Below are 71,778 nucleotides of genomic sequence, written 5' to 3' on the forward strand. Positions count from 1 at the left end.
TGCTCACTTTCCAATGAGGCTTTGGTACAATCATAAGTGTGACCTTTGCATTTTGTCTCCAGAATATCACTGTGATAAAATGTATATGGAGATCAGGTGACATGAGTATTTCTTCCACCATTTCTGGGAGTAATATGTTGAAGACATAAAAGTTAGCCTTTGGGGGTACAAATAGGTGTACCCTGGGTCTATGAATATAGAGATAATGCATGAATAGACCCTACTGTGAATAAATATTATAACTGGTTCCAATTTAAATAATGGATTGAATTGATATCTGAAAATATATAGGAAATCTAATATTGATACACAACCATTCATTCCAACCAGTTATACATCTAATGGTGATATTAGGGTTATGGTTTACCATGAAGGGGGTGTGAGTTTGGCTTCAAAAGGGATTATGGATATGGAAAAGAATGTGTTTGGAAAGAAGTCTCATGAAAAGACCAGTCAAGAAACGTGGAGGAATACATGTGTTCTGAAGCAGGAAGTGATTGAAAGTGAACCAAATGCCTAGAAATTGTGAACTTGAGGATGAAATTCATATCCTATGATGTGCATCAACTAAAGAAATAGTAATGTAATAGTGTTGAATAAAAATGAACGTCAAAATACACATCATGTCCCGTAGGAATCTACTTGCATTGATGTTAAACTGGGTCAGTTCCTGTAGAAATATTAGGATCTCTATGCACCATTCTCTGAAGTTAGTTTTCAGCACTAGGAAACAAATATGTATTTCAGGTGGATGAATATTTCTGAGAATAATCTTGTGAAAAGTTGATTATAAATCCACATATAGGAACATGGATGAATTTAGGGAGTGTATAATAAGACACATATATTTCATATTTTGAAAAGTCTGGAGAGTTTGTGTATATTGTGTGTGTGTGTGTGTGTGTGTGTGTATATATACACACACATACACACAGAACACACACACAGATATTAAAAAGTAGAAATATATATGCCAATCGAAATTCATCATGAAATATATATCATCCAATGATCCAAAAATATTTGTGTTACTGAACATGGATTTATGTATCATGTAGTTCAAGTAGGAAGCTCACCCGTAGGTTGAATTTTCAGTTCCAACAGCGTTTAGGAGGAGTGATATCTTCTCACAATTTGTATCTGCCAAGTCAGGCACCTCACAAGAATGGACGTGGGATAGCAGGTAGGATTCTATACGTGCATGTAAAAATACATGTTGCTGAAGAGGCTACAAAGAAAGGGAGACAGGAATTCACACATTTGTTAACTTTCAAAGCACATGGAGAACTACTTCTATTAAATTGGACAAGATTTATAACACCTACCCTTTGTAATGCTAAAGGCAAGTCCAACTATACACCATGCCTGCTCTGAACTGCCTGTATTTCTATTCTGTTTGGGTTATTTTTCTCCATCATATTAGTATTCGTAGTCAGAATCTAGTAGGGTATGGGTTAGTGTCAGGGATTCAGTATTTCGAACGCAAAATAGGAAAATGAATCCAATGTGTAGGCAAATATGTGCTACACAAAAACCTTCCCACTCTCATCCAGAACAATGCCTTGACATTACCTTCGCAACAAGGAAGACGCAATTCGAGGAGAAGAGTTAGAAAAGCTGTGAATACGTATGTGGAATGAAAAATGCTCAGGAGTTCACAACCTTGGAGGTGGTAGAGGAGTTTCCATAAGTAAGGGAGACAGGGTAAACACTCCACAAACATGGAGCTCTGCTGGCCTAAAGACTTTGTGAGAAACTGCCTCTGAGGTTGGGCACTTGAAATATATGTGGTTGTCAGGAGCTTTAGCTTCCTTTGGAGTGAGACCAGCAAAGCTGGGTCTGCATCTATGTGACCTGGAGGACATGGTTTCTGATTTTCCAATGAACATGAGTCAGAAGTGCTGAATTCTCTCTTTGCAGGTAAACTGTGGCCACTGGGGTCTAAGTGTCTCCCTGTGTGGACTGTGAAGCCATTTGGTCATCCTCCACTTTTCGTGGTGTTTCTTGCTGCTGCACTGGGAGTTTGGAATTTGCTTCAGGAAATACAACGAGTTCAACTAGGACACCGTGCTGGAGGGAGTTCTGTCACGTGTGGTGGGTCAAGGTCCTAGGAGAAGGCACCTGCAATGCTTCTATCTCACAGAGCTTCCCCCATTGACCATAGCAACCTGATTCTGAACACTGCCCTGAAACCTCTCCATATAACAAGATGCCTTTACATAGAAGGGTCTGCTCACTGCACCATGCCAGTCACAAGCCATTTGGAAGCCAGTGGCAGATCCACATGGCCCCACCACAGATGTTTCATCACACACCTGCACACCGCTTCTCTAGGCCCGCTACTCAGCAGGCCCCAACTTACTGGCATCTCTGTTTTACACCATTTTCATGAAACCCAGTCAATCAAGGCACTGTCTGGTACACTCATGATCAGCAACAGGACATCCAAAGGTTCTCCAGTGCCACCTGGTCATGGGAATTTCAAAAATCTCATGGTATTTATCTAGCTAGCCATTTTTAAAGGATGAAGTTGGAGGCACTGTGGGTTTCCATTCCTTCAGGAACCATTAAATGGTGAGGAAGCTCATTTCAACGAAAGCTCTGGAGAACTCTCACAAACAAGGCTTCCCAAAGAGTGGCCAAAAGGTCACACGAAGCCAGGCCCATTGAGGTCTACAAATGTGAGGTCCATGTGTGTTTGGACTCTCAACTATGGCTGCCAGGTCTTTAAGAATAAAATCATGTGATATCCGGCCTGAGATTCCCAGTGCTCTGTGGAAAGCCAGCCTGGGCCTAGATCTCAGTTTCCAAGGGCGACTCTCATGCATGGCCTCCTCAAATCCCAACACAATTCACGGCAATACTTCTCTGAGGTCAGTTCCAGAACTCAGTCTCCAAGGGGAATCACACCAGAGTTCAAGCCCAGGTGGACCCAGTCATCTCTTCCCACCGCCACACCAATGACCACAATTCAAACCAAAACACTGCCACATGGCCCTCATCTTCTTCCATAGAGACACTCATCATAACCTCTGGCTGGAGGTTTCCATGAGGGGCACAGCCCAAGACAGTGTCCACAATAAGCTCCCTTGCCCCTCATTTGCCTAATGTCAGGGTGGCCTGGACACCCTTCCTGTGAACCTGGAGTGATCCAATAGGCCTGCCGTTAATACTGGCTCCGCTTCTCCAATTGGAGGCCTACTGACTGCCGGGTATAGATTCTTTGTGTGAATTGGAGCCATGAGAAAACCCAAGCACCTATGGGCTAGCCTCTGCAGGGCTTTGAAGAACTCGTTTGATCCGAAGGATCCCTATTCTCACTTGATGGAGGTCAGGAACCTTACAGAGGAAGGTGAGAGACTTCATCCACAATGACTGCTTTTGTGCCAATTTGGCTTTGGATGCACACAGGGGATCTCTCTTGGATCCATCAGGTGCTGACAATCTAAGCCACAGCTTCACACAGGGCCAAGAGGCTGATTCAGACACATCCCTTTGCAAAGCCATTAAGCAAAGAGCCACAGGTGATGCCCATTCATTTCCATTTGAAAACTGTTTTCTTCAGGCTTCACAAAGGGGTGCCCTGAGGCAAAGGCCTTCCTGACATTCAGGGCAACAGAACAATAGGTAAGCAAAAGGCCCAAAGCAGGGTTTCTCCAGGGAGACTTTACTGGTCACACTGATATCTGAGTTTTCTGAGATGCTCACCATTCCTTTCAGCTCTCCAGTACATGGCCATGTCACCAAGCTTGGAGGTGGTACATATCTTGGACACAAAACCATGAGCCTATTCTGGAGAGTGGCCAAAATTCAGGAAGAAAGCAGGAACTTAGGAAGATAGTAGGTGTTGCCCATCCATAAGGCAAGCTGCAGTCCATTCATAAATGGGGCAGGATGAATGCTGGGAAGCTTTCTACTAGACAGGAACACATCCATTGATGCATTCTCTTTTCTAATGTCTACAACCAGGGACACAGTGGGATACACAAACATAGAAACACTCGCCTCGTCAAAAGACTTACTAGAAACAGTCCACTCCAAACCAAACAAACCGCCTTTCCTACCTATTCTCAGAACATGAGACAAAACCACAAACTCACACCCATACCCACAAAGGCACCTCCTTCTTCCAAGAAGGTCTGTGACTACCCGGAGTGCCGTCTGACTGGTGGGCCATACTATGTTCCCCCGAAATGGCCTGTCCTGTCTCACATCTGGCCTCCTTGGCCAACTCTGTGAAGTTGTCAGGAGCCAGCGGTGAGCCACTACCTGTTTTCTCAGGAAAGGCCCCTCTGCAGAGCTTTCCTGGCATTTGGCCATCCTCACATCAGTAGGTACCAAGAAAGACTGTCTCTGTCCTTGGTAAATCCAAACAAGTGAGCCCACTGGGACTGGGACTGGGACTGGCTCTGGGTGCGGCTTCCTGGATCCCAAGTTCAGAGAGTTCCATCACCAAGGAAGTGAGGTGAGGTCACTTCCTTCAGGAACTGAATGAGGTCACTGCCTTGGCAACCACTGTGTCCTAACAGTTGCTTCCAGGGCTCCCATGAGATGGAGGCTGCCCCTCCTTCCTGTGACACTTTCACAAGTTACAATGGAATATCAACCATAGGCACCAAGGAACAGCTCTCCACACAGGCCTGCGTTGGTCCATCTTGTCTACATTAAGGAGAGAGGCTCATTCAGACACATCCCTTCATCCGGACCAGGTTGTTTGCCATGGAAGATGACTTCTGCTCTCTCAGGTCCTTCACAGCGGCCTACATCTTCTCCAGGGATCATTTCTGCATGGACCTTTGAGGTTCTCAGCAGGTGGAAGATCCCCTACATTCCTGTATTGTAAGACCAACTCTGTCCCTGCTCTTCTGTAAAGTTAGAATGAGGGAACAGTGTAGGGTTAGGGTTAAGAACCTGTTCGGTTTGGGTTAGGAATCACTCTGCTGGATGATGAATGGTATTGGGAACCTGCGATATTTATAATAATATATAGGTGAAATATATGTAGGAAAACAGAAATCCAAGTAAGATTTGAAGGCCAGAAGGGCATTGGGCCCTTGATTGGGATACTTAGCTTTGAATGACTTTCTGCACAGATGTCTCAGATAAATCGATATACAATGGCATAGGACCTTGTACCTTGGATGATTGAATGTAGAAGAGAACATCCAGTCAAAAAGGGATAGTAGGTAGGATTAGGAAGATAGTTGGGAGGTTTAGGAAGAAGAGTGAGTATAAAATTTGGACCAAAAGTTCTTTAGCAATAGGGTTTCGGTTAGAGAGTGAATGTAATGTCAGCACACGTGAAGAGTCAGTCACAATGATGAACTGGGGAACATATGTAGGAAAGCAGATATCAATAGAGACATTAGGAAATCAGGCAAAGTCTAAAGTGAGTGAGAGGATTAGACATTTTCAACAGGGTTGAGGTTGAATATATCATCTTAGGAAGAAACAAATGTGTAGTCACCAACAGGATTGACCTTTGAGAGCATTAGGCAACCTGGACAAGGATGTTTTGAGTAATCCATGCTCACTTTCCAATGAGGCTTTGGTACAATCATAAGTGTGACCTTTGCATTTTGTCTCCAGAATATCACTGTGATAAAATGTATATGGAGATCAGGTGACATGAGTATTTCTTCCACCATTTCTGGGAGTAATATGTTGAAGACATAAAAGTTAGCCTTTGGGGGTACAAATAGGTGTACCCTGGGTCTATGAATATAGAGATAATGCATGAATAGACCCTACTGTGAATAAATATTATAACTGGTTCCAATTTAAATAATGGATTGAATTGATATCTGAAAATATATAGGAAATCTAATATTGATACACAACCATTCATTCCAACCAGTTATACATCTAATGGTGATATTAGGGTTATGGTTTACCATGAAGGGGGTGTGAGTTTGGCTTCAAAAGGGATTATGGATATGGAAAAGAATGTGTTTGGAAAGAAGTCTCATGAAAAGACCAGTCAAGAAACGTGGAGGAATACATGTGTTCTGAAGCAGGAAGTGATTGAAAGTGAACCAAATGCCTAGAAATTGTGAACTTGAGGATGAAATTCATATCCTATGATGTGCATCAACTAAAGAAATAGTAATGTAATAGTGTTGAATAAAAATGAACGTCAAAATACACATCATGTCCCGTAGGAATCTACTTGCATTGATGTTAAACTGCGTCAGTTCCTGTAGAAATATTAGGATCTCTATGCACCATTCTCTGAAGTTAGTTTTCAGCACTAGGAAACAAATATGTATTTCAGGTGGATGAATATTTCTGAGAATAATCTTGTGAAAAGTTGATTATAAATCCACATATAGGAACATGGATGAATTTAGGGAGTGTATAATAAGACACATATATTTCATATTTTGAAAAGTCTGGAGAGTTTGTGTATATTGTGTGTGTGTGTGTGTGTGTGTGTGTGTGTATATATACACACACATACACACAGAACACACACACAGATATTAAAAAGTAGAAATATATATGCCAATCGAAATTCATCATGAAATATATATCATCCAATGATCCAAAAATATTTGTGTTACTGAACATGGATTTATGTATCATGTAGTTCAAGTAGGAAGCTCACCCGTAGGTTGAATTTTCAGTTCCAACAGCGTTTAGGAGGAGTGATATCTTCTCACAATTTGTATCTGCCAAGTCAGGCACCTCACAAGAATGGACGTGGGATAGCAGGTAGGATTCTATACGTGCATGTAAAAATACATGTTGCTGAAGAGGCTACAAAGAAAGGGAGACAGGAATTCACACATTTGTTAACTTTCAAAGCACATGGAGAACTACTTCTATTAAATTGGACAAGATTTATAACACCTACCCTTTGTAATGCTAAAGGCAAGTCCAACTATACACCATGCCTGCTCTGAACTGCCTGTATTTCTATTCTGTTTGGGTTATTTTTCTCCATCATATTAGTATTCGTAGTCAGAATCTAGTAGGGTATGGGTTAGTGTCAGGGATTCAGTATTTCGAACGCAAAATAGGAAAATGAATCCAATGTGTAGGCAAATATGTGCTACACAAAAACCTTCCCACTCTCATCCAGAACAATGCCTTGACATTACCTTCGCAACAAGGAAGACGCAATTCGAGGAGAAGAGTTAGAAAAGCTGTGAATACGTATGTGGAATGGAAAATGCTCAGGAGTTCACAACCTTGGAGGTGGTAGAGGAGTTTCCATAAGTAAGGGAGACAGGGTAAACACTCCACAAACATGGAGCTCTGCTGGCCTAAAGACTTTGTGAGAAACTGCCTCTGAGGTTGGGCACTTGAAATATATGTGGTTGTCAGGAGCTTTAGCTTCCTTTGGAGTGAGACCAGCAAAGCTGGGTCTGCATCTATGTGACCTGGAGGACATGGTTTCTGATTTTCCAATGAACATGAGGCAGAAGTGCTGAATTCTCTCTTTGCAGGTAAACTGTGGCCACTGGGGTCTAAGTGTCTCCCTGTGTGGACTGTGAAGCCATTTGGTCATCCTCCACTTTTCGTGCTGTTTCTTGCTGCTGCACTGGGAGTTTGGAATTTGCTTCAGGAAATACAACGAGTTCAACTAGGACACCGTGCTGGAGGGAGTTCTGTCACGTGTGGTGGGTCAAGGTCCTAGGAGAAGGCACCTGCCATGCTTCTATCTCACAGAGCTTCCCCCCTTGACCATAGCAACCTGATTCTGAACACTGCCCTGAAACCTCTCCATATAACAAGATGCCTTTACATAGAAGGGTCTGCTCACTGCACCATGTCAGTCACAAGCCATTTGGAAGCCAGTGGCAGATCCACATGGCCCCACCACAGATGTTTTATCACACACCTGCACACCGCTGCTCTAGGCCCGCTACTCAGCAGGCCCCAACTTACTGGCATCTCTGTTTTACACCATTTTCATGAAACCCAGTCAATCAAGGCACTGTCTGGTACACTCATGATCAGCAACAGGACATCCAAAGGTTCTCCAGTGCCACCTGGTCATGGGAATTTCAAAAAGCTCATGGTATTTATCTAGCTAGCCATTTTGAAAGGATGAAGTTGGAGGCACTGTGGGTTTCCATTCCTTCAGGAACCATTAAATGGTGAGGAAGCTCATTTCAACGAAAGCTCTGGAGAACTCTCACAAACAAGGCTTCCCAAAGAGTGGCCAAAAGGTCACACGAAGCCAGGCCCATTGAGGTCTACAAATGTGAGGTCCATGTGTGTTTGGACTCTCAACTATGGCTGCCAGGTCTTTAAGAATAAAATCATGTGATATCCGGCATGAGATTCCCAGTGCTCTGTGGAAAGCCAGCCTGGGCCTAGATCTCAGTTTCCAAGGGCGACTCTCATGCATGGCCTCCTCAAATCCCAACACAATTCACGGCAATACTTCTCTGAGGTCAGTTCCAGAACTCAGTCTCCAAGGGGAATCACACCAGCCAAGGTGGACCCAGTCATCTCTTCCCACCGCCACACCAATGACCACAATTCAAACCAAAACACTGCCACATGGCCCTCATCTTCTTCCATAGAGACACTCATCATAACCTCTGGCTGGAGGTTTCCATGAGGGGCACAGCCCAAGACAGTGTCCACAATAAGCTCCCTTGCCCCTCATTTGCCTAATGTCAGGGTGGCCTGGACACCCTTCCTGTGAACCTGGAGTGATCCAATAGGCCTGCCGTTAATACTGGCTCCGCTTCTCCAGTTGGAGGCCTACTGACTGCCGGGTATAGATTCTTTGTGTGAATTGGAGCCATGAGAAAACCCAAGCACCTATGGGCTAGCCTCTGCAGGGCTTTGAAGAACTCGTCTGACCCGAAGGATCCCTATTCTCACTTGATGGAGGTCAGGAACCTTACAGAGGAAGGCGAGAGACTTCATCCACAATGACTGCTTTTGTGCCAATTTGGCTTTGGATGCACACATGGGATCTCTCTTGGATCCGTCAGGTGCTGACAATCTAAGCCACAGCCTCACACAGGGCCAAGAGGCTGATTCAGACACATCCCTTTGCAAAGCCATTAAGCAAAGAGCCACAGGTGATGCCCATTCATTTCCATTTGAAAACTGTTTTCTTCAGGCTTCACAAAGGGGTGCCCTGAGGCAAAGGCCTTCCTGACATTCAGGGCAACAGAACAATAGGTAAGCAAAAGGCCCAAAGCAGGGTTTCTCCAGGGAGACTTTACTGGTCACACTGATATCTGAGTTTTCTGAGATGCTCACCATTCCTTTCAGCTCTCCAGTACATGGCCATGTCACCGAGCTTGGAGGTGGTACATATCTTGGACACAAAACCATGAGCCTATTCTGGAGAGTGGCCAGAATTCAGGAAGAAAACAGGAACTTAGGAAGATAGTAGGTGTTGCCCATCCATAAGGCAAGCTGCAGTCCATTCATAAATGGGGCAGGATGAATGCTGGGAAGCTTTCTACTAGACAGGACACATCCATTGATGCATTCTCTTTTCTAATGTCTACAACCAGGGACACAGTGGGATACACAAACATAGAAACACTCGCCTCGTCAAAAGACTGACGAGAAACAGTCCACTCCAAACCAAACAAACCGCCTTTCCTACCTATTCTCAGAACATGAGACAAAACCACAAACTCACACCCACACCCACAAAGGCACCTCCTTCTTCCAAGTTGGTCTGTGACTACCCGGAGTGCCGTCTGACTGGTGGGCCATACTATGTTCCCCCGAAATGGCCTGTCCTGTCTCACATCTGGCCTCCTTGGCCAACTCTGTGAAGTTGTCAGGAGCCAGCGGTGAGCCACTACCTGTTTTCTCAGGAAAGGCCCCTCTGCAGAGCTTTCCTGGCATTTGGCCATCCTCACATCAGTAGGTACCAAGAAAGACTGTCTCTGTCCTTGGTAAATCCAAACAAGTGAGCCCACTGGGACTGGGACTGGGACTGGCTCTGGGTGCCTGGCTTCCTGGATCCCAAGTTCAGAGAGTTCCATCACCAAGGAAGTGAGGTGAGGTCACTTCCTTCAGGAACTGAATGAGGTCACTGCCTTGGCAACCACTGTGTCCTAACAGTTGCTTCCAGGGCTCCCATGAGATGGAGGCTGCCCCTCCTTCCTGTGACACTTTCACAAGTTACAATGGAATATCAACCATAGGCACCAAGGAACAGCTCTCCACACAGGCCTGCTTTGGTCCATCTTGTCTACATTAAGAAGAGAGAGGCTCATTCAGACACATCCCTTCATCCTGACCAGATTCTGAAGAATGTCTACTTTTCCAGAAATACCAAGACTCATCAGAAAGATTCTTTGTTTCACTATTACATAAAATTTACAGAACTGTGCATTGCATGTCCAGTATTACAGAAACAGCTTTATCATTGCGTAACCCCTATTTGACACTGATTTTTCATAGCAAAAATTCCCATGTGAAGAATTCAAATTGCAGGGATAGAGTTCTGAGAGCTTTCCAGTGACATGGAAGTTTCCTCCATGTTACACAAGTCCTCTTGATTATCTTCTCTTTATGGAATCTGAATCCCAGATACCAATGTCAGGCATTCCTGCTCCAAGAGGGTCACAAAGATAATGGGCTCTGAATTAAAATATATAGATTTTGAGTAAACTATATTGCTTTTTCTTAACTGGTCTCTATGTCTTCTCTTATTATAAGAAAAGATATTTATTATTTATGATAGAAAGCTCAATACAAAAATATATTCTTCCTACAGAATTGGAGAAAAATTTTTGCCAGCTAATCCACTAGTAGGGGATTAATAAACATAAATAACCAACTCAAAAAAGCTTAACACTGGGCTGGAGGAGTTGTGGCTCAGTGGTAGAGCACTTGCCTAACACAGGGAAGGCACTGGGTTTCAGTCCTCAGCACCACATAAAAATAAATAAAGTATAGGTATTGTGTTCAACTACAACTAAAAACTAAATATTAAAAAAAAACTTAACACCAAAAAACAAACTCAGTCAATAAATGGACAAAAGAACTGAACATAAATTTCTCAAAAAAAACCCACAATGTCTAAAAAATATGAAAAGCTCATCTACATCTCTAGCAATTAGGTCAATGCAAATCAAAACTACATTAAGACTTCATCTTCATCGTACTCCAGCCAAGATGGTAATGATCAAGAACACAAACAGTAATACAGGCTGGTAAGGGTGTTGGGGGAAGGCACACTTGTACACTGCTGGTGGGACTGCAAGACTAGTACAACCACTCTGGAAAACAGTTTGGAGATTCCCCCAAATCTAAGAAGGGAACCACAACATGAACCAGCTATCCCACACCTCAGTATTTTCCCAAAATTACTAAAATAAAGTTTGCCTAGTATAGTAATACAGCCACATGTGTGTTTATAGGAACACAATTTACAATAGCTAAATTACAAAATCAACCCAGGTGCCTGTCAATAGGTGAAAGAGTTACGGAATTGTGTTGCACATACATACAATGGAGTTTTACTCAGCCATAAAGAATAAATTATGGCATATGCTGGTAAATGGATGGAAACAAAAAATATCATGCTAAGTGAAATAAGTTTAACTTATTAAGAAACTCAAAGGTCAAATGTTTCATATGTGGAAGTTAAGAAAAAGAGAAGGTAAGAACAAATATCAAGACATAGGGAAGATCATTAGGGTAAAAAAAGGAGATTGAGAGGCAGAGTGGGAATAGGGAAGGGAAGAAGGCAATGAAGAAGGAATTCTTTAAGAATCATGTTATATGCATATATAAATATACTACAGGGAACTACGCTTTTATGTGTAAGTAGAAAGAAGCAATCAAATATAAATAAATTGACAGGTGAAAGGAAGCCCAGGAAACAGGAGGAGAATGGAGGAGAAGGAGGAGGACAGGAGGGAAAAGAGGGGATCATGAACTCAACTGGAATTCCATGCATGTATGATTTTGTTGGTATGAACACAACTACTATGCGTCACTATAAACTCCAATAAAAATAATATTAAAAATATATTCTGACTTGTAATGATTATCCTGGTAACATAATGCTTAGCTACTTTTCAAAATTCTTTTTAATCTGGTTCCACTTTAATTGCTACTTAAAACTTATTTATAATTTTAGGCAAAATGTAATTCATAAATTTTGTGTATCAACAAGTTTTATGCTGATCTACACGGATTATTTTTAGCATCATGAAAGACTAAATCATTTTCATTTTTAAGGAACAAAGCTGAAGAGTAGTACATAGGACAGCTTATAACATCCATGACTTATCTACTTCTAGCAATAATTTATCCACTTATAGCAATGAGTAACCTAATCAGGCTTACAAAAATTCCCATGAGAACATGATTTTTATGGTATAAAGAAAACTATTTAAATGCCAAATTCTAAATTCCATAATTTGATCCCATTTCAAAGAGATTCATATTATGTAAGCCTTATTTTTGTAAATCAGTAGGAAACCTCCATGCAATCTTTATCAAAACATATTATAAAAGTAGAGGCAAAGTAGGTGATCTGAGTGAATGCTGCAGTTGCCAGTAGAAAACTGAAGAACATGTGTGCCCAGCATCTGGGAGGCAAACCCTGCACACCACACCACACAGGGGGACCACATTGGGTTCCTTCACAAAAGCTTAAAGTTCAGATTTCTGCATGAGTCTCTTGATTCTAATTCATGGAGGCAAACTAAATATACACATGAGCTATAAGAGGAGGAGGAGGAGGAGGAATACGAGGAGAACTTCCAACATTTGCTAATATTCTAATAGAGAAAATTCTGCTTATAATCAGTATTTGTTAACACACATTACTGTTAATTTTAAAGAAACATTTCAAATATTTTGGAAATAATGGTGATTGATGTATACCGTGTTTCTGGCTTCAATGTCTGCGTTGAATGAAAGCAGTTTTGTTGCTACTGATGTGCTCCTATAAAAGATAGCACAGTGGAGAGGAGTTTCACCCTTGTTGTTGTGAACATTTGGATTGGCACCATGTTCTAGAAGAAGAATTGCACATTCCTCTTCCTCGTACTGTAGGGCCTGTTGGTTTTAATCAAGAAATAGATTGTAAATTTGGGAAATCCAAGAAAAATATTTCACGTTTTACTCATTAGTTATAACTAAATGGCATTAATCAATTTTTCTTCTAAGCATTTCATCAATTTCATTTCCTGCAAAACCACTGGCTACATCTACCTTCATCAACGGTGTGTTGCCATCACTGTCACACAGGTCGACGTTGCATTTCCTCTTGACTAGAAGAGCCACCACTGCTGGATTGCCATAGGCACAGGCATAATGTAGAGGGGTTCTATGCAAGTAAGAGGCTTTGTTAGGAATTCATAAGACACCTTTTGAAATATACAACTTTTCATGCAATTATAAACATTAGCTACTCGTAATTCCTCTATTTTCTTCTGAAGAAGGTACAATATTTATTAGCTGACATTACTTATTAAATTAATGAATAATTGGCCTATGTCATTGACACTTTCTTATTTCTTGTTTCTGATACTGCTGGCAATTGCACCCGGGGCACTCAATCATGGAGTCATATCCTAAGCACTTTTTATTATTATTTTTTTTAAAATTTTGATGCAGGGTCTCACTAAATTGCCTACCCTGGCCTTGAACTTCCAATGCTCCCGTCTCAGCATCCTAGTCACTGAAATTATGGGAATGTACCACTGTGCCTAGTCCCAATGATTTTACTTATTTTTGTTTGGTTTTTCATGGTGCTGGGGACGAGCACATGAAAATCCAGACTGGGAGCATTCTAGGTAAGGGCTCTACCAAAGAGCCACATCCCCAGAGCAGAGCAGCCAACTTGCCTAAAAAGAATAAGGCTTTGGAATTTAGCTCATCTTTGGTTTAAATTCTACTTTAAGCTCTGATGTACTAGTTATCCCATAGTCTTCCTATCCCTCATTTCTTCACTAATAAAGTAAGGATTAAAATGAGTAATTATCTCCCAGGATACTACTGTGATGCTTAATAAAGAATCTATGTAAAACATCTGAGGGGTTTCTAACACAAGCAACAGCTCCATAATTGGTAGCTATTGTAACTAAGATTATTGCTATTAATCAACAAAGAGTATTTCAATTAATAAAATAGTAGCAATATAGTGATTTTACAGGTATCTTTTTAAAACTGTATTTCAATGAGTCTTAAGATGCTTTTTTCCTATCATTTCAACCCTGACATAAGAATGCCACTAATAATTCAGGCTGCATTTCAATTATAATTGGCAGCATTAAATTTTTTACTTCATTCACAAAATAAAGGACCATTATAATCTATGGTGCCTTACCTTAAGTGAAATGCGAAACAAACAATAGATTTATGTCAGTTCTCATCACGTGGATAGCATTTAAATTCAGTTCTTAAATGTACTATAGGTAAAGCAGGCTGAATAATAAAAGCAAAAGACCAAACTAAAAGCAAAGTAATCTTTGCTTATTTTTTTCCCAAGTAATTTAAAGCCAAAGGAAAAAGAACACAAATGAATTAGTATTGGTTAAATTTGTTCAGTATTTAGACATACAGGATATATGTAAATCAGGTATTTCCAATGTTCAGTATTTAATACTTTAACTTTTCAAAAGGGAAGTTCACAATTTCCTATCTCCATAAATGCTTGATTGAAAAAGAGGAAGAACCGTTTCATTTGGTACTGAGTCCTATTCACTTCAGTTTTAATTAACTGTCACATAAATTTTTTAAGAAAATTCTATGAGATAGAATATGTTAACTACAAAATAAATAGCTGTGCAGTTTGTGAGCATAAAAATAGGTATTCAGTTCATGAGTACAAATGAATAGAATTAAAAAATAGATGAGTATAGGTGAGAACTTCAGTATTTTTAAGTGAAACTTTTATAAAGCAATACTTTTGCAGTAGTAATAATCTTTCATACTTGCTTTCTTCTATTTTCATCAAGATGCAACCAGAACAAAATTATTAACCTATAGTTGCATATATGAAATGAAATGTATGTGTACTAATATCTACAATAGATGAAATGTACTATAGAACTTCTATATACAAGTTTACTAGAAGAAAATACAAATGCTTCTTTATGCTGGCAAAGACTGTTCTAAGAAAGAATGAATTGAAAAGAAAACTTCCTTTTGTTCTACCTCTCTTTTTAAAATCTATTATGCTGCTGCTGCTGATGATGTTGTGCTGGGGACTGAACCCTTACCCTTGAGCTTGCCAGACAAGAAGTGCTCTAACACTGAACTACATTTCCAACCCTCGAATCTAATTTAAATCAAAGTACTCTTTTACAGATGATCAAGTGACAGTGACATATGAAATAGAAAAAAAAAATATTTAGTATCCTTGGTAAGAGAAGAAATTTAAGTCTAACAAATGAAATACATTTCTCAGCTTCAATGTTTGAGAATAAAGAGCAGCAGCATTGGGCTATTAAGGTTTTAGCTGTTTAATGCTCCCCAAATAGATGACTTGATGGAAACTTCTGTGCATCATTTGAAATTGTGCAAGCTGCTACCTACCAAATTCCATTTTACTCTTCCAGATATTTGAGTATTCTTTTTATCCTATTCCAGTCCCTAATCTTTTGGCCATTGGTGAACAAGTAATTTGTGAAAGTTAATAATGTATTTTGATACATAGAATGACAAGTCTTTGTTCACTGCAAACATTTCCTTAGGTCATCATGACCCTAAAGGACTGCGTGTGGAACTCAAAAATGTACTGATATTTTTATTTGGTTTTTGTGAAATCGATAACCTCAGAAAGAGCTCACACTTTGGGTCAACGAGTATTCCTATGCACAAACCACCAGCAGGGCCTACCTTTGACATCCTTAGTCTCTTCAGAACAGGGTAGGACAAGGGCAGCAGCACGCATCTCTGCAGGATAGGCACCCTTTGTGTGCTGCTCCCTTGGCCCTAGTGACTGAGAGCCTGCAATGCCTGGATGCTCTCAACCAATGCTCTGCTCTACCTGCTTGAACACATACTCAGTAATGGATAACTACAAGAAAGGATACTGGAACAGTGGAATCAGCAATTTGCAATTTTGTGCAGGAAGCTCTTCGCAGATGCTTTTTTAGTGTAGTGTGCCCGATGTGGTGACAAAATTGAAAAAGCATGTTGTGTTTGGTGCTTTGGAAAGTGTGAAAGCTGCTAGTGAGTCTGGTGTCCTCTCTCTGGAAAAGTACCTGCAGTTAAGGAAGTATTTGCAGAAAATTCAGGGATTGTCAACAAGTGCTGTTATGAAGATGGCTGGATGATCAGGATGACACCAAGTTATCCTTCAGGATTTGATGAACTAGTGAGTGGAGCATGTGAGAAATAAGTAAAAGCTTAGTTTAGGGGTGAAAGTCACACCCCTAAATAAACTAGTGTGAAATAATTTTTAAAACAAAACAAGAATGAACATGGAAACATCTTCCCAATTCAGAGTCTTGTAAGGCCCTCAGGACACAACAGATATCGTATCTGAAAACTTTCCTTAGCCCTGGTGTTGCTGTATTATGAGAATACTTTTCTCATACACTTTTCTTCATGCTTTTGAAAATGTGCACATTAACAGCTGCTGTGTATATCTAATTTTTTTTTTAAGTCAGTCACCCTATAGGGAAATTTTAAGTGTCTGGGAAACCAGTTGAAGTTTCGTTTTTGTTTATTTGCCCATTAGAAGTCCTGGGCACCGGACCTCCAAAGGTTGCAGGTCCTGGATATCGAGGACTCCATGGGTATTTAAAGTCAAACATCCTGGTGAAAGGAGAACCGGTCTCCCTTCTGCTCTGCCCCCACCGGCACAGCCTGGATGGAGCAGGCTCCCATTCCAACAGCCCAGCTTTCCCCCATTGGCCCTGTGCCCCTCAGCCCCTGGCCTCCAGACCCTATTACCTATTTTTTTGGTCAGTATCATCAACATGACAGCCGCGTCCCAGATAGCGTTCAATTCTTTTCAGTTCACAATTTTTGGCAGCCTGGTGGATCTTCCCAAGGGGGTTATATCCAATAACCTTGGTCCCAAGGCTTAAATAAACAAACTTTTTCCAGGCTCTGGCCATTCCTGCAGACGTGGTCAACTGCCTGTGTCCAGCGGCCTACCAAGGCGGCTCCTGCATTAGCTATCCGCCAGCCTTCGGGCAAAACAGTCGTTGCTGGGAGACACTGGTAAACACAAGTGCGTGGGCACGCACGCACGGTCAGGCGCCACAATCTGCCTGGCCGTCAGTGATTGGCTCCTGGTGGGCCCGCCCCCTGCACTGTGCTCTGCGCCTGGCTCTTCTGTCCAGTAGGGGGAGCTGCAGTACCCCGTCCAGCTCCTGGGTCCCTAACACTTCTGCATCCAGGACCTAATCCTCCACCACCACACACACACCACGCTGCACACTGAGCTTCCCTACCTGCAGCTCTCTGCCCAGTTCCATGCTAGGGCGTGGAGGAGGGCGTGTCTGCCCTCCTGGAGGACAGCAAGAATGCAGGAGCAGAATTGGGGTGAGTCCAGGAGGTGCACAGCACTCGCCGGACCTCGGGAACTCCAAGGAGAGTCTCCGCTGCAGTGCAGTGCAGCCTCTTCCAGCCGAGTTGGCCTTGGCAGTATGAGCTCCGGGGACAGGGCTCTGTGGCTGGGCATGGCCTGGAGTGCCTGGTTCCCTCCCTGCAAGGCCTAGGGCTTTATTTCATATCCCTGCCCCTGCTCCAATGCCTCTGGTTCCACCTGGCTCCTTACAGGTTTGGACCCACTCTCCCTGCCCATCACAGGATGATGAAGCCTCACTCAGAAGCAAGCCAGTCTTGGATCCTGAAAGCTTAACACCCGGTTCAGGTCCTTTACAGACCCTCCTTCATGGCATTTATCGTACTTAATTTGTTTTATCCCTAAATACTCACTGAAATGAAGGAGGCCCGACATACTAATTTGGACACTGTTCTCACCTACATAACTGACTCCCAGTTTGGCCTCCAGGACTCAAGTCAAACTTGTGAAACAAGTCAGTAGATTCATGGAGACACCCAGGGCCTCTCTGCTTCTCTAGGCTGTGACGTCAGGACCTCCACATATGGCCCACACCAGCCAGGATCTCCCTTGAGGAGCTTCTTCATTGGCAAGAGTTTCTTTGAAGAGATGAGCACCACACCCAGGTTCTCATACATGCTAGGGAAGCACTCTACTGCTAAGCCATATACCCAACAGCTGTGTCAATGCTTTTAAACAAAAAGTACACTAAAGTGGACTGGTGATGGTGGGGGTTGGAGGAAGTGACAATTGGAGGGAGCCACACATTGAACAGAGTTTGTGGTGGCAGACAAGGCCTTGTGAGGACCACACTCTAGGCTCTTAACACTGCTGAGGTTTGGGGAGATGCTTCTGTACCATGCCCACCCAAGAAGGAAACCCTGCCACCCAGCCTCTTCAGAACTAACTAATATTAATCAGACGGACCTAATAGACATATATGAATTCTCTGATCCATCAACCATGAATTTATTTGCTTTTCCATGAAACAATGAACATTTTTTAAAATAGTTCATATTTCCTGGTGCAGTGGAGCACAGCTGTAAACCCAGCAGCTTGGGAGGCTGACAGAAGGATCTGGAGTTCAGTGCCACCCTCAGCAATGCAGGGTGCTAAGCAACTCAGTGAGACCCTGTCTCTAAATAAAATAGGGCTGGGGATGTGGCTCAATGGTCAAGTGCCCCCGAGTTCAATCTTCAGTACCAAAATAAATAAATAAATAGACTTCATATTTTTGGGTACAAGGTAAATACAAGAAAGAGAGATACCTTCTTACATCCCATAAGATCATAAACTAATGAAGTGAGAAGTTAATGACAAGAAACAAACCATTTAATGCCTGGTGGTTAAAATACTCAATGAATTAGGATGGGATCACAGATAAAATCAGGAGAGAAATAACAATTTTTTTCAGAAATAAATGAGAATACAGACGCATCAAAATCTATTGGGTAATTACCCCAAATCAATGACATACCTAAATACCAATGGGAAATCAAATGAAGGAGAAATTAGGAAAACTATCCCATTCACAATAGGACTCAAGAAAATAAAATACTTGGGAATAAACTGAACAAAAGATGTGAAAGACCTCTACTGTGAAAACTACAGAACACTAAAGAAAGAAATTAGGGCTGGGCTGTGGCTCAGTGGCAGAGTGCTCACCTAGCATGTGCCAGGCACTGGGTTCGATCCTTAGTTATATACAAAATAAAGGCATTCTGTCTGTCTACAACTACAACAAAATTTTTAAAAAGAAAGAAATTAAAGAAGACCTTAGAAGATGGAAAGATCTCCCATGCTCCTTTTTTTTGGTTGTTCACAACATTACAAAGCTCTTGACATATCATATTTCATACATTAGAATCAAGTGGGTTATGAACTCCCATTTTTACCCCAAATACAGATTGCAGAATCACATCGGTTACATATCACATTTTTAGGAAAGGTAGCAGAATACAACAGTCACTAATTCTCCCATGCTCCTTGACAGGCAGAATTAATATTGTCAAAATGGCCATACTACCCAAAGTGCTATACAAATTCAATGCAATTACTCTTAAAATCCCAATAACATTCTTCATAGAACTAGAAAAAGCAATCATAAAATTCATTTGGAAAAATTAGAGACCCAGAATAGCCAAAGCAGTCATTAGCAAGAAAAATGATGCAGGAGGCATCACAATCAATACCCGACCTTACACTACACCACCAAGCCATGGTAACAAAAACAGCATGGTATTGGCACCAAAACAGACACACAGAACAATGGTAAAGAACAGAAGACACAGAGAAAAACCCACATAAATACAGTTATTTCATACTAGAAAATGGCACCAAAAACATACACTGGAGAAAAGAGAGCATCTTCAACAAATGGTGCCGGGGAAACTAGAAACACACATGTAGCAAAGTGAAATTAAACCTCTACGTCTCACCCTGAACAAAACTCAAGTGGATCAAGGACTTAGGCACCACACCCTAGAGACCCTGCAGCTAACTGAAGAAAAAAGTAGGTCCAAGTCTCCACCATGTCAGCTTAGGAACTTACTTTCTTAACAAGACCTCTAAAGCACAAGAAAATCAAGAATCAATAAATGGGATAGAATCGAATAAGAAGGCTTTTAGCGTCTTCTCAGCAAAAGAATAACATGAAGAGAAAGCCTACTGAATGGGAGAAAATCTTTACCACATGCACTTCAGATACAGCGTTAATCTCCAGAATATATGAAGAGCTCGAAAAACTTCATACCAAATAAATAAATAGCCCAATCAATAAATGGGCTAAGGATCTGAACAGATATTTCACAGAAGAAATGAAATCAACAAATACATGAAAAAAATGTTCTTTTCTAGTAATTACAGAAATGCAAATCAAATCTACACTGCCATTTCATCTCACTCCAGTCAGAATGGCCATTATCAAGAATACAAGACACAATAAATGTTGGTGAGGATGTAGGGAAAGGTACACTCATACTTTGCTGGTAGGGAGGCAAACTGGTGCAACCACTATGGAAAGCAGTATGGAGATTCCTCGGAAAACTTGGAATTGACCCAGTTATCCCAATTCTCAGTTTATACCCTAAGGACTTAAAGTCAGCACACTACAGTGAAGCAGCCACATCAATGTTATAGCTGAACTATGAAACCAACCTAGGTGCTTTCAACAGATGAATAAAGAAAATGTGGTGTATATACACACAACCAGATATTACTCAGCCTTGAAGAATGAAATTATGGGATTTGGTGGTAAATGAATGGAGCTGGAGAATATCATGTTAAACAAAATTGGTTAATCCCTGAGAACCAAAGGGCGAATGTTTCCTCTGATTTTCAGATGCTAATTCAAAATAAGGGTTGGGGTGCCTAGGGAAGAACAGAGGTACTGTGGATCAGGCAGAGGGAAATGAAGGGAAGGGATGAGGAATAGGGGTAGAAAGGATAGCAGAATGGATCTGACATAATTACCCTATGTGCATATATGACTTCGTGACCAGTGTGAGTCTACACCATGTACGACCAGAAGAATGGGAAGTTATACTCCATTTATGTATGATCTGTCAAAGTGCATTCCACTGCTATGTGAAACTAAATAGGATGAATAAAAAATGCTTTTAGGTGCTCAGGAAGAAAAAACATCAAATAACTGGAAAAAGATTAAAAGGTGTATCAAAGATGAAAGCAGCATTAGAAATCACTTGATCCAATCCACCTAATTTACTACTGAAGAAACTTATTACAATACTAACATATGCCCAGCCAGAAGAGAAAATCAAATAATTATCAAAATTATAGTTCATAGGGCTGGGGTTGTGGCTCAGTGGTAGAATGTTTGCCTGGTATGTGTGAGGCACTGGGTTCGATTCTCAGCACCACATATAAATAAAATAAAGGTACATTAACAACTAAAAAATATTTTTTAAAAATATTTTTTAAAATATGGAATTATAGTTCATATCTGAAAAATGCTGATTGTGACAGATACTGAGAATGAAATTTTATAAGATGAAAGCAATTCTCATATTGAGGACATTTTTCTGGCTTAAAATTGGCACCCACTCTTCTCAAGGAAAAAGGTGATATGGGACTTTGGACATGGAGTCAAACTAATGGAGTTCCCCCCACTGCTATCTGTTTCCTTCTCTGGCTTTGTGTCCTTCATCCTTACAGCAAGTCATACTATTCCAGCACCAGGATGAATGATCACCCACAAGGATCACAGCAGGCACACGGGAGGAACACCAAAATTGAAGGTGAAGGAGTTAGAAGGGCTGTGCTATTACTGTCATCAATGCAGTGAACTGGCACTAGCTTCCCTATGTGCCCAACACCAGGAATCCTAAGACAAGTGAGGTGACATGGAGGTTTATCCATAAAGAAAAATGGAATCATGTCATTTGCAGGAAAATGGATGGACATCATTATGTCAAGCAAAATAAGTCAAACTCAGAAGGTCAGGGGTCATATTTTTTCTCTCATATGGGCAAGCTAGAGAGGAAATAGGAAAAAAAAAGGTGTGGGGGGATTATCTCAGGAAAATCAAAGGGAGATGAGTAAAGGAAACAGACCCAGGGGTGGGAGGCAGGCAGGGAGGGGAGAAGAGCTGGGGAGCAATATTGGCCAAATTATATCATTATTAGATTGTGTTCAGGTATGAATATCCAACAAAAAATCTCATTATGTATAATTATAATGCATGAACTAAAAGATGTGGAAAGAAAAATGCCAACTGGCACTGATTATGTTTCAGCTCAAAAGTCTACAAACATCTGTAATCATTTTATGCCCTCTGTCTCTTGGAAGCCATATTCCATGTCTATACATATATAAGTATTTCTGCATGTGTGTATATTACTATGCCAAATGTATGCATATATTATAGATATGTAACACAATCAAGACTCACAAAAGAACTCAACCTATTCATAAACCGGACGAGCCCCTGGCCTTTTAAACTAAGACCCACTTGATTAAAGACAGTATGATTCATGCCCTTTATATAATGGTTTGTGGTTTTCTAGCTTACGTTCTTTTTGGTTGGGTCCTTTTTGGATCTTATTCCCATTTTAAAATCCATACAAATATATTCATGTCCTAAAACAGAAAGGAACAATCTTTCCAATCTTGAAAGTAAAAAATAAAAATACCAGAGTCAAAATGCTATTATATATTTTCCAGCATCCAAAATAATGCTAAATGCAGGCTGGGGCTGGGGCTCAGCAGTAGCACAATTGCCTGGCATGCGTGAGGCACTGGGTTCGAGTCTCAGCACCACATATAAGTAATAAATAAAATAAGGGTCTATCAACAACTAAAATATATTATATATATATATATATATAAAACAAAATAGTGCTAAATGCAAAGGAGGTACTAAGAAGGACTTTCTGAATAACAAATAAGTAACCTTATCCATATGCCTTATAAAGGCAACATTAAAATACTTACATAATATAGAATTTATGGTAGCTTATAGTTTTGGATATCTAATTATATGAGCATTTACTCCCTGCTGAAGAGCATTTATGTTTGTGGTTCAGGGACAGATCCTCCGTTTCTACACCACTCTCATACTGCCAACCACAGGAAAGTTCATTACTGAATTCTCACTCTGTCATATGGTCAAGAACTAATGGGGGACAAGGGAATGCCATTCAATTGTGATTCATATAATTTTAAGAGTTTCTTTAAAATCATGTCACTCTACTACAATCATGTTTTAAAAAATAAGAATGGTTTATAAGTATGAAGAAGGAGGGAGTCAAAAATCTCTTATTTTATTACATCTGCAATAGAAATGTACCTTGATATTTGTGATTCAGACACATCAAATTTTTATTTTGCCTGTTGGGTACAAATATTTAGTTTTCCATACAAATCCATACCACATTTACTTACGGCACTCTGTCAGAAAGTAGATTTAGGTGGCAATATCTGATATTTAAAATTTGTGTAGTGACTATGGTTCTCAAAATATCCATGGAAAACACGCTTATGATTTGTCTTGAGAAAATTATCACTAAATATTAAATCTACAGTTGCAAGATAAATCTTAATGAGAACATCGCAGTGAAATTTCCCACAGGTGGTTAACAAGTTATAACATAACTGTTAGCATAATTGCAGCCATCGGCCTTTTCCCCACCCCCACTTTATGAATACTGTTCTTATTCCCTGAGATAAACCCTACTGGCCTGGAGACATGCTGGTCTCTCCCTGTTCTCTGAGAGACAGGAGACAACTTAACAGAGCCTGAGGTGGGGACATGCTGGTTTCCCTGTTCTTTCCTGGAGAAGATAAAGGAAATGGCACTTTCCCTGTCCCCCTGTGAAAGAGGAAAACTACCTGTCTCTGTTCCCCAGAAACAAACTTGCCTTCTACAAGATCAGGGGATGCTCACTCTGTCAGTCAGGACTAAACCCGCCCCTGGCACCGTGGCCATGATTCTAGCCCGTAAAGGGAAATTAAAGGTGGCATTGCTGTTGCTGTCCCTGCTTTGTGCAGAGCAGCCTTGTCAGGCTCCTGACAATAAACCCCACTTCCTGTCCCAGGTGTGTGTGTGTGATCAGTCCTGCGCTACTCCTCTCAGTAACTACCATTATAGCTGAGGAGGATGTGAGTGGGTTCCCAAATGCATTTATAACTTGCAGCTTTTAATTTATATTTTCCTTCTCTTCGAACCAAGCACCCAGGCCTGAAGAACTCTCCAAATCATTTGAGATAAGTTCATGCATATTTACTAAGAACATTTCCTGGAGGGTCTGATGGATCAAATTATATTACAGTCAGCTTTGTCCAATTTTAGTTAGAAGAGAAACTTACATTGAAGCAAAATTGGTATCACTGAAAACGTAAACCTTATATAAAATTGAGATATACTGAGTTCTTCAAAATAGCCTTAAAACCTAGAAAAGAATAAACTGAAAAACAAAAGCTCAAAATTTTGATAAAAATTATCTCCTTCCCTGTTAATAATTATTAATATGACTAATACACCAGAAATCAATTTAAAGGAGGAAAGTTTATTTTTGCTCACATTTTCAAAGCTTTCAGTCCATGGCTGGCAAATACCATTTCTTGGGGTCCAAGGTCAATGACAGCATCATGGCAAAGGTAGAGAAGAACATAGAGATTCAGGTTAATGGCATTAAACTTTCTGATGAAATAACATTAGAAAAAATTTCAAACATTACAAATAAGTCATACACATACACAATCCATACAGAATCCCAAGGAGAAAAGGTTAAGGAAAATAGCAGCCCTGGGGGCCGGGATGGTGGCTCAATGGCAGAGCACTTGCCTAGCATGTGTGAAGCACTGGGTTCAATTCTCAGCACCACATACAAATAAATAAAATAAAGACCCACTGACAACTAAAACATTTTTATAAAAAGCAGCCCTGCAAGACATATCATTACCAAAATGACTAACATAGGAAAGAAGGAGAAATAATGAAAGATACACCAGAAAAACATCAGGTCACATTTATTTACATTCATATAAACTTATATTTGTATAAGTTTGATTATATTTATTTATAATGCCTCACTTCAAACTTCTCACCTTGGACTCTAAGATCAAGGGAGGTTGGAATGAAATATTCCAAGCTTTGAAAGAAAAACACTTGCCAACCAAGACTGCTACATCCAGCAAAGTTATGAACAGAACTAAAAATATCATAAGTGAAATAATTTAGATGCAGAATGTAAAGTGTTGTGTGTTTTATCTCCGATGCAAAAGCTAGAGAGAAATATGAAGAACAAACAGGGGATCACATAAAAATAGGAAGAAAATCACACAGCGATGAGCTACCTGACTGGTTACAAAGATGTAAGAGGGTAAAGCAGTAGCTACAGGATGAAATGTACTTTGGAATAAATAAAAATGCCCTGAAGCTTCTGAGAATTCTCTCTCAATGAGGACTTAAATTAAAAACAAAAGTCTATGCCCTAAGAAACATCAGATGAGTTAAGTGCCAGAGGAGAGGTACACTGCACATGTATCAACTGAGGCTATGGAGACAGCTCATTCATAAGTCCCCGGAGGGCAGCACAGAGTGCAGTGAGTGGAGGGCTGCTGGTACTGAGAAGAATCCCAGAACTCCTCACTTTCTTCACTTCAGTCATGGTTTTCATATCTTTTGGTAGATTCTTGGGTTTTGACATGTCTGTCCTAAGTACAATTCAATATCCATTTTTGTCATCTTTGCTTCTGGTCCAATTCTGCAGTACATCACAGCTTCTTTCCTCAAGTAACCTCAAGTCCATGGACAAAGACTGGTTCTCCAACATAAATACAAGTACACAGTCTGCTCTGATCAGCTACTGATGCACCAGGACCAAAAACATCATGTCTTAACCAGCAAACAGAGTGCAGGAACTTCCAAATCTCCAAACACAGCTGCCAAAACAGGGACAGACAGACAATGGCCCATGAGCAGAATGTCAATGTCATCAGCAGCACAGTTGATGCACGATATGCAACACTCACACACAGTGATCACCTACCGGGGTCATTATTATAAGGCCTGTTCCTGGGAAATGGGGTGCATGGTGTTAGCCAAAGACCAGTCACCAGACAATTCTACTCTCCTGAAAATACAAAGACCCCATCCATTCACAGCTCTACTTCCTTGGTCATAACAACTTCCTGTTCTCTCAACCCCAAACCTCAATAGAGGAGTAAGTCAGACTAGCACTATGCATCCGTTTCTTAACACTTATCTTAGATTGGTCTTTCCTTTTTCTCTTTCTCCTTGTGACTTTGAGAAGGTTCACTTCACAGTACTGATCAAATGCACCCACAACCTTCAGACACACAGCTGAGCTCCCAGAGAAGCAACCTGTGAAATTTGCTGGAGGCCTTCCCCCTGACGCAGGGCCTATACTGCAGGGATTCTTAGAAGGTCCACACACTATTCCAGCTCCTGCAGTATCTGGCTTCTCAACTGCCGGGCCTCCCTGCTCCATGCTCGGAAGCCAGCTGCCAACATTGAGGGCTCCTTCTTCCCTTCAAGCACAAACAGGGAAGAGGTTTTGCTCCTGGAGCTGTAGGTCTCACCAAGGTAGGATCCTCCATCTTGGCATGCTGTGGTTGTTCGGGGGATTGGGGGTACGAAGTACAACATGCTGGCATTTACATCAGGACACCTGCGTGTTCAACTTTTCAGTGGCAAGGTACCTCTTAAGATGGGTGAGCCTTAAGATACGTTGACTGTGACAGCAAAGTGTTACCAAAGACTCAGCTTATACAACTTGAAGACAAATGCCAGTGGGAAGACACTGGTTACTGGCAAAGGTAAAATAAACTGCCAAGTAGCAGAAGAGATACAAAAACCGTTTTGGGCAATGTGAGTTTGTTTTAAGTTATAAGAGTCATTGCTATACAATGCCAACCATACCTCCACGTTAGTAAGTGTTAGGGGACAAACAGAGGCTGTCAGGCCAGGGTCTGCTATCCCAGGCCCTGCGGACTGTCGGCCATGCCTGGCTGGACAGCAGAGACTTCCCAGATGGGCCATGGTCCTACTATGCTCCTGGACACTAGCCGGCAAGTCAGAGTCAGCACCGTGGACACAGGCCCCAGAACCAGACGGACCCCTCTGACCTGCCTCGCAGGTGGGGGTCCCACGACCTAGCCATACCGACCTGGCCATACCGCACCCCAGGAACACGCTGCACCCTGCCAAGTGGCTGGCACTGCCCTCCTCCTGGGGGGGGGGGGGTCAGTGGTCTGAAGCTGAGGTTGAGCTCCCACTGCAAGACAGGAGCCTGCTGAGCTCTTCTCAGGCCTCAGAGTCCCTTCAGTCTGACCTGAAGAGAGGAACCGCTCTCTGCGGGTGACTTGCAGGGACTTCCTGACAGCTCAGCAAGAACAGTGTGGCCAGATGTGCTGGCCAGGCCTCAAGTGCCCCAGGGCACAACAAAGACAAAGCCCACCGGAGGCAGAGAGAGGAGAGCCCAGGAAGGCTTTGCTGTCTTCTGAGAGTGGGATGGGGCACGTGAGGGGAAGTCGAAACCCTGGCCACGGGGGAAGCGAGCCCAAGGGCTGAAGGGCTGCTGTGGTCAGTGGGAGGCAGAGGCCAGGGTCCCCAGCCGTGCCTTGCCTGCCTTCCTGGCTGTCCCTAGATGCACACAGCCCCATGGTCAACCCCAGGGACAGGCAGGGCTGGCTCTTGCTGCTGAAGGTTCGTTCTCCAGGGTTCGCAGGGCAGGAGCCATTTCGAGACTTTAAGGCAAAGACACAGCCAGGGCTCTTCTCTCTCAGCCCTACACCGGCGCTGGAGGGAATAGGGCTGGAGCAGCTGGAGGTGCGCCCGCAGACAGGCACTGCCACGCCAGTGCAGGTCCTCAGTGCTCTGTGCAGCCACAGCATCGGGTCCCTTGGAGGCACAAGGCACTGTCGAGATGTCTCCCACCTCCTCCTGACCTCTCTAAACAGCAATCAGTTGGTGGCACTGACCTGACCCCAAATTTAAGTTGAATGCAGATGAATAGGGAAGGGAGAAGGCGGTGGGTCCCATGGGGGGGGCCACCAGGCCTGCCCCAGCTCACTGCTGGCACTGTGCCCGGGAGCCACCAGGGACATCCATCTTCCAGGACACCATTCGTACCAGAGTGTTCACAGCTGCTGTGGGTGCCGCCCTGGGCAGGGACGGTGAGGGGACGAGGGAGACCGGGAGCTGCTTTTCTGAGGGCGAGTTGTCTGCGCGTGGCCTTCGCGTGCTCCCTGCCAGCAGCGTCTGCCGCCAGCTAGGTCTCCTGCGGGACCACCTGCATGAGCTTCTGGCAAAGGACGGTCGTGGAGACTGCGGGAGAGGACACAGAGTGAGCGCGGCCAGGCCTCGGGCTGGGCCAGGCGTCCTTCTTGTGGAGACGAGGACCCACAAGCCCAGCTCCCACCTGACCTGTCCCCACACCGTGCCAAGCTGCAGGAGGACAGGAACTCCAAGTTTTGTGTGGCCCTCCAGACCGTGTGGTCAGCACTGGCGCCTCCCCAGGGCCTCCTGGCCAGCAGCACATTCTGCAACTCTCCGTCATGCCAGACTGCCCGGGCCAGCAGGCGAGGAGTGTGGGAGCAGGTGCAGCTGCCCACCCCAGAGCCCTGTGACTGCACAGCAACCTGGTGGCCTTGCCACTGTGCGTGTGCCCGGCCCACACTGCCCATGTCACCACTGTGCCCTGAGAACAGGCTGCCTGCGAAGGGCCCCAGGAACTGCCTGGCACTCTCTCTCCTTTTTCTTTGTGGTGCTGCCTGGCCAGCGCGCCCCCCCCCCCCCCAGCCACTTCCAGGGCCACCCTGGCACTTTCTACGCAGAGCCTGCCTGGGGAGGGAGACGGGTGGTTTCAGAACAAGGTTTCTGTCTTAAGTCTGCTCTGGGTGTGACCCTGCGTGAGATTCCACAGGGACCCAGGCTGGAGGAGAGTCCTGCTCAAATGATGGGTGGCTCAGCCCTTGGTGTGGGTCTCCTCGCCTTCACAGGGGCCACCCTAGAATCTTAGCTGGCAAGGCCCGCCGGTGCGGACTCTCTCAAGCCTGGCCTTCCACACGGGTGAGGACAGGGCCCACTCTGATGTGGACCACCCCGGGCCTGGCGCCTTCTCCTGCTCTGCCCAGGAAGGTCAGGCAGTGTGTCAAGGCTGGTGAGTGACAGTGGGCACTTCTCTGGCAACAGCAGCCTGGTTCTTGGGAACCCCTCTTTCTGAGATGAGCTGCTGCCCAGCTCTTGAGCTGGGAGTAGGTGGGTGTCCTCACCACTGACACCCTGCAGTGGCCAAAGGCCTGGCTGATGCCAGCCCATCTCGGCCAGTAGCCTGGACACTCACAGATGCCCTGGAGGAGCCACTTGGGCTTCTTCTGCCACCAGACCCCGAGGAAGTAGACAGGCAGCCCACTGAGGATGATGGCGAAGCCAATGCCACATTCCACAGGTGTCTTCCAGAAGGACACGGCGATGAGGAACAGGCAGGCCAGGATGAAGAAGACCGGCATGGCCAGGTTCACCTGGGGACAGCACAAAGCAGGGCGTCAGCATCCGGGCCTGGGCTCCTCCCGACCACCACACCCCGCCGAGTGACCTCCACCAGCCCACGGAGAGCTCCAGCCCATGTCCTGTGGCCAGCGGCGTGCCACCCTGGAGCCTCCCTGGGATCTGCGCCCGCCCCACCCACAGCCCCGGCCAGTGCCTGTGCTGACAGGGCAGGCGCTGACTTGCACCTTCCGCAGGGTCGGCCCCGGGGCACGAACTGAGCCCACGTCCGTAGCACTTCACCCCGGCCCTGGCACAGGCACCAGGCATGGAATGGCCCCAAGTCAGCAGAGGAATGAAAACAAGCAGCCGGGCTCCGGGGGTGGAGGGGGGCTGCTGGTTCCCACATCACAGACGCGGAGCCTCTGGGAAGGCCTGGCCACCCACCAGCAAGCAGAGTCCTGCCTGCTCAGAGGGCCCTTTGTGGGTGGACCAGGCACTCCTGCCCCAAACCCGCGGCCTGCAGACAGGCTGGGGCAGAAGCCGGGGCACAGGGAAGGCGGGGGCCGCAGAGGCCTGGGCAGCAGAGCCAGCTTCTCCCGGTCTGTCTGTGGGCGGTGCCGACAGGCCTGTTCTGAGAGCTCTGCTGTCCTGCACCCACAGGCGGCCAGGCTCAAGGGAACCGACTCCACGACAGTGCCCAGTCCCCTGGGAAAGCGTGCCCGCAGGACCTGGTGCCTGCACAAAGCCCTCCTGTGGACACCTGCCCCAGCTGTTGGGCTGGTCCCTGTGAAGGGTGGGGTGTCTAGCTGGCCACTCCTCCGATAGCCTTCCTGTGGGCCAGCCTTCCTATGGGCCCTCGTCAGGTGGAACATTAACCATATGTTAAAAGGTGCTACACTGGCTACCTGAGCTCCCAGGCTCAGGGCAAGGGGAGACCAGGGCGTCCTGGGCACTAAGTCACGGGGCTCCCTCCAGAGAGCCAGGCTCTTCCCCTCTCTAAAGACAGCTGGGGTGGGGTGGGGACAGGTCAAAGCCTGTGGTAGGAGCCAGTTATAATGACCTAGTACCAAAGGGAGCTGGCCGAGTGACAGGAGCTGCTGCCAGTGGCCACCTGTTGCTCCCAGGACTCCCAGTTGCCGTGCCCCCTCCACCGCTCATGCTCACGAAGCTGACTGCAGTTCCCAGAGCCCTCCAGAGGGCAGCAATGCCCTTTTGCTGGGGGGAGGTGGAGACTGGGAGGCCGCGCGGGTCCCACTCCTGCCTCAGGCTCCTCGGGACACTCCAGCCTGCTCTCTGCCTGCTCTCTGCCTGCGGCGCTGGCTGGACCCACCACCAGTACTCACCTTGATGGGCCGCTCCAGCTCAGGCTTCTTGAAGCGGAGCCAGACCATACCGATGATGGCCAGGGCCACGCAGAGCCAGTTGAAGAAGCTGAAGAAGTTGATGACAGAGAAGATGTCTTTGGAGAAGGCGTACAGCAGGGTCATGACGCACTGCCAGGAGAAAGGGGCTGGCTGAGCCCTGGGCAGGGCCATGCCCGATCCAGGGAGGATCGTGACCAGCCTCAGCTTCCAGCACATTGGGGTCGTGTGAGGTGCAGAGAGGCCAGGAGAGCGATGGGCTTCCAGGACAGTGGAGGTGCTGCCCACAGAGCAAGCACAGATGCCTGGACCCAACGCTTCTTGCACACCTTGCATCAAAGCAGCAACCTGGAACTAAACTATGCACCCACCAACTGGGGATCATAGTAAGTACAGAGTCCCCACGCTACACAGATGGCCGTTTCAAAACCAAGGTCAAGCTGGCCCTTTAAGCATGTCCAGAACTTCTGTGATACTTCTCTCTTTAAGAGGTGGAGCCTAACCCTGCTCCCCGAGGAATGGCACTTACGGACTCACTTTAACAACCAGGCCCAGGCAGCAAGGACAGCAGACCCGGCCGGGGCTAGGCCACAAAGCACACGGCCGTCTTGCTCTCTGGATCACATGTGCAGCGGGAGCCAGCGTCCCATCGCGAGGGTGCCCAAGCTCCCTGTGGAGAAGCCCGTGTGCCCACAACCTTTGGCCTCCTGTCCACAGCCCCTGCCATGCCCTTGGAGGGCAGCATGCCAATTGCAGTCATCAAGCTCTGAGACCAAGGTGGGCAGCCCCCGCTGGCGCTGCAGGATGTGGGAAGGTAAAGGCTTTGTGCTCTGGGCCCCGGGTTGGGTGGCTGTCACACAGAAGCAGAGAACTAACAAACAGGCTCAGAGAAGGAGAGAGAAAAGTGCACGGTGGATGCATGCCCAAGCCCCAGAGGTGCCCGGACAGCCTCGGCAGTGGGACTGTCTACACCAGCACGTGCTGCAGAGTTAAAGTGCCTTCTCGGTGCCCGGGGCCTGGCTGACTAGAGCTCCCAGCCCCTGCAGCATCCCAGTCATGATCCGTGGCTCAGGGACAGTGGCCCTTCCCTGGCTGTCCCAGTCCTGCTCACAAGGTGGCGCTCTGGCTGCTCCAGAGCCCAGAGCGCCACTGTGTACACCTGGACAACACAGGTGGCGGGGCGGAGGGTGCAGGGCTGTGTGGCAGGCTTACCGTGAACACAAGGGACGGCATGGGTGTCAGGAGCTGTGGGTGGATCATGGACAGGATCGAGGGCAGGTGGCCTTCCCTGGACCCCACGAAGAACAGCCTGTGGACAAAGCAGTGAGCAGTCAGGCCCACGACCCCACCCGTGGATGGAGGTGCCTACAGACGGCTGAAGGGTGGACCGCACCCAGCAAGTTGGGTCCCAGGAGCAGGGGCAGGAGCCCTGGTGGCCTCCCTCCAGCCCTCCTGGTGTTACTCCTGCAGTCCAGGAAGGGGCCTGCAGGACCCAGCAGTCCACCAGCTCCAGGGAGGGCGAAGGCAAAGGTCACACTTCCGGCCTCCCTGTCACCTGACCTCTACACACCAAACAGGACTCCAAGCACAGGCTGCAAAGCAGATGAGGCTGGCAGCCGGGCGACTCCCTCGACCCCAGGCGGGCACTCGCCTGGAGGATGTGAACAGGGACCCGTTGACAGAACCGAAGCAGGACAGGCCCACAAAGACGGGGATGATCCAGGACATGACTCCCAGGTGGTAGTTCCCAAAGTCCTGCAGGGACACAAGGACGTGAGCCCTGGGACCTCACCAGGGCCGACCCAGGACCCACTTGGCCTAATTCTGGCTTGTGCACACACAGCCATCTCTGGGATCAGTTCTGGACTGTGGGGACAGCTAAGGACAGTGGCCCTTCCCTGGCTGTCCCTGTCCTGCTCACAAGGTGGCACTCTGGCTGCTCCTGATGGCAGGCCCTCTGGTGGGCCTCCCTGGGTTGCCTGGCCCTGCCCAGCTGGCCTCTCGCCTGACCAAGAGCAGGTGCGGGTCTGGGGACGAGGATCTGCCTGCCTCACTTGGGGACTCTCACAGGGCCTGGTGAGTGGGTCTCTGCAAGCGCGGGATCTGAACCAAGTGAGACTCAGCCACAGCAAGGACACCCTGCTCCTCCCGCATGGGAGGGCAAGGGGCAGGAGCCAGAGGCCAAGGACACAGCCCAGGGGCAGTCTGTCCACCTGACCAACCGCAGACACGCTGATCATGGTGGAGGCCGCCTGGCGTCTGTGGTTTCATCGCAGCCAAGGTTGAGGAGGACGCCACGCCCCGGCCAGCGGGGGAGCCCTCCTGTGACACCTTCCAAGGAGACTGAGGACAGCCGCACGGCCCTTCCAGGTAGGCGAGAGGCTGACATGCAGGGACAGCCTGGTCTCGGGCTCTTGGACCCCGGGGAGGCGGGCAGCTGTCTTACTACGGCCACAGCCTCGGATGTCAGCATCTGCTCAGTGGTCAGCGTGGTGAAGTAGGCCAGGTTCGTCAGCACGTACACCAGGGTGACGATGGGGAGGGAGATGATGATGGCCAGGGGCAGGTTCCTACAACAGGGAGGGGCTGGTTGTTGGAGCACAGCCCTGCGTGTCCCCACGTCTCAGCTGGCTTCTCGGGCAGGGGCCAGCTGCCTGGGCCTGGGGAGCCGGGCCACCTGGCTGGTGGCTCCATCTGCCTGCCTCGTTGCCCCTGATGGGGTCCTGTCTGAAGGCCCACAGCCCTGACCAGTCCCCACCCAGGACACCCTGGGGGCCAGGGCTGAGAGCCACCTCCGGGGGCGGGGGACCTTCATACACACGCTGGAGTGGTCCAGAGGACAGAGGGCCACCCTTTGTGTACCTGGGGCTGCCAAGGGCATCTAATGCAGGACAGGTGTCCCAGGGGCACATGTGGTCCACTCCCAGGGCACGGCTTATTCCAGTTCACACAGGTGGACAGGGGCCCAGAAGCCAGCCCCGCCCATCACCCTAATTGTGAGCACCTGGCACAGCTCCCCAGAGGCCGAGCCGAGCCCACCAAAGGGTTTTGGATGGAACCAGCTTGTCCCTGTGACTTGTCCCTGTGATGTCTCCTTCACCCCTCCACGTACCTGTAGGGGTTGATCATCTCCTCTGTGACAAAGTTCAGGTAATTCCTAGAAATAAGGTTTCATTATGTCACCCCACAACCATTAGGAAAAAGATACAAACTCAGCAGGGAGCCCCCATAACCCCTGCACGCCCCCCTCACTCCACCCATCAGAGCCAACCCCAGTGAGCAGGGAAGGCCAGGGCCTGGGTTCCAGGTGGGATCGCACTGCGTCTGCCCAGTGGGGCCTGGGCGCACCAGGGCGGTCACTCCCACCTGCTCCTGCTCTCTCGCATCCCTGCCCACTCACCTCCCTCTAGCACCTTCCCACCTGCTGGCCACAGAGCTGCAGGTCCCAGCTGGGGAGGCTTCAAGCCTCTACCTTGTGCCTGTTCCGAGGACACAGAGAGGGACACATGCTACGGAGGCCTCAGGGGTCCTCTCACGGCCCTTCAGGGCGGCCTGGGGTTGGGATGCCCTTGAGAGGGCTTCCAGTGTCTGTCCTGCCTGTCCCCAGCTGCACACTTGAGTGCTGTGAGACCGTGAAGCGGCCAGACGTCCTGGAACCTACCATCCTCCGTAGGCAAAGAGGCCACTGTACAAGGCCAGCACGATGTTGCCCACGTCCAGGTTGGTGCCTTGGAAGGAGAACTCTGGGTTCAGATTAGACACGCCACCTGGCAAAGACCACGAGGGAACGCTGGTCAAAGGATGCCAGGCAGGGCCCTGCCGGGAGGAGTAGGGCAGGGGAACAAGCGGACGCGGGGGCCTCTCCCTGCCACCACCTGAACAGCCTGCTGAGCCCCGGCAGAAGAGAGCTGGGCCCCTCCCTGACATGGAGGGGCATGGCCTGGCCAGAGCCTGGGCCACTCCGAGAGAGGACAGGCAGCTCTGCAGACTTGGTCACGGCTGCCCATTTGGGTCAGGGTCACCACTTGGCTCAATGAGGGTGACCACCCCATTGGCCAAGGAACCCCAGTAGGATGACAGGAGAGAACACTGGGTGGACCCACGAAGGGTCCACTTGTCATTCACCCACCTGAAGCCTGTGCTTCAAACGCAGCACAGGACCTCCTACAGCAGACACTGCTGGGGCCCCTTGGAGGGTGGACAGCACTCCTGTTGGGGGTCCTTGTTCTTACAGCGCTCTGGACCTGGGAGTCTCCCGTAACTGGGCTGGGAGGCTGCGGACCCACCTGCCACCGGGACTGGCATCCTGAGAAAACCTCACCCAGCCCCGGGGGACAGCCTCCTGCTCTCCTGGTTATACTATGGTCAGCAAGCTGGCTGGACCCTGTGGGCTGGGGACAGGCATTCAGGACAGGCACTTTCAACAACGCCTCAGCTGAGCTGCCCACAGCCCCTCTAGGTTCTAACCCACCTGTTCTCCAGTGGAATATTCTGGAGTACCTTACTTCTGAGGAACCCAGCCACATTCCCAGCGCCTGGACCCAGACACTCTGCTGGGAGGGAGGGCATCTGTCCTACCAGTGGGGAAACTAAGGCATGGCCACGTGCCAGGGGTGTGAGGATCTGCCAGCCTGAGTAACACCCCCCACAGTGCTATGGCAGAGTAAGTCCCAGGGACTAGGGACACATGCCTGCCTGCTGGTGAGCAGCACTGGACCAAGCCAGCACACAGGACACTTCAGATCCCTGTTTTACCAACGGGTCCCCACCACTGCCCTCCAGACTGGACAATAGCAGCCTCTTACCCACTAAGGACAAGACATGGGGCTGGGGACATGCTGAGGTCTCCTAGTCAGAGCCAGATACCTGCAGCCCAAGACCTTGGTGACCCCAGTGCCCATGTGGCACACCACTCTGGCCACCAGCTCAGGGGGCAATCATCACTCAAGATGGTCCAGAGTTCCTACTACAGGGCAGGACTTCCTGGGACTCGGCTCGACTTGGTGGCCTGAGACGGCCAAGCGCACGCTGGACCAGGTCCTCCCAACCAGCCATGTGGCTCTGTTCCTGGGACAGTGTGGCTCGGCCACCCTACCAGGACCTCCCCTGGAGGAGACAGCTGCCCAGGTGCAATAGGACAGTACCCCAGACCACCTAGCCTTGAGCACAGCTGGTCAGCTCCAGCTTCCCACCTGCCATCGGGTGGGAGATAGTGGGAGGGCAGGGTCAAGTCCCCCGGGAGGTGAAGCTCTGCCAAAGATTGTTGGCGTGGGCCCCCAACTGACACTGAGGCCCTGGAGGCTGGCTGTCCTGCCTGACCATGGACAGAGGGAGCATGGGGTGCAACAGGAGTCCAAGGACCTCAGCAAGCAGCAGAGCCCAGGAGTGTGGCCAGTCTCCGTCTACACTGGATACTGGCCCAGGAGGGAGGCCACAGCTCCACTGGCCACTTGACCAATCACAGGCTACCTTCTCTCCACAGGTGCCATGGGGTGGTACTAGGTCTGCTGGTCTGGACCCCGAGCTGTCCCTGGGCTGGGGCTGGCACGGCCTGATGTGGTTTGGGGGTGACCGTACAGAGCCAGGGCTCTACCTGCCCCAACTGTGCTGCTCAGCCACAGCTCTGCTCAGGGAGGCTGGTCCCTGCCCTCTCCAGGGCAGCCAGAGGCGGCAAGGCCACCCACGCAGGGTGGCAGCGGTTCTGTGGGAGGCTGGTGCTGGCCCCAAGGAGAAATGGGAGACACGCACCCTCCTGAGAAGATGACCCCAGAATGGCAGTCCCACCCCACGATGCCTGGACACTTTCCAGGTCGCCACAACTGGGTGACACAGAAGGGTTCAGGTCAGAGTGGCTGCTCAATGTCTGAAACACCTGGCGCAGCCCCAGGCTGGGTCACACTGGCCTGTCCCCCACTGCCCAGGCCAGGCAGAGGTGACTTCCACAGCCTGCCATGGATGGAAAGGACTGCGCTGCCAGCTCAGGGAACGGACAGAAAGGACAATGTGGACCCAGCAGAGCTGGGTGCAGGCCTGGTCCAGCACAAAGCAGCTCCTACCACACTGAGGTGCAGGGCCTCACTGCCTCCTCTCCTGCTCTGGCCGCCCAGGGGCAGTGACTCCGTCCCAGGCAGTTCCTGGCTGGCAGCCTGTAGCAGCCCCTGAAGTCCCTCCCCTGGGTGTCCCCATCCCCACCCATAAAGCGCGCCTTCCTGAGGGGCTGGAGGAAGCCGAGGCACAAGCAGCGCTGAGAGCCCAGCAAACCAGAGGCCGCGTGGCCCTGGGAGCTGGTGGGGCCTGAGAACTGGGGGAGGGTGGGCGTGTGCAGAGACCCAGGAGAGAGGTTTCAGGGAAAGAGTCCAAGTCCCTGTCACACCAGTGCAGCCATGGGAACCACCCACCCCGGGGGACAGGGAACTGCCCCTGCCCTCAGATTCCTCCCTGACAGATGCCGGGGAGGGAGGGTTCCCTTGATGGCCAAGTGCATAAGGGAATGGGACTGAGAGTCAAACTCTTCCCACCGGGGACGTGGCCAGCCCTGTGGCCCTGACTCAGGACAGAGGTTCCCCATGGCCACTGTGTCCCCCGAGATCTGCTTGGCCCTCGTGTTGAGGAAAGCCCTGGCTACAGCTTGCCAGGGCCCAGGCCTGGGAAACCCGTGATCTGGAGATGGCCAGCTCTGAGCTCACTCCTGTGCTCGGAGGTGGGGGGAGCCTCAGAACCCCACCAGCCAGGCACAGCCCAGGCACACTTGCTGCAGGGAGGGGACCTCCATCCCTGGCAGCAGGAAGGCCACGCTTCCACTGGGGACAGCTGCCATCCTGTCCCTCACTCTGCCTCTGGGCTCCAGCACAGTGGTCAGACAGAGGAAGGCGCTGAAGCGCGAGGCTTGCCGCCGGAGGGCAGGGGGAGCCCTATCTGAAGAGATGGTCTGAGCGGGCCAGTGAGGGCTGCAGTGGGACCCTCAGGAATTAGACAGGTGTCCCCACCATGTCTGGCAGAGAGACGGAGGCAGATCTGGGGCAAAGCAGCCATGGGCTCAGGGACGCCTGGAGCCCCCCAAGCTGGAACCCTAACCCTAACCCTCCCCAAGGACTCTGGTTTCAATTTTTTTTTCTTTTCTTCTATGTCCTCCCCTGGAGACTTGGGAAGGACGGTCCTGACAACACCTTGACTTTGGACTTGAGACCTCCAGGACTATAGCAGATGGGCATCTGAAGTCCATAGAAGCAGCCCTTTTGCCTTAAGATGAACATCGGCTGTCGCAGCCACCCAGTGCTGGGGAATCCTATGAGCCAACAGGCCAAGGTGCCCCCACTGTGTCTCGGACATGCCACCCTAGTTCTGGGCAATTCCCTATCTGGAAGATGGGCTGACCCTTGGCTGGTGCTGGGTGGACACTGGTGGGGCCTCAGACTCAGGGCCTCCATTGCTCTGTGTGGCTGCTGGCTCAGCGGACTCAGGAGAAGGCGCAGTGCTGGCCACCCCAGGGCTCCCTCTGCCTGTCCCCTGGCCTGAGTGCAGGCCCATATCGCTCTGCCTTCGCCTTAAGTCTGGGAATGTGGACACGGCAGAAACCTGGTTCTGGGGATTATGGCTGGGACCAGATGGCATCTGTCCACCACGGTGAGTGGCATTGGCTTCTGGAAGTCTAGGAGCGGGCATCCTAGACTTGGCATCCGCGGCCCTGGCTTTGACTCCCAGCACCACACGTAGGTGGAACCAGCCCCTTCGCCTGGAGAGCAGCTCTGCCCAGCAACCCTGAGTAGGAAGGCCTTCCCAATCCACAGCCAAGGGCAGTAGAGGGCCCCTGTCAGGGCCATGGCAGTGACCGCCCCTCGTCCTGCTCGGGCTCCCCAGCCTCCATCCTGTGCTGACTGGCCCGGGGCACTGGAAGCCCATCTTCCTGCCCTCTGATCCCACCCTGCTGGCACAAGTGGTACATGTGACTTCCACATCTGTCATTCCTGTGGTGCAAGGACGCACTTCAGACCTCTCGAGGAGCACCAGCGGGAGAGCGGCTCCCTGGGCAGTAGCTTCCTTAACCACAGAGCTTAAAGTGGCCACAGAGGCCCCATGAGGATGCCACATGGCCTGGCACTCCTGTCTCCAGGGCCTGGGTCACCCGCTGTGGAGGTCTGACCCTGAGTCTGGCATGAATCCAGAGGGTGCCTGGAGGCCCTGGGCAGGCCAACCCCATTCTAGAGTAACCCAAGTCCGCCAGAGCCCCCCTGTCAGACCGGCTCCCTGGACCCCTGTAAGGGGGGGCTGGCCTGGGGGGGGGGGTCCCTCTAAGTTTTGCTTTGGCAGCCTGAGGCTGAGCAGTGGCTGGCTTCTTCTCCGTGAAGCCCCTGGACTATTTAGGATTCACTTTGAGGATCCCACCCCCTGCTGGCAGGGGTGGCCCCGAGCGCAGGTCTGAGGAGGACCGAGTGGTGTCCCCAGCTCAGACGATAGAGCCCTGAGACTCCTGCAGCTGCGGTTGGAAGTGGGCTTGGGAGAAGTGACTGAAGGCAGAGGGGACAAAGGGAAGTGTCCTTATCTGTGGAGACCCCAGGAGGCTCGCTCTCTCCACCAGGTGAAGTGACTGTGGGCAGGTGCCTTCTACAAAGCTCAGGTGGCCCCTGGCTGGAACCCGCCCTGCAAGAAGCTGCTCTCAGCATCCAGGACGTAGGGTCCCACCCTGGCCACCCCAGCCGGACTCCCAGGTGCTCTGGCCCCAGTGGGAAGCCAGCAGGAGCCTCAGCGTCAGGTAGAAGGGCGGTGGTGGCTTCTGGCAACCTCTCAGGCCCTTTGGGAACAGACCTGGAGCTGGACTCTCCCAGTAAGGCCGAGGCCCCTGCACTGTCCCCAGCGGTACTCAAGGACAGGGCTCGTGACCCTGCATGCCACCGGACTGGGACACTGCACTTCTCGGAGCCTGGGGGACCTTGCCACCTAAGAGCGCTGTAGAACACTCACTCCACAGACCAGGAGTGCCACACAGACCCGCGTCCCAGCCCCCGGCAGGTGACGCAGTGGGAGTCGGGCCCTGGGTGGGCAGCACTCAACCTCCAGGACACCTGGCAGCGAGGGGGTCTAACCTAGACTGCTCCCGGGAGGCGCGTGGAGGAGGAGAAGGGCTCTAGGAATGCCTCTCTCACCACCGTCCACCCAGCCTAACTGCTGGAGAAAGATAAGCAGGTCCCGCCCTGGGTGTCAGCCACAATGGCCCCTTGTGCCTCCCCAGCAGCAGTGCGGGGAGCGGCCTTCCTTCCCACTCCCACCCTGGCCGCCCGCTCGTGTTTGGGAACAGCCTGACCCTGGGCCAAGGCCATCGGGCTGTGTCACGAGTGAGGGCCATCTGACAAGATGGCCGAAGGCAGGTGGCGCCCATGCCCCACACACTCGTCGGCCACCCCCTCCCTGACGTGGTGCCCTGGGCTAACCTGCCCCAAGCGCGGACCCCATGCTGACTGCCTGCATCTGAAATGCCCATCTGAGCCGTGTGCATCCCGAAAGCACTGGACTAGACCCAGAGGCAGCACCCTGGCCCCGGCCCCCGCCCAGGGGCACCCTGGTCCTAACAGCCACAGATCAGCACTGGTCAGGACGACAGAGCCATGCAGCCGGTCACCTGGGGAGAAGGGACATTCCAAAGGATGTTTCTGGGCGCCCCACCTGCGTCCAGAGCTCTCCTGCTCACAGGTCATGGGAACCCCAGCCCAGGGGGGCAGGGCCAGTGGGGAGGACGGGTGGCCAGGCCTTCCTGGGTTCGTGACCTTCCCCCAGAGCCAGGAACAGTCAGGACCCTCTGCCGCCAAGAACCCACAGAGGCCAACCTCAGCACTCGGTGTGTGTCCAGGGCCTGTGACCAACCGAAGGAGGACTGTCTGATAAGACCTTGCAGGTTCTTAGCTACGGAACATTCCACAGCCTGGAAAGGAAGGGGGCGGGCCCGCAGCAAAGGTGCAGGAGGTGGCAGGCGTGTCCACACGACAGACTGAAAACAGGCTCTCTCTGGTGCTGTGGTCCTAGGGCTCCACCCTCACCAGTGATCAGTGATGGCAGGGGGGCTTTGTCAAAACAGTGGGCTCTCTTGATGCTCAATGCCCTCTGCCATGTTATAACATAGCACCTAAGTCCTCACCGGAGACTGGCATTCAGCATTGAACTTCCCAGCCCCAGAACTGTGAGAAATAAACCTCTGTTCTTAATACAACTACCCAGACTATGATACTGTGTTACAGTACACAAAATGGATCATGACGAGTGAAAGCTGGGGTCTCTGGACCACTACCATGGGAAGCGTTCCCTGGGCTGAACAGTGCAAAGGACCCGAGGATAGCAGGGGGCAAACCCACAAGGTCTCCAACAGCTGCAGCAGGGGCACTCCTCAACAGTCATTAGACACTGCTAACAAAAAGGAGGACACGGGCTCTAGGCGTGAGGCCCATAGGACTTGCTCCTCTGGGGACTCTGGCAGTAGAGTCTCCAGAGAAAGCCAATTCCACTGCTCTGGCCCCAAGGTGAGGCAGCACATCACGGGGAAGGGCCCAGCAGAGGACAGCTCCAAGTTCATGATGGTCATCAGGAAGCAGAAGGGGGAAGGGTCACGGGGCAGAGAACTCACCTCCTCAGCCACGCCTACTTGCCTACAGTTACCACCCAGTCCAGTCAGTCCACTCAAACCAGGATGGACTGATCAGGCCACCACTCTCACAGTCCACTCAAGACAATACTCACCCTCTGCTGAAAGATGGAAACAGGCAGCTTTTACAAAGCCCAGCACCTAACCACAGAATAGGAGTAGGAAAATGTGAACCCAGGAAGGAGAAAGCTCAGTCCACGGAACTGCCCTAGAAGTGGCTAGTTGGCACAGTGGTCAAAGTGGCAAAGATGGGAGAACTGGCAGACAAGGACTTTAAAACACACACTATGTTCAAAGATTTAAAAGAAAACAACATAAGAGAAATAGAAGCTGTGATCAAGAACCACACAAGTGCTAGGGCTTTTCAATACAGACTACAGAATGAAATACGTTTCATTAGTTCACAGAGCACAGACTGATCCTGGAGACGACAAACAGAAACTACACCAAATTAAACAGAAATTTTTAAAAAACCAGAGTGGGAGAGGGAAAGATTATCAGGCTGGATAACATTAAACAGTCTAACATATATGCAACTCAAAGAAAATCAAAGATAGAGCAAAACTGAACTGAAGGAAAAGCAATAATGAAGAGAAATCTTTTAAGCATCCTTGGGAAGGAAAGACAGGTATGAAACACACAGGCAAGTTAAGAACGAACGGCCAAATGGGCAGCCTGGTACAGGAGAGCTAAGGCTGGAGCCCTGGGGTGGGGGTGGGGGGGGTCAAAGGTAGAGGTCTGCACAGCAGGCTCAAGTCTTGGGCCCACCCAGCACGCACGCATACATACACACACACACACACACACACACACACACACACAAACAACCATGAGCCTCTCAAAAGAAAAAAATATCATAAAACAGGACCTCTCTCAAATGCTCAAAGAATACTGTTAACAGAATTCCATATCCAGCAAAAATAACCTTCAAAATGAAGACATTTTTCTCTAGCAAAGCTGAAAAAAACTTGTTTGCAGCAGACCTGTTCAAGAAATGACCAGAGACGTTCTTCAGACTGGGGACATTACCAACAGAAAACCTGGATTTATACAAAGGAATGAAGGATGCTGGAAAAGGTAAATAAGTCAACATAAGATTCTTTCTCCTTTTAAAATTTCTTTAAAAAACAAGTCTAAATCAAAAAGAGTAACACTGCATTGTAAGGTTTATAAAATACACAGAAGATATTTGTCAATAATAGCACAAAGAACAGAAGGAAACATGTGGACCTCCACCATAGTTCTTCCAGTTTATGAGACGTGGCACAGTATTTGAAACAGACCACCATAAGATGAGCAAGTACACTGGAAACCACAGAGCAATCACTAAAACAAAACAAATGGGGAACTGCTGATAAGCCAAGAGGAAAATTAAAATGAGATATTAAAAGGCAAAAGAAGGCAGGAAGAAACACAAAGTATAGAAATACAGAACAGCTGGGACGAAACAGCAGGAACCTGATGACAGAATCAGTAATTACACTGAAGATGAGAAGAATACACACCAATTAAAAAGCAAAGACCACAGAGTTGGGAGCTGATGTGAAACACAACACAATCATAGCACTGTTCACAAGAAGTGCACTTTAAATAGTCAGGGATCAAAAAGGTCAAGAGTCAGAGGAAGGAAAAAGTTGTAGCAGGCAATCCTGAGCCTGAGATAAGGAGGCAGCCCAGCGATAAGGAGGCAGCTCTGTAACCGCAGACAAAGGAACCTGAGGACAGCTAAGGTCATCAGGCAGAGTCAGCAAGACCAGGGAAGAACTAACCACCACCAGCCACCCCACCTAACAAGGCGCTGTATACAACAGCTAGAGAAAACAAGTGCTTCAGCAACCCGCACAGGACAGGCACCCAGACAGGACGATTTAGGCCAAAAAGTAAATCTCAAACATGAAAGGACTGAATCATACAAGGTGCTCTCCACAACAGAATTAGACACGAATAACAACAGGCCTCTTGAAAAATCCCCAAATATTCATAAATTAAACAACACCCTTCTAACCTCTGTAACCATGGGTCAAAGAAGACATCTAAAGCACCTTACTTCAATCAGAGTGACACAAAACACAGCAGCAGGTCCAGTGTACAAGGAGCAGTGAGGCAATGTCCAGAGGGACATGCACAGCTTTAAGTGCTGTTAGGAACCATCTGAAAGAAGTCAGGCCTCCACCTTAGAATCCTAGAAAAAACAAATCAGACTCAAAGTGAAAGGAAGGAAACAACAAAGTGTAGGAATTATTGAAAAGAAAAATTGTAAACAGAAATCAACAAATCCGACATGGCAGTCTGAAGATCCAGAGGAAAGGCCTGCCCCCCACCACAACCACCACCATCACCCTTGCAGCCTGGAGATTCGGAGAGCCAGCCACCAGGGCTGGGGTCCCTTTTTCACCAAAGCATGGCTCCACAGCCCAATATCAAGTGCCTATATAGGCTTCAGGCTGCCACTGCCATGTAACTGGGATAGCGCCGCTTCTGTCAAGGGACAACAATCAGGACCTGGTAAGATGTCACCAAGGTCCCTGTGGGCCTGGCTGCACCAGAGGTTTCTCTACTAGGGGTGCTAACAGTTATCCTGTTGCTGAGGTGACAGGGAGTCTTGCTTGGGGTGGCCTCTCTCTTGTTTCTCCTACTAATAGCCACCTTCTTATGATCACCCTCTCACTAGTCATATAATCTAATACCTCCATATTCCACATCCTACCTCATGAACATCTCAGCCAACCCTCTAGCCCCCACCCCCTTCCACCACCAGAAACTGTAAACCATGTCACAAACCTATTGACTATAAGGTAGAAGATAGAACCAAACTCATCATTTCTGATTATAGTGACAAAACTCTAAATGTAAAAACAGAAGCTAACTGATATATGGCTGCACGTTGGGCACACTGAGTGCTGTAATATTGCTCTCTCCTTTAAAAGTGAGGTATTGGTAACCTATGGGGACACTATAAGACAATAGGGCAGAAGCTGTGATACCTCGGATCCACACTGCAGGGGAGGAAGACACAAAGACATCATGAAAAAACAAGGGAGGAAAGTGTCCCCAACAAACCGAGATACCACAACAATAGACACCATAGATAGAGCAGTAGGTGAAATGTCAGAGAAGGAGTTCAGAACACACATAACTAAAGTGACCTGGGAGTTAAAGAATGACCTAAGGGAGCAGATACAGGCAAAAACAAAGAGATAAGAGAACAAAGAGATAAGAGAGCAAACACAGGCTGCAAGAGATTACTTGAAGAAAGAAAGATTACTGGGGGGAAAAACAAACAAACAGAAATCCTTGAAATGAAAGAAACAATAAGCCAATTAAAAACTCAACAGATAGTATTACCAACAGACTAGACCACCTGGAAGACAGGACCTCAGACAATGAGGATAAAATATACAATCTTGAAAATAAAGTTGACCTCACAGTGAAGATGGTAAGAAACCACAAACAGAACATCCAAGAATTATGGGATACCATCAAAAGACCAGATTTAAATTCATTGGGATAGAGGAAGGCTCAGAGATTCAAACCAAAGAAATGCACAATCTCTTCAATGAAATATATCAGAAAATTTCCCAAGCATGAGGAATGAACTAGAAAATCAAATACAAGAGGCCTATGGGACACCAAGTGTACAAAATTACAACAGATGTACACCAAGACACATGAAAATGCCCAGTATACAGATTAAGGATAGAATTTTAAAGGCCACAAGAGAGAAAAATCAGATTATTTATAAGTGAAGACCAGTTCGGATCTCAGCAGAATTTTCAACGCAGACCCTGAAATCCAGGAGATCCGGGAACAACATACACCAAGCTCTAAAAGATAATGAATGCCAACCAAGAATCTTACATCCAGCAAAATTAAGCTTCAAATTTGATGAAATAAAAACCTTCCATGATAAACAAAGGCTAAAAGAATTTACAGCAAGAAAGCCTGCAGTACAGAACATTTTTGGCAAAATATTCCACAAGGAGGAGATGAAGAGAACAATGAAAATCCGCAAAGGGAAGAACTACAGTAAAGGAAAAGCCACCAAAGCAGAAACCAAGTCAAGCTGAATAACAAACAAAAATGACCGGTAACACAATTCGTGTCTCTCAACTCTTTTTGATAAATTTTTACACATAAAAATTTTAACTACAATGTCATCTGATTTTTCAGGTTTTTGTTTATTTTGTATTTTTTAATTTTCCACTTCTCTTCGAAAAGTCACCAAATATTTTCTTTTAAAAGTTTTAGCATTCTATGCATGATATTTTAACATATAATTAATCTGGTATGTGTATATATATTGCCTGTGATATGAGATGAGGTATATCTTACTTTCTTATAATTAAAAAACCATTATTCAAGAGTCAAGGATGAAAGAGATCAATCAGGGTAAAAATTGTTTAATAAGGGATTTATAAAGATAAGGGCAAGGTTGAGGGAAACCAACAAATTTTGTGAAGCACCTTTCCTTCTGTAGACTTGGAGAGGTAGGAGGTGAAAGAAGAGAGAGCCATTATGAAAACCTTGTAGAGGTGACCTAACTGAAGCATGAAGAAACCAACTTAACAGTCTAATAGTCTTATAGGGAAGAATAAATCACCTCATTCCACTTTTGAATATTCTAAGTTCATCTCTTTGGTGTCCCTTTCTGAAGGAACTCAACAAGACACCACATAACAGGGGACTTATCATGCAGCCTATAGCATATGTCTCACCAAAAGTGAAAGATGGAGAAAAGAGGGAATATGGCACCCACTGGTTACATGAGGCCACTGAGTATTTGAAATGTCTCATCTGAATTGAGGTGTGCTATGTGTTAAATAGACATTACATTCCAAAGAATTATTAGGACAAACAAAATGAACATGACATATCTAACAATTATTTTCTTTGCAAATTATATTGATAATCCATTGGGTTAATTTATTTATTATTTATTTATTTAAATATATTTAAATAAATATTAAATAATTTATTATTATTTATTTATTTAAAAGAAAGAAAGAAAGGAGAACAAGGTAACATATTCTGTATCTTGACTGTAGTACTATATATCCATTATATATGTTGTCATTTTTTAATATTTGTGTTGTCAAAATTCATATAACTATAAAACTAAATAGGACAAATTGTACCAAATATAAATTATATCTCAACAAACATGACTATAAAAAGAAATCTAGTTCATGAAGTGTTTTAACAGTATTGGGCACATACTAGCCACCTGATAAATAACGGTTATTACTATGATTGATTAAAACAACCAACATCAGGGGCTGGGGTTGTGTTCAGTGGTAGAGCAATTGTCTAGCACGTGCGAGGCCCTGGGTTTGAGCCTCAGCACCACATAAAAATAAATAAAACTCTAGATAGGGCAAAGGGGTGGGAGGGGAAGAGAGAGGGCACGGGGATAGGAAAGACGGTGGAATGAGATGGACATTATTATCCAAAGTACATGTATGAAGACACAAATGGTGTGAATATACTTTGAATATACTTTGTATACAACCAGATATGAAAAATTATGCTCTATATGTGTAATATGAATTATAATGCATTCCTTTGTCATATAAAACAAATCAGAATTTAAAAAAAAAAGAAGAAATTCTTAAAGAAAACACTGTTTCTGTTTGGATGTAATGCTGAGATTTTTAAGTATCCTGGAACCTTTCTACTTTCTTTCAAGAATGCTTTCAGGGCTGGGGTTGTGGATCAGTGGTAGAGCGCTTGCTTCACATGTGTGAGGCACTGGGTTCTATTCTTAGCACCACATATAAATAAATAAATAAATAAATAAATAAATAAATAAATAAAAAGTCCATCAACAACTAATAAAAAAATAAAAAAAGAATGCTTTCAGAGTTGCTAGATAAAAGGCAATAGAGTCATTATGTCCCCAAAACTTCACAACTTCAGCACCATCTCCTAAAGGTTCAGAAAGGACTGTGGTCACCTACGGCCACCCACACAAGCAGAACGGTCGAGCTGAAGAAGCCAAGCTTGCTGTCAAGTGGCCAGTAAAGAGCAAAGCCCAGGGACCACTCTCCACTCACACCTGCAGAAAGACCCTTACCACGAGCACAGTAAAAATAAACCATGACAAACTAAATCTGTACTTCTGCCAAACTACTTTTTTACTTACTAAGGAAATGCATGATAAAACAAAATCTCTACTTGTCATCCCAAAAGAATTGAGGAATACAGAGCTCCGCCCCCCCACAAAAGAAACATACACCCAGGGGAGTCTTCCAAAAGCACCAAGGACGCCTGAGCCAAGCACCTGCCCAGATTTCCCACAGAAATCAGTCTGCGTGCGTGTCAAAGACACCAGAGAACCCATGCTGCTTTCAAAACACACGGTTGTGGGAAGCCATTTCTGACACGTGATTGGGTGGCTCCCGTTAAGGGTCTGAGGCGCTCTGGCTGTGTCGGAGCTTTCCCGGCCCTTTCCTGATGAGAGAGCCCATCCGTGTGGGGGTGTGCCTGACCACTGACCCCGGGGGCCCAATCACTGACCCTGACCTTGGAGTGCGGTCCCCCCTCAACCTTCATTGGATGAAATTCTCCCCTAAATCTCTTGTTCCCCAATAAAAGGCTACTCCCAGGCGTGTTCAATCTCTCTCTCTCCTGCTAGCCCTGAGTAATCCTTGCTGCCCTGCTGGGCTGTTAGAAGAAAAAACCAGAGAGGGGAGCCGTCTCAGACCTGACAATATAAATAAGGTAACTAAGTCTGTGTGTTTTATTTCGATGTCATCTAGCTAACTTTATGCCTAAAACCTCATTAGTAAAACCATTACACAGGCCACATGGTGGACACGGTTAATTCTAGTTCAGCAAGACACACACTGAAATTCTAGTTATTTCAAATAATCTGGCCCGTTCAAATATCTTGAACCAACTCTCTCAGGGTAAAGACCATTATATAGACCTGTCAGTCATTAAACAGGAAAAACATGGAGGAAAACTTTTTGATTAAGAAAAAAACAGAAGAACGAAATGGCTAACTATGGCACTAACAATAGGAGCTTATAATTCAAACCCAAAGGTTTCAAGGCTGGGGACGTGGCTCCATGGTAGAACGCATGCCTAGTATGTGTGAGGCCCTGGGATCACCAGCACAACAAAGCAGCCTCAAAATTCCAACTGAGGACAAGTTCAATGTTCTTTCCATTTTGAAATTATTAAACAAACAGAATGGACCACTGTCTGGCAGAAGGACCCTCTTAATAAGCTCACTGCCAGTTAAAACTGACCTAACCACCAGCACACAGTACTCTGAATCATGCTGAGGTAGGAGAAAAACCAATCATTTGCTAAGAGATACCCAGAGGAAGAAATTTATCTTAAAACATAAGAGGTTCAGGGTCAAGAAGGAAGTCTGAGGATTAAAAGACTTAAAAGCACACTAAAACTGCTTCCTCTGATATCCCTCCCAAATAAGGATCAGTGTTTTTCTTTTAGAGGACATAACTTGAAGGTCTGGTTGGAACTATCACGCAGTCCTCAGGACAAACCTGGCCCTTCTGGAGAGACCCAGGTGTCCTGGGCTGGAACTGACCACAGTTGGCTCCCTGACCACTATCTGTTCTCGGCATTGTCCAGCTTACTGATAAGAGTCTACTCCCCCAGCTATCATCTGTGTGACCATTTATGTACTTGGTCAGAAGTAAACAAACAGCTTTTTTAAACACCACCTTCCGGATGTATACGCAGCACATAGGTGTCCTGAAGCTCTCCTGAAGCTCTGCTCAAGCTGACTAACCACCACCACTCTCCAGGTCCAGTGGAGGCCAAACACAGCCTCGGAACCAAGCGCCTGGGACATGCCTCAACAACTCAGAGCACAGAGCAAGGCCTTCCCTTCAGCACCCACTTCCTCCTCATCCCATGAGTCTGTGTCCCAGGCATTTGGACCTCCTTGTGGTTTTAACTGGAATAAATGGAAAACCTGAAGTTCACAACCCTCTTCCCAAAGGCCAGAAGCAGCAACCAATAGACTCCAACATAAAATAGCATGCTGTGAATGGGTTCTACCACCAGCCTGGGATTCTGCTGAGGGACAGCCAAGTCCATCCATGCCCCACACCCTCAGGACCAGATGAGGCAAGAAACAGGAACACAGCTAAGGCTTGTGGCCACAACCCAGCACCCACAGTAGGGCCTGGCAGATAAAAGCCATTCAGTAACTCTCTTTAGCAAGGACACAGTGGACTCCTACAAGGCCTGCACAGATGAGTGGCAGGAGCTGTCGCTTAGCAGGAGGCCAACAGTTTCTGTGGCTCAATGGACACAGTGAAATTGTACTTATTTCATAAAAGTGTGTACACGTTGACTCTTCCCCATAAGTTACCATGTTCGTTCGTATGCCAGGCCCATCTGGAATTTTTAAATTCTTTCTTTATGGAAAATAAATTTCATTTCAGTGTGTTGTGGTCAGTTTTCTTTGGGGGAACCAACCATCAAGTGACTCAGGAGACCAACTCTCTCTCACTCCTAGGACTCCACTACAGCCAGCTATCTGCCGACACAGTCCAGGCAGAAGAGCTGTGCCTCACACCCACTCCCTGCCTTCCTCCTAGATAGTGAGCGAGCCCCACTGCTCTCAGGGCAAAGCTGCAGCGAGGACCATGGACAGACCCACATACCCATGGAGCCCAGGAACTCATTCCTAGAGAGGCAAAGAGCAGAAACAGGCTAACTACATGCTAACTCCACACTACTTCTTTGTCATGACTCACTTCATTCTAAAATAATTATTTTCCTTCCTCCAGTGCCCTTTTCCTGGATATCCCATCTCCTCCTGTGCAACACCTAGTTCAGATCTTGGGCCTATGGGGTTCTCTTACTTACAAGAGAAGCAAGCCTTTTACTAGCCTATCATGTGCCAGGCCAGACATGAGCTGTTCACACGTGGGTATTTCACATGATCTTCACCCCACCTCCCCTTCTCACATGTAAAGAACTACAAGCACAAAGAACCTTAGTAAAGAGTTCAGGTTAGAAAACAGCGGAGCCCAAGAAGATCAGCACAAGGTTACCTGCCCTCCACAGACTCTGCAAGTGTCTACCCTTGGCTCTAGCCTGGGAAGAGGGAGGAAGGAGGATGGTCAGTACCGGTTACCTGGTGAGCACAGCGCCTTGGAGGTGGACCAGGGATGTCAACTTTGGTCCAAGTGTCCTTCTTGATGTTGTAGACATAGAGCTCATTATACAGAAGAGTCTGTGGGAAGGAAGAGGAACCTCAGTATCATGAATGACATGCTCCAAGAAAGTGACAGCATGTGGGGAGGACACTATGACAAATCCCCAGAAAGCTTGTCCCTTCCAACAAAGGACTATAAACCAACACAGGCAGGTAGGGCGCTGGTCCTGAGATCTACAGGGACAACAGGACAGCCACCCCACAACTTTCTGTAGGTTAATTTGCTTGCCACTCTGAGTGAAAAGGCATTTGACACACCCAACCGACCACATATCACAGCTGAGCCAGCCTGCCGTAAGCGTGCCCAGAATATTGACATCTGCCCGCAGCTGAGCAAACCATCTAAAGCACAGCCCATCTCATAATAGAGTACCGACATCTCATGCCACTGTTAAACACTGCTCTGAAAGTAGAAAACAGAAGGGCTGTTTTAGGTGCTCTTTCCCACAAAGTCAGAGGTCCTGCAGACAGAAGCCAAATGCTCACAGTTTACTGCTCTGAGGCACCAGTCGCCTTGGCTGATCAGCCAGACCCTCACTCTCCAAACCCAAGCCTAACTTTTTGGGGACAGATTGACTGATTTGGTGCACTGGGGATTGAATCCAGGGCTCTACCACTAAGCTTCATTCCCAATCCTTTTTATTTTTTATTTTGAGACAGGGTCTAAGTTGCTGATGCTGGCCTTGAACTTACAATCCTCCTGCCTCAGCTCCCCAGTCACTGGGATTACAGGCATATGCCACTGCATCCAGCTCAGATCTAGTTTTTGAATGCATGAAAAGGCAGAGAAGGCTAAGAACTGACAGAACTCCTCGCAGGCCAGAGGTAAGTGAACACAGCTTTCTGCTTCATGCACAGGGCTTTCTAGACTACTCAAAAATAAAAGCCCCACAATTTATTAGCATTATTTTTCATTCGGAACCACCTTGAAGGCTGGAAATGTACAGCTCAGTGGAAGAGAGCTTGCCTGGCGTGCGCAGCCCCGTGGGATCCATTCCCAGCACCGGAAACCAAAGTTGAAGGGTAGGAACGTGAAAAGCCACCACAAGGAAGAGCAGTCCCGGCAACCACCAGAGAACCAAGCAGGCCCACCTCTGCAGGCAGTGCTGGGGACAAACACCCTGCAGAACTCTGCCTGCAGTCACTCAGTCCCCGACTGGCCCTGGTGACTGTCAAGGATGCACCAGGCCTGACACCCAGGAAGTAGGATGTAAGAGAGGATCGTGAAGGTGACGCTCATATCACTGCTTTCAGTTAACTATGCTTCAAATGACACCCAAGAAAAGTTGAGAGGAAAAGAAAAAAGGTATACTTTACTTTTTGGCCATTGAAATATTCACCTCCAAAAAGGATTAACTCATCTTTCTCAGGGTGAGCGGACAGGGAGGCATTTAACCTGCAATAGACATGAAGCAGAGATGAGCACACAACGCCATGCTAGGCCAGGCTCCTTTCCATGAGCATGCTTTACCAGAGACAGCAGGCCCTGGGGCCATCCTGAGGCCATCAGCCAGATACCAAGTTCATGCACCTGAAGAGCCCTGGTCTGGGCCACCTCACTCAGAACTGGCTGAAAACATGAGCAGGCAGGCCGAAGCTCAGACCTCTGACCACGCTGCCTCTGCCAGACCTGCCCTGTTGGGGGTCTAGCCCCTTAAATCATAATCGAAGCTGCTCCTAAAGCCCAGTATGTCCCAGGGGCCTTCTGCCAAGAAAATGTCAATAACTCTCTATTTCCTGCATACACAGGACAAAATAATAGCCATTGGGGAAGCTGCACACACATTCTGACTACTTCAGTAGAAAGCAGGACAAGAGGCCACGGCTGTGGCAGAATGCCCTGCTCTCAGCATCCTTGACAGTGGAGTCCCCAGGTGGGTCCACACTACTCATTCCAGAAGCTGCTTCTCAAAGGGAAAGCCATTTCAAAGTCAAGCAACTGGGGAAATCTGAAACCTCTATTTTTCTCTTGGAGATTTATTATGCACAGAAAGATTTCACAGTCTGGGAAATTTCCCAGTAAAGAGACCAGCATTAAAACAGTGCAGCTGCAAGGGAACAGTCTGGCATCCCTCAGAAGCTAAATCCAGAGCTACGTCATGAATCGGCAGCCCCCCAGGTGGAAACTCCAGGGGACAGCTGCAGCCATGTCCACCACAGCACTGCTCACAAGCATCCACCAACACAAGGTAGATAAGGCCAAGCCCCAATGCCAACATGGTGTGGTGCCAGCATCTGAACAGCCTCCACATCCCAGGAGACGACGCAAGCAGGGCAGCAGGACAGGGAGCCATATTGTACAGGGCAGGATGTGATACTCGGCCATGCAGATGGCTGCACAGCACTGTGAATGCGAGTTACGCCACAGAACTGAAGAAAAGGTTAAAACGGCAAACTGTGTCACACACACAACCACAATGACACGTTTTTAGAAAAGAACAATGCTTCCCACCCACGCCCAGTTTTGTTTTGTTTAGTTTTCTCTTTTAACATGTCTTAGTTCTCTGTGGCAAAGTATCTAACATAAGAATCTGTATGAGGCCTAAAGCAGAAAGTAGCAACAAGGCCCCACTGTACCCAGGCACCACCTAGGCACAGGCAGCAAGAGGCACAGACACCAGTGAGTGCAGCGTCCTTGGCCCTAGGCCACACCTGGGCCACACTCAGGGCCATGCTTCTTAGGAACCCGTAACTGTCAAGGGTTCCTAATGATACACAGCTGAGAGGAGGGAGGTCAGAAGTTATGAAGGCTACCAAACAAGGTCTTCATCTCACCATATGATCCAACACCAGCTCCCTCTGCCTGGCAGGCAAGCCCAGCTGGCACAGGGACAGCCAGCACTTTATATACTTGGCATTCAATCTGACTTTTGGGACAAGCTTTTTCTTTAGAAAAAGTTCTAATACATCATCAAAACTAATAATAATAACAACCCATGTTCCAAGTAGCTTTCCTCAGGAGCACCAGTACCCACAAAGAAGCCTTAAAAATATCCAATCTGCTTCAACCACTCAAATGAAAATGTCCATCTACCAAAGAAAACATACCAACTAAAGGAAAAATAAAACCCAGTCCCCAGCAGAATGAACTAAACAATAACAGGACGTGTGCCTGGGGCTGCTCCACCACCAGCACTCTGCTCAGGGGCTCACTGCACCCTGCCACCAGCCCAAGGGCCCAGGGATGCAGGCACAGAGCCAGTCCTGACTTTGCTGAGGCAAAGACCGCACAGCAGAGCCAACTTCCTGAAGGCTGGCCCAGGCTGACACGCCACCAGGTGGGACCTACAAGCTGCATCTCATTCTGAGGACTGAAGCAAACATTTCTCAAGTGAACAAAACAAGCCTAGGTTACATGTTTGGCAATTACATGTTTCCCTACTCTGAAGGCTGCATCATCTTCTCATGAGGATGCTGGGCCTCCCTAGGTTAGGAACTAAAGAGCTTGATGCACTCAATGTCCTGCCTCTGCTCTGTGAGTAACCAACAGAGAAGCAGAGGGTCCTAGACAGAAGCAGAAAATAATCAGCACTCAGAAATTAGGAGGAAGCAGCCAGAGGGAAACCAATGCCTGCTCATTTCAGCCCACACCAACTCTATCCATGGGCGTCTGAAGTCCTGCAAGAGACCTGAGATTTCCTTCACCATTAATACGCTCACTTAAAATGGCAATGTATATCTAATAAGCTTCATGTGAGAACTTAAAGGCAGCAGAACAAACACCTGTGATGTTTTAAAACACTTTTAAAAACCTTCAGAGCCAAACAATAGCTTGGGGGGGGGTGATACTCACCCATGGGTGCCACCAACTATAGTGCCTTCAAACCCACTCTAAGAGGAACAGCCGTGTTGAGCCATACCCCCAGGCCCCTACAGGACAGCAGAGCTCACAGCCTGTCCCCAGCTTTGCAGAGGCAAGTGACCCACAGCAAGTGCTCATGGGAAATGTTCAGAGTGTTCAATCATTCCTGAGAACATGTATCCATGTCAAGTCACTTTTCAACTTAGGGAAGAGAGGGAAACAGAACTAGAAGGCAGGGAAGCCTGCCCGCTTACCGTGGAGAGGGCGGGGAACACGGTGTCTCGGTGACCTGGGTCTTCCTGGCATCCAGTGTCTGGAAATGGGCTATCAGGGCTTCCAGGTCTTCCTAGGGCACACAAGCAGCCAACATGAGACTCTTTCTAGAACCTGCCATGGAGCCAAAAGCCTGGCCAGCTTTCCTCCAAGGTCACTTGGATCAGACTGGTCCAGTCACATCTATGAATCACAACCTGCTCTCCCTGGGTTTGAAATGCACAGGGCCGAACACATTCAGAAAACACAGGGCTGGGGACACAGCCCAGTGGTGGAGCACTTGCCCACCTTAACTTCAGCACCCAGGCCCAGGGTGCTCCCGCCTGCCCCCTGTTTGACAACACTACCTGGTCTTTGTCTTGATCTTGTCTGTCCTGTTCACACCCCCACCTACCCCCATGATAAAATATGAGCTCCAACAGAGAAGCATTAGAGTCAGGTTGGGACAGGGCCTGCATAGAGGCTCAGAGACCCCTACTGACAGCTGTGGCCGCAGACCTAAAGCTGAGGTGCTGATGCACTGGCATAGCTGGCCAGCTCTGGAGGCCAGTCTTCCGCCCTGCCCAGCCCTCACTCCCTGTAGGCATCAAGTACACCCCACCCCCACAGCTGGTGCAAGGCCAGTCATCTGGAAAGCGGCCTGAAGTCTCCTCTCAAACGCACTCCCTCACCTTGTTCGCACTGAGACCTGGGATCTGACTCTTTCATTCCTCCCACTCGCACACCTTGTTCCCACATTCTGCAGAGCTGGAAGTTCAGATGTCCTTCTAGCACTTAAGACACTTTCAGAGCAACCTCCCTCTTACCAACCCAACGCTGGCCTCTGCACACAGCTCCATGGGCCTCAAAAGTTACCCAAACCCCTTTCCTCAGCACAGGTCAGATAAACAGCAACTTTTAAAAAGTCCACTAAGCACAAGGAGGACACAGGAAGCTGACACAGGACAGCGATCAATGACCTAGTTAACGAAGTGTGCCTTGTTCTCTGGATCACGTCAGCTCAGATTCTTTCTAAGGGACAGCCCAGGAAAGTGAGCACTGCCGAGGCCCACCCTGCCCAGCACACTTTAGGGAGCGTCTTCAATCTCCAGCACCCAAGAAGGTCACACAGATCCCTTAAAATCCAAGCCAATCTCACTCAACCTTCTTAACCTGCAGGCTTTCTCTGTTCAGGGAAAACACAATCTTTGAAAGCATAAACAGTCTCAGACCAGGAGTGTAGCTCAGAGGTATGCCCTGCCCAGTGCGCAAACTAGAGACAGTTCTTGAGGTCAAGGAATGCACACAGATTTTTCCAAGTTATGGCCCTGAGGCTGCTCTGATGCAAGGGTCTGTCTTTCCTGCCACCTCCATCTGTCAACTGTCCACTCAGTCTCTCAGCTCTGTTCTCCCTGGGAGCTCCTTTCTGCGCAGTCCCTGTTGTCTCCAAGGCTAGTCTTTTTTTTTTTTTTTTTTTTTTTTTTTTTAAGAGAGAGTGAGAGAGGAGAGAGAGGGAGGGAGGGAGAGAGAGAGAGAATTTTTAATACTTATTTTTTAGTTCTCGGCAGACACAACATCTTTGTTGGTATGTGGTGCTGAGGATCAAACCCGGGCGGCACGCATGCCAGGCGAGCGCGCTACCGCTTGAGCCACATCCCCAGCCCCTCCAAGGCTAGTCTTACTGAACCTCCACCTTTCTGAGCAGTGTCTTTAAAGCATTTCCACACAGTGCCGAGAATCAAAAAGGCAGCAAAACAACCTGAAAAGGGTAGGAAAATTTCAGAAATCTGCCTAAACCTCTTAGTCCTGAACGATCTATGGCTATAACATCTTTGCAACCCAGACACCTAGCACAATACCAAGCAGGGAAGTTTACTGAATAAGGTAAAACAAAGGAAACAGATGTCACAGAAACCAAGGAAATCCAAAGTTTCAAGAAGTGGGTAGCTGATCACACCATTTAAGAGGAATCAAGTAACAGGAGGACCAAAGCCACCCTTCTGGGTTTGAGATGAGGTAAACTTTTTTTTGCCAGGACTAATTATTAGAGAGATGCAGGCAGGTCAAAGTGTGACCAATTAAGAGTTCAATTAAGAGCTGGCTGACTAATGATGGTAAGACAGGAAGACGCTGTGCACTACTATTTGGGAGCCTGGCTATGGTGGAGACAGGGAGGGTGGTAACTAGAAGAGCACACAGGGAAGTACACACAGGGAGTGTAGGGAATTTTGAAATGAAACCAAGAACCCATCAACTACAGGGGAAAAGTCACAAGTAAGATGAATCAAGTGTGGCAAAGCCCTGCACTGAGCATTTGCACAAGACTCCTTATAAGGAGAAAAAAACCAGTGCCAGATGGGTGTTCAGAACCTGGATTTCACACTCACTGTTTCAATATGCTTAATAAGCAAAGGAAGGTCCCCTCTAAATAACACTCCCATACATTTACCATGAAACACCTCCCCTACCCTGCAGCCACCCTACCTCACCCCCAGGTGCAGGCCCTACATCCTCAAGGACACATATCCCTAGTGGGTGTGTGTCCCCAAGCTTGGCATTCTCTAACCTCTGCAAGAATCACTCAGCCAATGCCCAGACTCAAACTGCTACTCCTCAGCCAGTAGCCCCTGAACTGCCTCCCACCACTTCCCCTCCCCACACATTCTAACCCCCACATGTAGGCCCCAACTAACCCCCAGTTTGTGCCATTCCCCTGGAGTCAAGCACTACCCAGGTCTGGGGGGCTCTCTTCCATCCTCAAGCATTGGTGGTATCTGCCAAGTGGATGTTGAACCAGAGCCCACACTGCCTTGCTGCCCAAATGCAAACCAGTGCCTCCTACCTTGCAGCAGGGCCTCCAAGGCTCTCCATCCACTGACTCACGGCCAGCCTCAGAATCTCTCTCCAGCACCTGCAAGATCACACTTGGTTTGAGTGTGAGACCTGATGTTTCTAGGGGTCATTCCCTTGGCATTGGAGCATCATCCTTCCTATTCTACTTGGCGTCCCATCTCATCAACACAACCTGTCATACAAAGAAAAGAAATGAGAGTGCAAAGTTATCAGGAAATGCTCTTCATCAGAAACTGACCTGAGGCTCGGAAACCTTCAACTCAGCAATCAAGACCTGAAAACTACCAGGCCATGGATCATAGGCAACGGTGCTACTCTTTCCATACACTTCTAATACCAACCACAGTGTTTTACTAAGCATTCAGATAACAGGGATACATTTATCAACATTGAGCACGAACAGAATGAGCTAAGATAACCCATGTTAATATTTAACTACCACGGATGTGTACAACTCTGACACATCTAAGTTTCTACTGGTCAAAATATAAACATCATTTACAACAGAATGTGAGAGAAAATAAGAACTTCACTCCCACATGACTTTTTTTTTTTAAGTTTACATACAGAAGGAAACTGGAAGCAAGACAGATAAGGAAAGGCACGGCAATGTCCTCACCATTATGACAGTACTAACAGATCAAGGCTAACCTAAAACAATTCCAGATTCTTCGATCTAGGAAAGATACACACAAATCTCAATATATGGCTAAATTTTTCTCACCACATAACACTTTTCTGTTCAGAGATACTTTGAAGGATCATACTGCAGAATCCTTTGTCCTTCATACTTGAGAATGTCATGGTCCCCCTCAGGCTCAGAATAGTGGTGCCAGGATAAATCCTCAAAATACTTTTGAGCACTTAACTGTACACCTGTGAATTCTATTTGGACTCAAAGTCATCTCATCATGCACTTCAAAAAGAATCTCCTGTGGTCTTTCCCAGTGTCTATATAGACACTGGGGACCGTGTTGACGAACACCACTGGACAGCTACTCTGCTTATTGGGAAAGACCTAAAAGAAAAGTCAAGAATAAGTACACAAAATGTTTCTGGTAACATTAAGTTGTGCATGGACGTGGGAATCTTTAGCATACAAAAGAGTGGATACCTACCATTCATTGAACTGGGATGAATGACCAGTGAAGAAGAAAATACCCACTCCTGAGACCAGCTCACCTGTTCTACAGACCTGCACTGGAAACCTGCAGGTTCTTCTTCAGAGGAAACACTACCACTAGCAGCTCACATTCTGAAACTTGACTTCAAATGACATCGCTTCAGGACACTTATTAATGAAAGAAATCTCTCCTCTGTTCCACTCCAAGTATGCTTCCCCTGCCCACTCCAAGCCCCAGATCCTAAAGCCCCAAGACACCCAACCCCTCCCTATTCCGAAGATTGGCATGCTATCACCTCTGCAAGGCTGCTGCCCTCAACACACACCCAGACTTCAGTTCCTCTGCTCGGCAGAGAACCCCTGTACCAGGGTCCAATGGTCTCCCCTCCCCTGTCTCCTTCTCACCCCAACCTTCCTCAGCAAGACTGTGCTGGTCCCCTGGAGCCTCCCCTACCTGCTGCTGGGGTTGGGCTGGCAGGTGACATCATCCAGGACGGTATAGAAGAGTCCAGGTACCACAGTCCAGCCTCCTGGGAATGCAACCCTGCTTACATGAAGCAGGAAGTTTGTAATTCTTACTGAATTGAGATTAAATGTCATCTGTATTTACCTTGGGCTTCCCATCCAGGATCTGCTAACAGCTCTCATGTTTTCCGTGAGCCGTTCTTGTCATTTTCTTTGTACCTCTTCTATCTATAATAAAGTACACACTAAAAAAGGCTCATTTTCAGGAAACTTCAAAAGTTTCTGTGCATTTTTTAAAAATAAAAGACCTTTTAATCTATATTGTAAACACATGGTGTCCTGCTCAAGAATTACCCTTCCATGCACAGTACTCTGGAGAAAAGTTTTGAAACAGGATGATGGGTACACAGGAAACGGTGGGATGGTGGGATGGCCCCCAGACCAACGAATCCTTTCATTCATCCAAGCAGCAGGGACCGCTGCACAGTGGTCCAGCACCCCCGCCTCGATGGCAAGGGACAAGAAAAGTCAATTACAAAGGGACCCCAGACACAGGGACCCCAAAACCAGAAAACAAGAGCCTGGCCCCGGCCCATGCCTGTACCCCAGCGGCGTGGAACACGGAGGAGAATCCTGGGTTCAAAGCCAGGCTCGGCAAATGAGCCCGGCCCCCCACGCCAAGCCAGGCCTGGGCCCCGGCCCTAGCCCCCGCCCTGACCCGCCCAGCCAGGCCCCGGCCCGGAACCCGACCCAGCCAAGCCAGGCCCCTGCCCTAACCCTGACCCGAGAGAGGCCCTGGCCTCAGCCCCGGACCGGACCCAACGCGCCGAGCGAGGCCCAGGCCCCAGGCCCCAGTCTGAGGCGCCAAGGCAGGCCCCGGCCCTGACCTTGACCCTGACCCTGACCCTGACGCGCCAGAGCAAGAGCGAGGCCGAGGCCCCGGCCCCGGCCCCGGCCCCGACTCTGAGGCGCCAAGCCAGGCCCCGGCCCTGACCTTGACCCTGACGCGCCAGAGCGAGGCCCAGGCCCCAGCCCCAGCCCCAGCCCCGACTCTGAGGCGCCAAGCCAGGCCCTGGCCCCGGCCCTAACCCTGACCCTGACCCTGACGCGCCGAGAGAGGCCCCGGCCTCAGCCCCGACGCCGCCGAGTGGAGCCAGGCCCCAGCCCCGGACCCGACTCTGAAGCGCCACCAAGCAAGGCCCTGGCCCTGACCCTGATCCTGACCCGCCACAGAGAGGCCCCGGCCTCAGCCCCGACGCCGCCGAGCCGAGCCAGGCCCCAGTCCCGGCCCCAACGCATCCCGAGCGAGGCCCTGGCCCCGACCCTGAGGCGTAGAGCGAGGCCCCGACTCCGCCCGAGCCGAGCCGAGCCAGGCCCAGGTCGACCCTGACCCTAAAGCGCCGAGCGAGGTCCCCCGTCCTCAGCCCCGACGCCGCCCAGCCGAGCCGAGCCAGGTCCCGGCCCGACCCTGAGGCACCGAGCGAGGTCCCAGCCCCGGCCCCCTCGCGCAGAGTGAGGCCCCGACCCTGCCCCGCCGAGCGAGGCCCGGAACTCCGGCCGCGGCACACGCCCAGAACGACGCTGCCCCTGGGAACCCAACACCACGCGGGGACAGAGCTGGTGCCCAGGCGGCAGGGGAAGCCGCAGCAGCCGCCACGCGCTACCCGCTCGGGGCGGCCCAGCTCAACCTGAGGCGCCCGCTTCCCAGCGAGGAGCCTCGCCCAGCACCGCCTGCGCGAGGGACGCCCCCAGGGTCTTCGCTTCTGTCCCGCGGGAGCCCAAGACCAGCGGCGGGAGGGCGCCCCAGCGTCTGGGGCCCCCACTGCCTCCCGGCCACCACCTACCGTGGCTCCTCCCGGCCTGTCGTCTGGCTGCGGGCCCAGGGCCGGAACAGGACCTCGGAGCGTCGCGTGCTCCTGGTTCCACGTCGCCCAGGCCCTCCTTCCCCCGTCGCCGTCCCAGGTCTGGCACCTCAGCCACTGACCACAGGTTCCACAGCGCATCCTCTTTAATACCGACCGTTGACGCACGACGCACGACGCACGACGGGGAGGCGTTCTGGGGGCGTGCGCGGGGGGGGGCTTGCGCGTGGGGGGGCGTGTGCGTGGGGGGGGCGTGCGCGTGGGGGGCGTGCGCGGGGGGCGTGCGCGTGTGGGGGGACGTGTGCGGGGGGGGGGACGTGCGCGTGTGGGGGGACGTGCGGGGGGGGGACGTGCGCGGGGGGGGGACGTGCGCGGGGGGGGGACGTGCGCGGGGGGGGGACGTGCGCGGGGGGGGGGACGTGCGCGGGGGGGGGACGTGCGCGGGGGGGGGACGTGCGCGGGGGGGGGACGTGCGCGGGGGGGGGACGTGCGCGGGGGGGGGACGTGCGCGGGGGGGGGACGTGCGGGGGGGGGGGACGTGCGCGGGGGGGGGGACGTGCGCGGGGCGTGCGCGTGTTTTTAATGAAAATTTCCTCCAGGAGACTGACTTGAGTCAATGTGCCCTATAGGGTGATTCTCCTGTATCTGGCATCTGTTGTATTTTTTTGCATAATGCACACCCAGTAGGAACTGATGGGTAACACTTGGCATGGGCGTCCTTCCACCCCTCCCACAGCACTTGGCATGGGCTTCCTTCCACCCCTCCCACAGCCACCCTGAACCACTAACTTCCAAATTCTTTAAAATCCTGGCCTTGAAAATTGTGAATTTGCTTTCATACTAACTGTAGTAGATAGATGGATGGAACAAACAGCTTTTCTCCTATATTTTTTCCCTTTCAAATGATTTCTTATTGTTTTTTTGCTTCTTTAATTAATGTTTCTTTCTTACATCCTTGCCAAATTTTATAATAATTTGATAGATTTTTTCTATAAAAGATTGATTTCTTGTATATATTTTCCTACAACTAAAATATTTATGCTGAAATATAAGATCTAAGAAATTTTCAAGTAAATATAGAGTCCAAATTCAAAAGTTATTTTGGCTGTAGTGATTGATGTGATTATTGTAAGATTAAAATAGAAAAATTACATTCCATGTTTTGACACTATTTAACATGGAAATTAAAATTATATTGTACTAGAAGTACATCTCTTAATGAGATTGATGGGGTTTTTTTTCTAGCTCATGAATTCATGCAATTTTTTTTTTGAGACAGTAGTTTGCTCTGTTCCTCAGTTTGGCCTCAAATTTATAGACTAATCCTCTTGCCTCAATTTCTCAAGTAATTAGGACTATGGGTGTGCACTTCTGTGCCCCAGAGTAAAACAAGTTGTAGTGCCAAGTCTGCTGCTGTTTTTCTTTGTTACATATGTAAGAATTGAGAGTTCCTCTGGGCATGCTGGTACATGTCTATAATCCCAGCAGCTCAGGAGGCTGAAGCAGGAGGATCAAAGCGAGTCTCAGCAACTTAAATAAAATATTTTTTTAAAAAAAAATGGCTAGGGATGTGGCTAAATGGTTAAATGCCCCTGGGTTCAATCCCTGGTTCCTGCTCCAAAAAGCAAAACAAAAGAACTTAGAAAGTCCCTATGCACATTCATTCATTCATTCATTCACTCAGTTTTTGGTGATGTGAACTGAACCCAGGCCTTTAGTAATGCTAGGTATGTGCTCTGCCACTGAGGCTACATCCCCAGCAATTTGGCACAAGATTTAATTCAGTAACCTGCATTGTTAATTTTCATTCAAAAATCAAACATATGTATGCCCCTTAGTTAAAAAAAAAATAATGTAGAAAGCAAAAACAAACAAAAAACTTTCCCAAACTGCTTCATCACAAGTAGATATAACAGTCCATTACTATTAGATTCTTTTCTTTGTATGTTTGTACTCCCCCCCGCCACACACACACACCTTTTTTGGCTTATGGAGATTAGCTAATATTTCACTTGTCTCATTACGCGCACATTTTTATTTTAATTTTCCTACCTCTTGGATTTATATTCTAGTCTTTTTTTCTCCAAGCCAGTAATTTGTTTTCATTTTATAAATCTTTTCAGCACAGGTGACAAGTGGGCACCTGAGAGTGAGGGCCAGTGACTCCGGAGCCTGAGGCGCGGCTACCAACGAGACCACCCTAGAGCATTGCCTGCTGTTTAACTGTGTAGGGGCCCCAGAGCTGGGAGGAGGAAGCAGGGGTGTCCTGCCCCTTTTATACATTTTAAATTCCTTGTTTTCATGCCCTTCTTCTTCCCTTATCTTGCTTACATAAAGCAATCATTAATTTTCCCCAAACTAAAGCATGAACCAAAAGCATCTACAATTTCCCATTATGTACAACATTGAAAAATGACAACAAATTGATGACTTGTGGAATTATATTGATGAAAATTGGAATGAAGTCAGGAATAAGCACTGACAAAGAAGTAGCAGTAAGCATAGGCATTCTAAGTTTGATTTTGTATTAAATAATTTCATAAAGCCATTGATTAGCCATTGTACATACATCTACAGATATTTGGTTCACAAAAAGAAGAAAAAAGGAAAGAAAACTGGACATGCACAAATTTTAAAATTTAATATTTATCAGAAAGATAAATATAGTCTTCCTATCAGTAAATCTACATAATTACTAACTTTTTTGGTATTCATGTGATTTGAAATAACACAAAAACCTAAGTATGTTGAATGATACAGCTAATACTCCAATTGTAGCAGATTTGTAATCACCACCTAATTTATTACTAAGAATGTCATTATATGCATACAGCCAACTTTAATGGCCAAGTTCCTCATTTTCTGATAGCAATGTGTGGTGACTTCAGATTAAAGCCCTCCAAATGCAGATTGTCTCATAGTAGAGAATTCTATTAACTAAAGTTCTCTTATACCCCTCTATGATTATATAGGAATCACTGATTGGAGAAATGCCCATGTTCAAACATCTTTTGGAATAGATGGGCTATTCCAAGAGTGACAGGAGGCATGGATACTTTAGGAAGTTGACGTGAATCTGAGAGACTGGAACAGTCCATCCTCTGGCATGCCTGAAGGGAAACACAGTTGCCTAAAGCTGTCATTTTATGATTTCAGTTCATGTAGCTATATCCATCCTTTCTATGCCCCTTTCATATCCCTTCTTCCTCTTTAATCCTTGCTCAGCAGGCATGAAAAGTACTGAGGAATGCATGTATTATAAAGGTCTTTTAGTTTAAAAACATAAAACATTTTCACACTTGTTAACGTGATATAGGTCATGCTTAAGAAACATAGGGAAGAGAGGATAAAGAAATCATCTTAACAGTTGTACAACTGTTGATCCAATAGGTTGGCCATTACCAAATCTCAGGGAGAACCAGAAGAATGGGTTGGTTGCATTCAGAATGCAGCATCCTCTCATTTGCATATTTCCTACATTATTGTTCCCCAAGTGCTATAGTTTAGACCCCCAAAGTCCAGCTATTAAAAGACTTAGATCTCAGTGTGCCAGTATTGAAAGGTGATGGAATCTTTAAGAAGTGGTCCCCAACTGGGCACAGTGATGTATGCCTATAATCCCAGCAGCTTGGGAGGCTGAGACAGGAAGATCGAGAATTCAAAGCCAGCCTCAGCAAAAGTGAGGCACTAAGCAATTCAGTGAGACCCTGTCTCTAAATAAAATACAAAATAGGGCTGGATATATGGCACAATGGTTGAATGCCCCCAAGTTCAATCCCTACAAGATGCTCCATGTTCATTTTGAATACTCCGAAGAGTAGTTCATACTGACATCTAGCCCATTAACTACATGGATCATTCTTGCCCCTTCTGCTTGCTTACCTGTGACCTCTCACATTGAGAAAATTGGCTTTCTCATCCCTCCATCCATTTAATTAGTTTTTCAATTCCAGGACATATGTACAGCTGTATCATGAGTTCAATCCCTGGTACTCCCTTCCCCCCCCCCCAAAAAAAATAATGGACATTCTTGCCTTATACTCAGTCTTGAGAGGTGGCACTAAGATTTCATAATCAGGTATGCTCTTAGCTATCGGCTTTTTGTAGAGATCTTTATCAGGTTGAGGAAGTGCATTCTATTCCTATTTTGCTGAGAGTTTTTATCATGAATAATGTTGAATTTTGTTGAATTTTTTTTCCTGCTTCAATTGTATGATTATGTATTCTTTATTAGGATTTTAATATGGTATAGAATATCAATTTATTTTTAATGGACTGTTTTTAGAACAGTTTCAGATTTACAGAAAAAAATTGAAGTTAGTAGAGAGTTCCCTGATATCCTACACCCATTTTACCTATTTATACAGTATGCCATTTATATTTATTGGGATGATATTTATAATTGGCATCTTACATTAATATGATAATTTGTTATAATAAGTGAGCCAAAGTCAGTACCTTATTATTAACTAAAGTCTATACTTTTCTCAGATTTTGTTAGTTTCTTAAACTCTTTTTCTAATCTATATTCCATCTAGGATACTACAAAATATTTAGTCATTAGGTGGCCTTAGGTGCTTCTTGGCTGTGACAAGTTTTCAAGGTTTCCTTGTTTTAAATGACTAAAGAGTTTTTAGGGGTATGGACCAATATTTTGTAGAATGTCCCTCTTCTGGGTTTATCTGTTATTCCCATCGCTAGGTTGTAGTTACTGGTTTTAGGTCAGAGGACTAGAGGTAAAGTGCCCTTTCCATCAGATCACGTTCACACAACTCACCACTGTTGATGTTGACCTTGATCATGTGGCCACGCAGTGTGTGTGAGGTTTCTTCACTGTGAAGTTATGTCCACTCCTCTCTCCGGTGCTCTTTCACAGGAAGTCACGCTGCTCTTCTCCTCCCTCGTTTATTTAGTCAGTCATTTTTATATCAGTCTGTTCCTTCAACACCACATTTTGCTGCTTGGATTGTTTCAACTTTGGCCATCGGGAGTTCTTTCAGTTTACTCCTCTGACATACACCCCTTGTTGTGGCTGTGTGGTTTTAGGTTTGTTCATTTTCACTTTGGTGTTAGAAGCCAAGGTCTGGGCACGAGGTGTACTCGTTGCTGATGGGACGTTGTTGCTTCCAAGTCTTCTCAGCTGACAGACCACAGAGTGGGTGTGTGCACTAGCCCATGTGCTGTGTGCATCATGAAAACTTCATATGCTACCACCTGTGTTGGTAAGGAGCCGAAGAGTAGTTCATGCTGACATCTAGCCCATTAACTACAAGGATCATTCTTGCCCCTTCTGCTTGCTTACCTGTGACCTCTCACATTGAGAAAATTGGCTTTCTCATCCCTCCATCCATTGAATCAGCTTTTCAATTCCAGGTCGCACATATAGCTATCATGATTTTTAACACACATGTTCATGGAAAACAACTTCATCAGCTGCAGTAAGTGCTTATGTCCACTGCCTCTTCCTTTAGTTGTTTCCAGATTTACACACACTCTGTGTAACACACACCCTGCTCACCACAGTGAAGGTGTTTAATGTTTAAAATGCAGTTAGATTCTTGTGACGTAGTCTGTCCTTCCCAGGGTCCCCCGTCTGCTACATGCCGTATCACAGTTTAACTGCGCGTGTTAACTAGGCTCACTCTATGCATGGTCAATTTCTATGGTTTGGGCAAAGGTGTGATGTCATCTTTCCATCCTTGCAGTATCATACAGAATATTTTAACCCCCCTAAATGCTCCCCTGTGCTCTGCCTTTCCCATCCTCTCCACCCCACACACACTTCCTGTGCTCTTGGCAATGACTGATCTTGCTCTTTGCGGGTCGGTCTCTTCAGACTGTCGCACAGTTGGGCTTATGTACTGTGCACCCTTTAAAAATGGCTCCTTCCACTTAATAGTACACATTTAACCTTCCCCATGTCTTTTGTAGCCTGATGACTCATTTTAATAATATTTCATTACATGGACCTATCGTTCGATTGTTTGCCTGTTCACCTATTGAATGGAAACTTGGTTGCTTAAAATTTTGGCAAACAAATAAAGCTTCTGTAAACATCCATGGGCAAGGTTTTTTGAGGACATGAGGTTTCAAACCAGTTGAGCAAATACTTGCGGGTGTGATTTCTGCATCATGCACTAAGACTCTGTTTAGCACCGCCATTTCTTATTCCTGGCAGCATCCCTGATGTCCCACATCCTTGCCCGCAGGTGGTAGGTCAGTGTTAGGATCTAAGTTGATCTTACAGGGAGGTGTGTAGTCACACACCATTGTTCTAATGTACAATCACAACATATTTCCCTGTGCTTACTTGTCATTTGTATTTCTCCTTTGGTGAAGTATGTCTGGACTTACTTTTTTTTTTTTTTTGGTACTGGGGCTTGAACTCAGGGGCACTCAACCACTGAGTCACACCCCAGCCCTATTTTGTATTTTATTTAGAGACAGGGTCTCACTGAGTTGCTCAGCTCCTCACCTTTGCTGAGGCTGGCTTTGAACTCACGATCCTCCTGCCTCAGCCTCTCGAGCTGCTGGGATTCCAGGTGTGCACCACTGCACCCAGCCCTGGACTTACCATTTTTAAGTTGAATTATTTGATTTCATGTTGGATTTTTAAGATTTCTTTGCAAAACACGTATCTGACAGTAAACTTGTGTCCTAAACACACAAATATCTTCTCTCGGACTGTGGCTTTTCTTTGTGGAGTCCTCACGTGTTCTGTAATGTAGGAGTGTTTCATTTTAATGTTTTCTTTCATGGTGTTTCCAAAGACTCTTCTCCAGATCCATGGCCACTTTCATCTCCTGCTCCGTTGCCTTCCGAAAGTGTCTCGATGTGGCCTTTTAGGGTCAGGTCTGTGGCCTCTTCTGAAGCTCTATGTAAAAGGTAGCTTCTGTGTCTGGATTCTCTCTTGCCAGGGGGCTTGGTTGCCATGGGACCAGCTGTTGAGAAGAAGACCAGCCCGCCCTTAGTCAGTGTTGTATGGTTGGCCCCTCCACCCGTGCGTCTGTGCCCCCCCGGGCCACCTGCCGTCATTGCCGTAGCTTTCTATGCCATTCAGATCTCACATCAGCCTTGCTTTCTGTGACCGCCCTGCGTAACTGTGGTGCCTTGTTCTGGTTGCATGTTGCTAGATTAATTCTCCAGCACTTTAAGGGTTTCATGTCCGAGTTCACAGGAGATCTGGTGCAGGCCATCGTGTCCTCTTTTCTGCCTCCTCTTCCTGGTTTTGATGATGGGTCCTGCTAGTCTCACAAAGGAAGGGCCTTGGAAAATCTTTTCTCTAACTCTTGTAGAATTTACTGGTGAAATGATCTGAGTCCTAAAATGTTTTTTTCAGGGTGTTTTAAACTACAGACTCGACTTCCTTCCTTGCCGTGTGGTTGCTCAGACTGGCTGCGTTTCAGTCTGGACATTCCCTCTGGGTTCCTCATCTCTTCATTCCCACCACTTCCCCAGGAGAACTTCCAGACTGGGCGGGGGTCCTCTGGCGGGTGCTTGCTCTGCTCCCAGGACTTTCCCTGTCCACCAGTTGGTCTGTAGTGACCTGCGTGAGATGGTCATGTCTTCTCTCCATCAAACTGTGCATCTTGAGGATGGGACTGGGTTACCTGCGTGGCCCAGCTGTGAATGGATCTAACTAGGCAAAGAGCAACACCAGGGCAGATGGCCCCATCCTGGCAGCACAGGCTCGGACACAAGTTGGATTTCTGTACATGAAGTCATTCAGAGGAATACCAGATCACCTCTTAGATACCGTGGGGTTCAACTGTCGCTTCTGTCTGTCCGTATCTGTCAAGCACACCAGTCTTGCTAGGGATTCATTGATTCATTGGTTTTTTTTACCCTTTATTATTTCCTTCTTTAAGATTATTTTGCAGTTCATTTTGGGTTTGTTTGGTTGGTTGTTGTACTAATTTGAAAGCTTTCCTTTTTCTAATTTCTCAAATTGGGAACTCAGATTATTAATTTGAGATCTTTCTTTTCCAATATAAACATTTAATACTATAAATTTCCCTCTAAGTATTGCTTTAGCTCTGTCCCATAAATTTAATTTTTTCATGAAGCTTAATACTTTTTCATTTTCATTCTGTCCAGGGGTTTTGAAATTTCCCTCAAGCTTTCTCTTTGCCCTGTAAGTGGCCTACTCACCGTCCAGAGGTCTGCAGGCTTTCCTGTCATCTTTCTCGCGTCATTTCCGGTCTCACTGCATCAGGATCCCAGGACACAGCTCCTCCCGTCTGCTCTGGGTGGCTGAGGTTTGCTTTGTGACTCGGGCTCCTGGCCTGTGCCACATCTTGGTCTGAGGTTCCAGGTACACTTGAAAGCACGTGTCCAGCTGTAGGAGCAGGACGGTCCACGACCCACACATCAGTGCCCTTCAGTCAGTGGCCTTTCGCGGTTTATCCCTGCCATTTTCTGTCTGCTGGTCCGCTGGCTCCTGGGAGAGAAGTGTCCAGCATCCAAGCCTGGCTGCGGATTTGTCTCATGCTCCGGTTTTCCTTGGAAAGGAGCATATGCTTCTGAGTGGCCCGCCAGCCTGTGGACTTCGTCTGCCCCCAAGTCCCCTGCATCTTGGTGCCGTTTGCTGGGGCATTGTTCCCCTCCGTCCCCTTGGCCTATCTGGGGCTAGTATTTAAAGTGGACTGCTTCTGGACAGCAGACGAAAGAAGCTAAAGGACCAGAAGCTAACGTGTGTCCTCTTCTGGTCTCTTCGTGGCCTGTTCTTTTGCACTTAACCCAGTGATTCACGTGTTTGGATTTGGGTCTGTTTTGCTCCCTGTCTTGTTTCTCTGCCCCTCTCTTCCTCCTTTTTGACTGTTGTACCTTGTTTTAGTATTTCATTTTTCTGTTTTTTGTAGACTTTTTCTCATAGTTTCCCCATGGATTGCTCTGGGGGAGGCAGTATTGTGTTCAGTCCACCCTAAACCCTTGCTCTGGCCAGGTTGTGTGTTTCACCCACCCAGCGTGGCCCGGCGCCTCGCCCACTGTGACAGCACCGTCTGCAGGGCCTCCTGTGTGCTCGAGCCCTGGCTGGGACCGTTTTACTTGCGCTGCATGTTTTGAAGAACTTGAAAAGCATGGAGGCTGCATGCTCTCTGCCCGCGCGGCTCTTCATTCTGCCTGTTTGAAGTTCCAGGCTGCCCTCTGGCGCCATTTCCTTTCTTTCCAAAGAACTGCTTTTAGCCCTTCTGAAGATCAGGGCTACTGACAGCAAATTACCTCTGCTTTTCTGTTGTATCTGAGTGTCTCCGTGTCAGCTTCCTTCCTCGAGGATCTCTTGAGTTGCATGTAGAATTCTGAGTTGCCGGTTCTTGTCTCTCAAGACACTGGAAGTGCCGTCTGCCGCCTCCAGCTGGGGTTCTGACTGCCACGCGGATGGCTGCCCCCACCTGGGATGAGCTGCTTCTCCCAGTGGCCTTGAAGATCTCCCTCTGGGTCCTCAGCTTTCCGCCTTTGATCATCATGTGTCTGCAAGTGGACTTCTTGCCCTGCTGGCGGTTTGTAGTGCTTCTTGAATCTGTAGTTGATGTCTTCTGCCAAACTGGGGACATCCAGCTTGCTTGCTTTTTTCCTACACCACACTCTATCTTCTCCTGCTGGAAATCCAGTCACATGGACACTAGGTCTTTTAACTCTGTCGCACGTATCCCCAAGACTCTTCTTGGTCTTTTAAGTACATGTTCTCTCTCTCCAGCTTGGGTGGTTTCTCTGGGCTTGGCTGCAGCCATTTATCTGTTCTCTTTTCTTTGTGGAGTCCTCATGTGTTTTGTGAGGACTGATCCCATGAAGAGTGGTTTATAATGTGGATTATTTATTTTTCAGCACTAAACTTTCTACTTCATGGTCCTTTGCTTCTGTTTCTTTGCTGAGGCTTTGGGTCTTCATTTGTTTCAAGTGTGTTTTCTCTTCTTGCAGCATTTCTATAACACATCCTTTAATGTGTTTATCAACGATTTCAACTTCTGTGTCAACGATTTCAACTTCTGTATCAGCTCAGCCTTGGCACGTGACAATTTATCTTTTCCCCAGCAAGTTGGGATTTTTCAAATTGTTTGCACACTTAGGAATTTTGTATTAAAACCTGATCATCTCGAATAAGACTCTGGATCTTGCATAAATCCTGTAAGTAATGTTGGTACTTGGATTTTAGGAGATAATCAGCCTGGTTAGAGTTAGTTCATAGGTCCCACCTGGCCTTCTGTGGATTGTGATTTCCGTGTCCATCTCATTTATGGTCCCTTTCCAATCTGTCCACTTGTATACCATTCAACGCCCAGTTTGAACTTGGTAGTGCCTAACCCTATACCAGTTCTCAGAGTTTGGTTTACTGTCAGAACCACCTGTGCACAGCTCAGCATGTGGACAACTCACCTGGACACAGGAAAGTATAAACAACCTTTTGGTTGAAAGACTCCTCTTTCTTCCAATCTCCCTCATAGCTTCCAGTTCTCAGGGCTTCCTTTTCAGTCCCCTGACACAAAAGTGTGGCTTAATGAACCCAGCTCTGCTACATACTTTCAGTGACTGAGCCCGGATCAGGGTGGAGCAGCAGAGAGGAAAAAGCAAAGGGTTTTGCCACCTCCCAGGGCCACACTTTCCTATCAGAAAGGACGTCTCCTTCTCAGGGGTTTAGGCTCTTGGGCACCAGATTCCACTACACCACCATAGGATTGCTGGGGAGGGCTGAGGCACAGTTGTTCAGAGGTGACAGCGTGGGGCAGGTCCCCTTCTCTAGACTCTGCTGATCTCTGTGCTCAGGTTCCAGGAAGGGACGGGAG

At 47.6% G+C, this 71,778-nt stretch overlaps 1 protein-coding gene and 3 long non-coding RNA genes across 7 annotated transcripts; 1 reads left to right on the forward strand and 3 right to left on the reverse strand.

Moving 5' to 3' along the window:
- Positions 1 to 12,709: 12,709 nt before the first annotated feature.
- On the reverse strand, positions 12,710 to 24,558 carry LOC308631713. The gene is made up of 3 exons (XR_014018319.1): positions 24,516 to 24,558; positions 13,165 to 13,279; positions 12,710 to 13,008 (listed from the first exon to the last, which is right to left on the reverse strand). It is a non-coding gene; the product is annotated as an uncharacterized lncRNA (long non-coding RNA).
- A 2,346-nt stretch (positions 24,559 to 26,904) lies between these two features.
- On the reverse strand, positions 26,905 to 35,535 carry LOC308631708 (large neutral amino acids transporter small subunit 1-like). The gene is made up of 8 exons (XM_081263158.1): positions 34,473 to 35,535; positions 33,924 to 33,968; positions 33,258 to 33,381; positions 32,463 to 32,566; positions 32,024 to 32,120; positions 30,794 to 30,943; positions 29,305 to 29,482; positions 26,905 to 28,286 (listed from the first exon to the last, which is right to left on the reverse strand). The coding sequence occupies exons 1-8, from the start codon at positions 34,736 to 34,738 to the stop codon at positions 28,231 to 28,233; spliced, it is 1,020 nt and encodes a 339-aa protein (XP_081119284.1). The 5' UTR covers positions 34,739 to 35,535; the 3' UTR covers positions 26,905 to 28,230.
- LOC308631709 lies at positions 33,043 to 38,083 on the forward strand. Of its 4 annotated transcripts, none has more exons than XR_014018310.1 (4): positions 33,043 to 33,181; positions 33,756 to 33,961; positions 34,419 to 34,531; positions 37,951 to 38,083. It is a non-coding gene; the product is annotated as an uncharacterized lncRNA (long non-coding RNA). The 4 variants fall into 4 exon arrangements; XR_014018311.1 differs by lacking the exon at positions 37,951 to 38,083 and adding an exon at positions 36,294 to 36,674; XR_014018312.1 differs by lacking the exon at positions 37,951 to 38,083 and having other exon boundaries at positions 34,419 to 34,605.
- A 12,476-nt stretch (positions 38,084 to 50,559) lies between these two features.
- Positions 50,560 to 55,439, reverse strand: LOC308631799. Its single transcript, XR_014018342.1, has 4 exons — positions 55,387 to 55,439; positions 54,697 to 54,788; positions 51,958 to 52,036; positions 50,560 to 50,658 (listed from the first exon to the last, which is right to left on the reverse strand). It is a non-coding gene; the product is annotated as an uncharacterized lncRNA (long non-coding RNA).
- Positions 55,440 to 71,778: the final 16,339 nt, after the last annotated feature.

Source organism: Spermophilus citellus (genome assembly GCF_964194105.1).
Source record: "Spermophilus citellus genome assembly, chromosome: 12".
NCBI classification, from domain to species: domain Eukaryota; kingdom Metazoa; phylum Chordata; class Mammalia; order Rodentia; family Sciuridae; genus Spermophilus; species Spermophilus citellus.

Coding starts and splice junctions, on each gene's coding strand:
- LOC308631708 (XM_081263158.1), bottom strand. CDS start 34,738: ATGTCAGGGAGGGGCCCAGCTCTCTTCTGCCGGGGCTCAGCAGGCTGT. Junction 32,567..33,257: donor CATCCGAGGCTGTGGCCGTA/GTAAGACAGCTG, acceptor GTGTCCCTGCAG/GACTTTGGGAACTACCACCT. Junction 28,287..29,304: donor GTGGCTCCTCCAGGGCATCT/GTGAGTGTCCAG, acceptor CCTCTCCCGCAG/TCTCCACGACCGTCCTTTGC.